The 70,867-nt window shown below is 45.5% G+C and overlaps 3 protein-coding genes and 3 pseudogenes across 3 annotated transcripts; 1 reads left to right on the forward strand and 5 right to left on the reverse strand.

The window, feature by feature from the left end:
* The first annotated feature begins 8,054 nt into the window (after positions 1 to 8,054).
* Positions 8,055 to 10,393, forward strand: Gle1l1 (GLE1 RNA export mediator like 1). Its single transcript, XM_039113033.1, has 2 exons — positions 8,055 to 8,074; positions 8,285 to 10,393. The coding sequence occupies exons 1-2, from the start codon at positions 8,055 to 8,057 to the stop codon at positions 10,383 to 10,385; spliced, it is 2,121 nt and encodes a 706-aa protein (XP_038968961.1). The 3' UTR covers positions 10,386 to 10,393.
* A 20,731-nt stretch (positions 10,394 to 31,124) lies between these two features.
* On the reverse strand, positions 31,125 to 34,068 carry Gle1-ps3 (GLE1 RNA export mediator, pseudogene 3; annotated as a pseudogene).
* Positions 34,069 to 34,128: 60 nt separating this feature from the next.
* Positions 34,129 to 35,620, reverse strand: Wbp11-ps3 (WW domain binding protein 11, pseudogene 3; annotated as a pseudogene).
* Positions 35,239 to 37,790, reverse strand: LOC100912568 (probable ATP-dependent RNA helicase DDX41-like). Its single transcript, XM_039113341.2, has one exon. The coding sequence runs from the start codon at positions 37,633 to 37,635 to the stop codon at positions 35,884 to 35,886; it is 1,752 nt and encodes a 583-aa protein (XP_038969269.2). The 5' UTR covers positions 37,636 to 37,790; the 3' UTR covers positions 35,239 to 35,883.
* A 4,305-nt stretch (positions 37,791 to 42,095) lies between these two features.
* Gle1-ps8 (GLE1 RNA export mediator, pseudogene 8) lies at positions 42,096 to 44,212 on the reverse strand (annotated as a pseudogene).
* Positions 44,213 to 44,293: 81 nt separating this feature from the next.
* On the reverse strand, positions 44,294 to 47,081 carry LOC120103588 (WW domain-binding protein 11-like). Its single transcript, XM_039113342.2, has one exon. It carries the CDS (start codon positions 46,667 to 46,669, stop codon positions 44,837 to 44,839), a length of 1,833 nt encoding a protein of 610 aa, XP_038969270.1. The 5' UTR covers positions 46,670 to 47,081; the 3' UTR covers positions 44,294 to 44,836.
* Between the last annotated feature and the right edge of the window lie 23,786 nt (positions 47,082 to 70,867).

The following is a 70,867-nucleotide window of genomic DNA, read 5'->3' on the forward strand; positions in this document are numbered from 1 at the left end:
CCCTCTATCACATGTAAGATTAGAAAGATATTTTCCCAATATATTGGTTGCTGTTTTGTCCTAATGACAGTGTCCTTGTCTTACAGAAGCTTTGCAGTTTTATGAGGTCCCATTTGTCAATTCTTGATCTTAGAGCATAAGCCATTGGTGTTTTGTTCAGGAAAATTTCCCAAATGTCCATGTGTTCGAGACTCTTCCCCACTTTTTCTTCTATTAGTTTGGATGTATCTGGTTTGATGTGGAGGTCCTTGTTCCACTTGGACTTAAGCTTTGTACAGGTTGATAAGCATGGGTCGATCTGCATTCTTCTACTTGCTGACCTCCAGTTGAACCAGCACCATTTGCTGAAAATGCTATGTTTTTTCCATTGGATGGTTTGGCTCCTTTGTCAAATATGAAGTGAGCATAGGTGTGTGGGTTCATTTCTGGGTCTTCAATTCTGTTCCACTGATCAACTCGCCTGTCTCTGTCCCAATATCATGCAGTTTTTATCACTATTGCTCTGCAGTACTGCTTGAGGTCAGGGATGGTGATTCCGCTAGAAGTCATTTATTCTTGAGGATAATTTTCACTACACTCTTTCTTTGTTATTCCACAAGAATTTGGAAATTGCTCTGTCTTACTCTACGAAGAAATGATATGGAATGTTGATGGGCATTGCATTGAATCTCTAGGTTGCTTTTGCCAAAATGGCCATTTTTACTGTATTAATCCTGCCAATCCATGAGCATGGGAGATCTTTTCATCTTCTGATGTCTTCTTCAATTTCTTTCTTCAGAGACTGGAGGTTCTTTTTTTTTTTTTTTTTTTTAAGATTTTATTCATTTATTATATATAAGTACATTGTAGCTGTCTTCAGATACACCAGAAGAGGGCATCGGATCTCTTTACAGATGGTTGTGAGCCACCATGTGGTTGCTGGGAATTGAACTCAGGACCTCTGGAAGAGTAGTCAGTGCTCTTAACCGCTGAGCCATTTCTCCAGCCTGAGACTGGAGGTTCTTATCATACAGATCTTTCACTTCCGTGGTTAAAGTCACAGCAAGGTATTTTATGTTATTTGGGACTATTGTGAAGGGTGTCATTTCCATAATCTCTTTCTTAGCTTGTTTAATCTTGAGTAGAGGAAGGCTACTGATTGGTTTGAGTTAAATTTATGCCCAGCCACTTTGCTGAAGTTGTTTATCAGGCTTAGTAGTTCTCTGGTGGAACTTTGTGGTCACTTAAGTATACTATCCTACCATCTGCAAATAGTGATATTTTGACTTCTTCCTTTCCAATTTGTATCCCTTTGACCTCCTTTTGTTGTCTGGTAGCTCTGGCTAGGACCTAGAGTGCTATATTGAATAAGTAGGGAGAGACTGGGCAGCCTTGCTCAGTCCCTGATTTTAGTGGGATTGCTTCAAGTTTCTCTCCCTTTAGTTAAATGTTAGCTACTGGTTTGCTGTGTATGGCTTTTACTATATTGAGGTATGGGCTTTGCATTCCTGATCTTTCTAGGACTTTTATCATGAAGGGGTATTGAATTTTGTCAAAAGCTTTTTCAGCATCTAATAAAATGATCATGTGGTTTTTTTTCTTTGACTTTGTTTACATATTGGGTTATGTTAATGCATTTCTGTATGTTGAACCATCCCTGCATCTCTGGGATGCAGCCTACTTGGTCACGTTGGATGATCGTTTGATGTGTTCTTGGATTTGGTTTACAAGAATTTTATTGAGTATTTTTACGTCCATATTCATAGGGGAAATTGGTCTGAAGTTCTCTTTCTTTGTTGGGTCTTTGTGTCTACTAGATATCTGGGCAGAAACACATCCCAACTCCATGGCGGCCCAGACTCCCTAGCCACAGCACACTCTCTTACACTTACATCGCTACATGAAAGAACACACAACAAAATACCCTTTGGTTCAGTGGATGAGATATAATTGCCCACCTAAACATACAAAGCCATATACACATCCATCCCTTAAGAACATTCATAACATCCTGTATAAACACAGAGTGGAATCTCAACGTCAGCTTCCATGCTTTCTCTGCTGCAGCTTCTCTAGGTCCCTCCTCTTGAAGAAATAAAGTTCCATAGTTGCTGTTGAAGTCACAAGAGACAACCTGATCCTCACTGTAGCCCAGGATGCTCTTTAGTGGGCCCTCGAATGCCTGCTTCACCACATTCTTGATTTCATCATACTTGGCAGGTTTCTCCATGCAGCATGTCAGATCCACAACAGATGCATTGGTGGTAGGAACACGGAAGGCCATGCCAGCCAGCCTCCCATTCAGCTCTGGGATGACCTTGCCCACAGCCTTGGCAGCACCAGTGGATGTAGGAATGGTGTTCTGGGCTGTCCCACGGACATCATGCCACAGCTTGCCAGAGGGGCCATCCACAGTCTTCTGAATTGCAGTGATGACCTGAGCTGTGGTCATGAGCCCTTCTGAGATGCCAAAGTTGTCATGGATATTCTTGGCCAGGAGGGCTAAGCACTTGCTGGTGCAGGATGCTTTGCTGACAATCTTGAGGGAGTGGTCCTATTTCCCGTGGTTCACTGTGTACAGGAAAAACACCTCAGTTACACAAACAGGCACTATCTCAAATTAAAAGACTGGGAAAAACTTACAGAAAATTTTCCCAAGAAACCCACTGAAGTAGTAATTCTAATATTCTAATATTCAATAAAATAGATGTTCAATCAAAAGTTATCGAACAGGTAGGAAAGGACACTACAAACTCATTAAAGAAGAAATCCAACAAGTTGATCTCTTAATTCTCAACATCTATGCCCCAAATGCAAGGGAAACCACATTTCTGAAAGAAATGGTCCTGAAGATCAAAACACACACTGAACTTCCCCAAATAATAGTGGGAGACTTCAACACCCCATCTCACTAATGGACCGATCATAGAAGCAGAAACTGAACAGAGACACACTGAATCTAATACAAGTTATGAACCACATGGATTTAACAGGTATCCAAAGAATGGTTCGTTAAACATATCATTTCTTTTCAGCACATCATTTTACCTTCTCCAAATTGACCATATCGTCAGACATGAAGGAAGCCTCAACCAACACAACAACATTGAATGAATCCCATGCTTTACATCTGACACCGTGGATGAAGACTGGTCTTCAATATCAACAAAACTAAGAGGCAGCCCACATACACATGGAAACTGAACAACGCTCTACTCGGTGATATCTTGGTCAAGGAAAAATAAAGAAATTAAAGCCCTTTAGGAATTTATGAAAACTGAAGAGACAACATATCCAAACTTATGGGACACAATGAAAGCAGTGCTTAAAAGGAAAATTCATAGCTCTGTGTGCCTCAATAAAAAAATTGGCGAGATCATACACTGGCAGCATTACAACACATCTGAAATCTTTACAACAAAAAGAAGGAAATACATCCAAGAGGAATAGACAGGAGGAAGAAATCAAACTCAGGGCTGAAATCAACCAAGCAGAAACAAAAAGAACTATAGAAAGCATCAACAAAACAAGGAGCTGGTTCTTTGAGAAAACTCAACAAGAGATAAATCCTTAGCCTAACTAAGTACAGGGAACACAGGCAGTATCTAAATTACAAAAATCAAAAGTGGAAAATCCCATTGAGGAGAGGGCTGGTCTCTTAGTGTAGCCCTGAGCTTTTCTTCAGGATCTTCTTAGTTCAAAACCACATCCTGGGTTGACACACTGTAGTGAGGAAAACAGTCAGCCAGAAGCCAAAGGACAGAAGCCCAAAAGCAAGGTGAGTACATTGAGAGACTTTCCCAGAACTGTGCACTGGGTGGATTAGTTCCATGTTTTCATTTAGGCAGGTGGTGCTGTCTCTGCACAGTAATGAGGCCTGCATGAGACTTCCACCATGAAGTCAGCTGTGCTAAGGTCTGGAGCCCGTTACAGTGGGAAGCAAATACTGGGTCCTCGGGAAGAGCAGCAAGCCATCTTTCCCACTGAGCCAAACTCTTCAGTCCCTCCAAACACAGCTAAAATGTTTGCTGCAATAGGCATGCTTGACAGTCTTCATTATAAGCACTGCTGAGAGGTTGTTTGTTTGTTTTTGTTTTTGTTTTAAGTTTAATTGAAGACTGGTGCCCACCTGTAGTCCCGGACTGTGGCAGCTCAGGAAGGACAATGTCTTGAGCTCAGGCATTCAGGCCCAGGCTTGCCAACGTAGCCAAGACCCCCTCTTAAAAAAAAAAGAGGCTATATCATCTAATTTCAACACTTAGGAAGTACAGGCCGGTGGATCTCTGAGTTGGAGGTCAGTGTGGTCGACAAAGTACATTACAGGACAGCCAGACCTACATAGGAAAATCCTGTCTGCAAACCCAGGGTAGAGGGAAATAAATATTTTCAAATACTTAATAAATACTGGCAAACTTCCTTCCAAAATAAAGGTTCTTTATATATACTTCCCTAATGGTAATGATATTAATGAGGAAATTACCTTTTTCACCAAAACAATTTCATGATGAGGGTTTTATTATCTGCCTCTTGAGTTCTGGGATTGGGGCAGCACATCCAGCAAGAAATTTGTAACTGGTTATAACCAGTTAGTTGCAGACACCTCTGTACTCAGACCAACCTTATCAACATTTTAATTTGCCAAATTTAATAAAAATGTCTTAAGTCTAAGAGCAAATGATAACTGTGTGGAATCAGACAAGCCTGCCTTTAGTATCTGTCAGCTCTGTGACACTCGGAGGGACTGAAATCTCTGTGACCCCATCTCCTCATCTCTTAAACTGAGGAAAGAAGAGTGTTTTTTGGCCATGTCACTCTGTAAGTCCAGCACTTGGGACTTTGGAATTTTGCCTCTAGTTTCAGGACAGTCTGGACTACACAGTTCATTTCACGGAAAAAAATTCAGAGTATAGAATGATACCCTGTTTCGAACCTCAAATGAACCAACAACTCTGACTGTTCTTGGAGGTCATGGCCACAGAGCGCAATGGTTGAGTTATAGTCTTTTATTTTCTGGTGATGGTCCCTAGCATGGTAAAGGATAGTTGTAACAGTCCCTGGTGTCTCTATTATAGCTTGGTAACTGTCATCACTGTCCCTAGAGTAGCTCGGCTCCTTGTAGAATAAAACTTGTAATCCTGTGATGGAGATTTTTCATTATTCCAGGCATTGTTTTTCACTGTATTTAAGATAACTCGAGGATACATCTGGAATCTTTGGGCAGCTGCAAGCAACAGACAGCATAGAGGAGGAAGTTGGAACCCTTGAAGAACTCAGATGGCCTGACCTTCAGCTTCTTGGACTCTGCCCTGAGTGTTGCATGAGCCTCATGCTAGTGTCCTATGTGGTACAGTGCACATGGTCAAATGGCTATGGCTGGGGAGGTCCCATGGCCTAGGGTGGAATCTGACCAATCCAGCTCCCTCAATCAACAGCTCGTTCAGGGAGGTAGTGAGGACTAAGAAGGAAAGGATATTAGACAACACTGTAAGATAACTGAGGCTGAAGCAGGTTTATTTTTACCCAGTCTGCTTTTATACCATTCTAGGTCCATACAAAGAAAAGACAAGTTCTTAGATCAAAGAGAGAGTAGTCTAAGAAGGAAAAAAATATTGTGATCAAACCAGGCAAAAAACAAAGTCCCCTGGTCACTGTATGTAGGGTCTTATCAGGATGCCCAAGATAAAAGGATTGCCACATATTTCTCTGTTTTGTTTACCTTGTACTTTGTGTAAGCCCAAATGTAAATATTCTTATGTGAGCCTACTTCCTTGTCCTAGCTCAATGACAAATGCTTGCCAAATTTCTAGAGCAGCACTAAGGGGTCTGCACAGGAACCCAGGTTTCCTTACAGATGTAATCAACCTGCCTTCTAATTACAGATGTTGGTGACCAGAGACAACAGCTGCTATCAACACTGTGTGAGAGAATTGATTCTTTTCTTTTTTGTTTTGTTTTCTTTTGTTTCGTTTTCATTTTGCAGTATATAATGGTTAATGAAGAGACACCTGGAACTTACTGTTTCTGCCTGGCCTTGAAATTGGGGACCTCCACGGCTCTATCTCCTGGGATTAAAGGTGTGCATCAACAAGCCTGGACCTGAATGTAGCTGGGTAGGATCCTGTAACAAGTTCACCACTCTCTTCATTTAATTTACTATCCTTAAACTCAATTTAAAATCAATTAATAAATACTTGAATTATATATATTATATTTCTCCTTTTACCTTTCTATGCATATTGCAAATGCTCTCCATGAGATATAGGCAGAGAACAAAGACTATGATGGGCAATTCTGAGACTTGCTTTGTCAAGGCAAACAGACTCTAAATATTACCCACATCCTCACTTTCCTGACAATGGCAAAAGGAGGCCATGTTATTCACCAAGATAGTCCAAAAGGCAGTCTCTATACCACAAACTGAAGTTCTTCCCCACTGAAACCTCTTGGATAGCTCTGCCTGATTCAAATCACTCTCAGGAACCAGGTCTTCATATTCCTACTGAGATAGTCCTCTAAGCCGAACTTAAAGCGTTCCACTGCTTTCCAAGTCCAAAGACCCTCAATCCACAGTCTCCACGGAACTATGATGGTGGGCTTTGATTATATGCCTTCCACCTTTCCTTTCTTTCTTTGTTTCTTTCCTTCTTCCTTCCTTTCTTTCTTTGATTGTTTTCATTTTTTAAATGAATTGCCTTGAACTCAAGTCTTCCCGCTTGAGTAGTGAGTACTTTAGAGAGTGAGTGACCTCCTCTTCAGCCTCTGTCAGCTCACTTCAACTTCTGAAAACCTTTCAGTATCCAGGGTTTAAAATCGAGATGGGGAGAAGTTAGGTCTTTTGAGTTTTTGTTTGTTTATGGGTCTGCTCTTTGTAAATTCCTGTGGTGGGTGGCTCAAAAAAGCTAGGTAACTGGTTAAATTCGACAGCTGGATGAGATAGGGAAACTCACGAAAATCCAGCAAAAGTGAAGCAAACCCACACCCCACATAACTAAAGGAAAGCGTTGCCCGTGGTAAGTGATTGAGAAGGGAATGTTATTGGGTCTGAGAGGACAGTCGAGTGCACTCATTCCCAACACTCACAAGGTGGCTCAGAAACATCTGCTCTTCTAGGACCCAGCGGGTCCAAAGCCCTCTTCTAGCCTCCTAGAGCAGCAGGTCTGCATATGGTTACAGAATACGTGGAGATAAAACACTGATAGAAACATACCTATATTATACATATACACACACACATATATATATTTGTACATCTCTATTACTTTTTGTTGCATGTAGCATAAGCTTGTGTCTGTTTCTGTTTACGCGTGTTTGTGTGTGTGTGTCTGTGTTTGTAAAGCTACCACACATGTGCATAAAGTCTGAGATTGTTTGTTGATTTTGGCTCTCTGTCTGACCCTGCTGTCCTCTGGTAGTCAAGTCTGGCAGCAAGAGACTTTACCCACTGTCACACCCATCAGTTTTACAGATCTACTTTTCTAACTGCGGCCTAGTAAAATTGTTGTTCTCTAGAGAACCACTGGACAGTGAGGGCTCATCGTGTTGCCCCCACCCCAAATGCTATGCCTCTGTGGAAAGGGAGAGTTGTGGGTCAGAACACAGATCCATTCCTTTTGTCCCATCCTCCAGCCCAGGTTTTGGTGTCAGCCTTTCTGTTTTTCCCAGGAGAATCATTTTAACCTTATCCTCAGTAGGCTCTTTTGTCTCTCATTAGCATAGCAAGCCAGTGGGCTGTAAGAATTGCCCTTTTGTTTCTTTCTTTGTTGTGCTGATTTGATTCTGCCTTGGGGCAGGGCTAGGTAGTCTCGCGAGGTGTGGCCTTGTTGGAGGAGGGGCGTCACTGTGGAGGCGGGTCTTTGGGGAAAGGTATATCTACCCAAGCTCTGTCCAGTCCCAGACACAGTACTCTCTCCTTCCTGCCTTGGAGTTCATTTGGAGGCAGAGGCGCGCGGGATAGCTGATCTAGGCCTACTGGGTCTCTACAAAGAGTCCCAGGGCAGCCGGGACAACCGAGAAAAACTCTTATCTCGTGAGAAAGGATCGTCCTTCTTACTTGTCTTGGACCTCCTTCAGAGGAGATGGTGCCGGTGCCCACCAGGTAGGTTGTTGTTTTTCTTTCTTCCTTCCTTTCTTTCTTTCCTTCTTTCTTTCTCTTTTTTAATATAAAACAACATTCCTCGGAATGATAGGATGAAATTTTCTTTAAGCTATACAGCCAAATTCGTGTGCAGAAATTTCGATCAAAATTTCTTTGTAAAATAAATAGGTTTAAAATGAAAAGAGTATTTAAAATTGCATTCGTTCCCAGGTCAAGGCCTTCGGGTGGTCGCTGCTGGAAAACGCTGAGGGCGCTCCGTGACTCCAGCAGAGGAAGCCTGCACCTACAGGCCAAGGGGCTGAGGAGCTCCCGAGAAGGAGGCAGGTCTCTTGCCAAACTTTCTTCTGACTTGGGCTGGGTGGTAGATGACATCCCACCGGACAGCTCAGGCCACTCTGCAGACGAGGCTCCTCCCTGGGATAATTCACCCTCCTCTGGATCTGCTTCAGGCCTGCAGGGACCCTCGCTCCTCGAGTCTCCCCGCACGAGTACCCCGCAAAGCCCCTCACCCTCAAGAGCAAGTGGAACCCAGAGCACGCGTGAGTCCCTGTTCACAGACCCTATGGCGCTTCAGTGCTCTCGGGCCATCGGAGTGGAGGCCTGCCTCCGAATGTACCAATTGGCCAGCAGAAGGAGAGCAGCAGAGGGCCTGAGGTGGTGGCAGGAGGAGCAAGAGAAGAAGGTGCGAGCCCTCTCAGAGATGGTATGCCAACAGCTGGAGAGGTTTGACCAGCTGAGGGAGCAGAAGCTGCAGAAGGACTTCCGGGACTTCCAGGACAGGATGGAGAAGGGTCGCAGAGAAGCCCTGGGCCGTCAGAGAAAGCTGAGAGCTGAGCAGGGCCTCAGAGCCAAGCTTCTCGCCCTAAAGCTTGGAGAGGTAGAGCAGCAGCAGCGCCAGAAGCAGGCAGAGCAGGAGCCGATAAGCCTGGAGGAAGGCCAGGTCCCTGTGCTTGGCCTGTGCACCCTGCAAGAGGAGGTCCTGCGGCTCAACCGGCAGCTGGAGGCCTCGGTTCAGCAGCACAGAGACCTCCTGAACGTGGACCTGTCTGCCTTCCAGAGCCGGGGCACGCAGCTGTGCGCCTTCATCTCCGGACTCCTTCCCACCACCTTGGACACTGGCTATCCCACAGCAGAGAACCAAGCTGAGGCTGAGGGAGCCCTGCAGGAAATGAGGGACCTCCTCTTCCATTTAGAGCAGGAGATCTCCAGAGCCACCGAAATGAAGGAGGAGGAGGAGGCCCGCATCAAGCAACAGGAGTCACAGGGCCCCAATCACCTGAGGGGTCCTGCCTGGACCTCTGCCCCCCAGCCCAAGCCCAGCAGGGACTCAGGCGAAAAAGACCCGCACCTGCAGGTCCAGGACAGGAAGACCACACAGTGGTACCAGCGACTTCAGGATGCTTCTGCCAAATGCGAGTTGGCCTTTGAGGACCTGAGCAGCAGCAAGGACAGTCAGGACAGAAGGATCAAGATGGACTTGCAGAAGGCAGCCACCATCCCAGTGAGTCAGATCTCCAGCAGCGCAGGTTCAAAGCTCAAGGAGGTCTTCGACAAACTCCACAGCCTGCTCTCTGGACAGCCTGTGCAATCTGGTGGGCGTCCCGTGTCTGTCAGTCTTCACCCTCAGGGGCTGGACTTTGTCCAGTACAAAGTGGCAGAGAAATTGGTCAAGCAAGGGGAGTCGGAAGTGGCCTCTCACCCCGAAGCGGCCTTCCCCATTGCGGCCGTGGCCTCTGGGATCTGGATGCTCCACCCCAGAGTGGGAGACCTCATCCTCGCTCAGCTCCACAGGCAGTGTCCCTACTCCGTTCCTTTCCACCCTGCTTTCAAGGAAGGGATGGCTTTGGAGGATTATGGACGGATGCTTGGCTACCCAGTGACACATTCCAAGGTGGAGGAACAAGACCACTTTCTGAAACGGATGTCCGGGATGATCCGTTTCTATGCCGCCATCATCCAGCTCCAGTGGCCATATGGAGACCGGCAGGAGGCTCACCCTCACGGCTTACAGCATGGCTGGCGCTGGTTGGCACAGGTCTTGAACCTGGAGCCTCTCCCGCATGTGACAGCCACTCTCCTCTTTGACTTCCTGGAGGTGTGTGGCAATGCCCTGGTGAAACAGTACCAGGTCCAGTTCTGGAAGCTGGTCCTTGTCATCAGAGAGGACTACCTGCCCAGAATTGAAGCCATCACCAGCTCAGGACAGATGGGCTCTCTAGTGCGTCTGCAGCAGTTCTTGGACAAATGTCTGCAGCGCAGGGAGATCCCTGTCCCCAGAGGTTTTCTGACAGCCTCCTTCTGGAACTCTTGATGTCCTTCTTCTCAACTCTGTTTCTGGGGTGGGTGTGGGGGATGTGAGGGAGGAGGGACGCAGAGGATGGGGGCCGTTTGTGGCGGGGGAAGGGAGGGGTGGTAGCTCCTTTAAGAATAAAGCAACGGATTTGGAAGAATCCTGTCATGTTGAGAAGCCTGTCTGTGTGTTTTTCTTTACCTGTACCGTGTGAATGAGGCTCTTGTGCTTGACAGCCGTTTGTCAGTCTCTTGGCAGGTTAGGTAGTTCTAGAGGTGTCACAGACACATACAGAACAGGCCTTTTCCGTTTTCACAAGTATAAGGAGGGGTGAGAAAGGGGCACTTGGCACTTAGCTGAACCTTTCCTCTCCAGTGTCGTTCAGGAGATGGCCAACCATTTGCTAGGCTCTCAGCTTGTAGAAAGCAAGGAACGTCTGTCTTCTGCAAGGCCTGTGCCACCTGGACACTGCTTTCTGGTACTTAGCCCCAGGCCCTGTAGGGGAACACCAGCTGATCCTCCCACCCACTTACATTTTCCTGCTTTCCCCCCCTGTAGATTGAAATTCCCTGAGGGCTTCCCCTCAGACCCCTTGGGGACGGCGCCCCATGCTTGGACTTTTGTGAGACCAGAGAGCGGGGTCACTTAGGTCCGGAAAGCTCCCAGAGAAAGGTTTTTAGCACCCTCCTTTCTCAAATCCAGTAAGTACCACCTGGGTGACTCTCACCCATTACATTACCAAGATCAGGTGCAACACAAGCTTGCCTCCAGGCACCACCCTGCCTATCTGGAGAACACAGCTCCTTTGTGTTCTCAGAAAACACTTCCAGGAAGGTTTCACTTCAGCCATGCTGCTCCCTTCATCATCGCCCCTCATCTCCTAACTCTGGATGACCGGCACCAACTTTCCCCACAGACCACTTCTCTTCTTGACTACAAAGCCAGAGCCACATGGCCAAAGCTCACAAGTTCTGCTGCTTACGGGAAGGGGCTGCAACATGGTCCCCTTGTTCTACCACAAGATCGCTGGCTTCCTCTTTCCAACTCCTTCGCTGCCTAAGCTTGACTGTCATGGATCTGGTGGCTCTGGGGCTTGACCTTGACCTCAGAGCTCCATATGCCTGTGTCCTGGCATGATAGCTGTGTACCACCCGGCCTGCATTTAAGTTTTTCTACAGCTCCAAATTGCTGCCTCTGGCTGACCCTGAACTCAGAGATGTGCTTGGCTTTCTCTCCTGGGATTGAAGGAATGGACTACCGTGCCTGGATCTAAAATCCCTTGCTGGGGAGGACCTTGCCAAAGTCTGACACTCTCTCAGTTCAGTTCCATAGGCTTGAACTCAGGATTCAGCTCCCTTTGACTTGCTGGTGCCCCTTTCCTGTTCAAATTCTACATTTCATATTTCCTCCTTTCTAAGCTTGCTATGCATATTCCAATCGGTCTTCATGAGAAGTAGGCAGAGAACCATGTCTCCGATGGGCATATCTGAGACCTCCTTTGTCAAGGCCATGAATCCCAGTGTCCAAACCTTAGCGTCGTCCTCACACTTCCAACTAGGGCAAAAAGCACCCATGTTCTACACCAAAATACTACAAAAAAACAGTCCTCAGGCCCCATACTGAAGTTCTTCCCCACTGAAACCTCTTGGATACCTCTGCCTGATTCAAATCCCTCTCAGGAACCAGGTCTTCCATTTTCCTACTGAGATAGCCCTCTGAGCCCAACTTAAAGTATCCACTGCTTTCCAAGTCCAAAGATCCTCAATCCACAGTCTCCACGGAACTATGCAGGTGGGCTTTGATTATATGCCTTCTACCTTTTCTCTCTTTCTTTCCTTCTTTCTTTCTTTGTCTCTTTCTTTCTTCCTTTCTTCCTTTCTTCCTTTGTTTCTTTCCTTCTTCCTTTCTTCCTTTGTTTGTTTTCATTTTTTAAATGAATTGCCTTGAACTCAAGTCTTCCCCCTTGAGTAGTGAGTACCATAGAGAGTGAGTGACCTCCTCTTCAGCCTTGGTCAGCTCACTCCAACTTCGGAAAACCTTTTAGTATCCAGGGTTTAAAACCGAGATGGAGAGAAGTTAGGTCTTTTGAGTTTTTGTTTGTTTATATGTTTGGTCTTTGTAAATTCCTGGGGTGGGTGGCTCAAACAAGCTAGGTAACTGGTTAAATTGGACAACCGGATGAGATAGGGAAACTCACAAAAATCCAGCAAAAGTGAAGCAAACCCACACCCCACATAACTAAAGGAAAGCGTTGCCCGTGGTAAGTGATTGAAAAGGGAATGTTATTGGGTCCGAGAGGACAGTCGAGTGCACTCATTCCCAACACTCACAAGGTGGCTCAGAAACATCTGCTCTTCTAGGACCCAGCGGGTCCAAAGCCCTCTTCTAGCCTCCTAGAGCAGCAGGTCTGCATGTGGTTACAGAATACGTGGAGATAAAACACTGATAGAAACATACATATATTATACATATACACACACATATATATATTTGTACATCTCTATTACTTTTTGTTGCATGTAGCATAAGCTTGTGTCTGTTTCAAGTCCAAAGATCCCCAATCCAGTCTTCCAAACAAAAGCTTCTTCAGGCCTATCACCGAGATACCCCAGTCCTGTGAAAACAACGTCTCTCTTAGGCAGGGTTTGACTGCTGTGAGCAGACACTGTCACAGTCAAAGCAGCTCTTGTGAGGACAACATTTAATTGGGACTGGCTTCTGTGTTCGGAGGGTCAGTCCATTATCATTAAGGCAGGAACATGGCAGCATCCAGGCAGCCAAGGTGCAGGACGAGGTGAGAGTTTTCCATGTCCACCTGAAGGCTGCTAGCAGATTACTGACTACCAGGCAGCTAGCCTGACACTCTTAAAGCCTCTCCCACCTTGACACGTCTACTCTGACGAGATCCCTGAGCCAAGCATATCTAAACCCTGACTGTTGCTCTCTCTTCTGCTTCTTGGCAGGCAGGGGATTCAGCCTGTGCCTTCCAGTGCATCTTTGAGGCCCCACCAGCCAAGACCTGCAAGCCCTACAGCGCAGACGCACTGCACATGTGGTGGTTGTTGTTCTGGGGGTCCTCTGTTGGGCAAGTTGGCTTGTTCCAAGAACCAATGCTAGTGAGCTGTTAAAAGCTCACCAGAGCTATGCTGGTAGGCTTTGTTCTTCTGACACCCACCTGTTCTCTACCTCCCTTCCTTCCCTCCTTCCTTCCTTCCTTCCTTCCTTTCTTCCTTTGTTTCTCTATTTCTTTCTTTTTTCTTTCTCTTCCTTCCTTCCTTTGTTTCTCTATTTCTTTCTTTTTTCTTTCTTTCTTTTTTCTCCCTACCTTCCTTCCTTTCTTTTATCTTTCTCTCTTTTTTTCTTTCCCTTCCTCCCTTCCTTCTTTCCATTCTTTCTTTTCTTTCTTTATTGAACTGCATTGAACTCAAGTCTTCCTGCTTGAGTAGGGAGGACTGTACAGAGTGAGTGAACTCCTCTTCAGCCTCGGTCAGCTCACTTCAACCTCTGAAAACCTTTCAGTATCCAGGGTTTAAAACTGAGATGGAGAGAAGTTATGTCTTTTGACTTTTTGTTTGTTTGTTTGTTTTTTTGTTTGCTCTTTGTAAATTTCTTGGGTTGGTGGCTTAAACACAGACAAGCTAGGTAACTGGTTAAATTCCATAACCGGATGATATAGGAATCTCATGAAAATCCCGCAAAAGTGAAGCAAACCCACACGCCACATAAGTAAAGGAAAGCGTTGCCGGTGGTAAGTCATTGAATGGGGAATGTTATTGGGTCCAAGAGAGCAGTCAAGTGCAGTCATTCCCAACACTCACAAGGTGGCTTAGACACATCTGCTACTCTAGGACCCAGCCGGTCCAATGCCCTCTTCTAGCATCCTTGGGCAGGAAGCCTGCATTTGGTTATATTTATATGTGTAGGCAAAGCACACACACACACACACACACACACACACACACACACACACACACACACACACACTCACACACCAAAATTTTTATACTTGTTTAAGTTTGTTTATTTGTGTCAAAGTGTGCGTGTATAGTAGACTTATGTAATGTCTGTGATGGACAGAGGAGCCCCTGACAGAGTCTGTTCTCTATGTCTTTCTCTCTGATGCTGTTCTCGCTACTCAAGCACTGTACCATGTGCCTTACACAGCCATCTGCCTAGAGTCTATGTGAAGGATGGAGCCTTAATTGAGACAATACTACCATTTCACCCTGTGAAAGCTCATGATTCATTCTTTTTCATGCATGATTGATATGGGAGAGCACAACTCCCTCTGGGTACTACCGCCTGGACTGGAAATCCTAGGTGTTACAATAAAGTAGACCAAGCAGGCCATGAGTAGGAAACCAGTAATGCTGTCCTCTGCATTGTCTCCTGCCTACAGATTTCTGCCTTGAGGTCCTGCCCAACTGAATGGATAATAAGCAGTTTCCTTCCCATCTTGTTTCTGGCTATGGTGTTTTATCCCAGCACTAAAAACCTAAGACCCTATCCCTGTATACAACTTGTCAGCGACCTTATCCTCTCTGAGACTGAATCTGTCCCCTCACAGCACTTTATTATAGGGACATTTGGTTTGTTATTTGAAATGCTATAATTCATTTCTTCCAGTGGTTTTGTCTTCTGTTAGAATATAAATTCTAGGACAGCAAGGCATTGGATCCATGTTGCCTTTTTACTTTGGTTTTTAATATTGTGAAGAGACATCATGACAAGACAACTCTTACAAAGGCAGTTACATGGTACTCACTTAGAGTCTCAGAGATTTAGTCCATTATCCTTATAGCAGGAATCATGGCTCTCTGCAGGCAGACTTGGTGCTGGAGAAGCAGCTGAGAGCTCTGTCTCTATCTTCATCTGGAGGCAGACAGGAACCATCTTCCATTTTGGTCAGAGCTTAATGAGTCTGTATAAGACATCGAAGGCCACTTCCAAGGTGATACATTTACTCCAACAAGGCCACACCTACACCAGTAAGGCTACACCTCCTAATGATGCTTTTCCCTATGGCCAAGGCATTCAAACACACAAACAAGTCTATGGGGGGTGGGGGGTGGTCAAACCTTTTCAAACCAACAGTGCCTGACATATAATCAGTAGTCTATGTCGAAAAGAGGATGTTAACAAGAATGTTCCTTCCCTGGTAGATGGAAAGTATAATTTGGCTCAGGTGGGGACATAGAGTGATAAATGAAATATCAGGATAGTTGTGTCCTGCAGTAAACCCTGGGAAGGTTAGAAGGTGTGACAAAGAGAAACTGAGCAGAAGCCACCGATCCGTTCTTAGGACAGCATTGTCAGATAAGAAGCCTGTGAAGAAATCCCATCCTGACAGGCAGGGAGGTCAGCCATGGTGGTAGAGATGGGGCTAAGGAAACTCCAAGGTACAGAAACAGCAACTGTAAAGATTCAAGGTTAAACTTTAAAGTGTTGAAGAAACAGAAAAGGACGTGAGGTGACTGAGGCAAAGACAGTTGTGCGCAAGAAGATGCAGGCAACAAAATGGGCTACACCACACGCAGGAGAAGGTTTAGAGATTTTTAACCTTTTTCTTAGGAATATTTTTATGCATTTATATTTCAAATGATACACCCCTTCCAGATCTCCCCTCCCAAAACCACCAATCCCACTCCTCCTCTCACCCCTCCCCTTTGCTTCTGTGAGAGTGCTACCCTCTTGCCCACTCCCGTCTCACCCCACTGTCTTACCCCTATGCTGGGACATCAACCCTCTACAGGCCCAAGGACCTCCCCTCTAACTGATGTCAGATAAGGCCATCCTGTGCTACATATGTATATGGAGCCAGGGATCCCTCCATGTATACTCTTGGGTTGTTGGTTTAGTCCCTGGGAGCCCTGAGTTGTCCGTTCAGTTGGTATTGTTCTTCCTTTAGGGTTGCAATCCTCTTCAGCTCCTTTACTTGTTCCGGCCACTCCTCAATTGTGGTCCCTGTCTCAGGCTGATGGTAGGATGTTAGTGTCCACATCTATACTGGTCAATTGCTGGTAGATCCTCTCAGGGAACAGCCATACCAGGATTATGTCATCAAGCACTTCTTGGCATCAGCAATTGTGTCTGGGTTTGGTGTCTGCAGTTGGGATGGATCCCTAAGCAGTGTGGTCTGTTTGTGGCCTTTGCTTCAGTCACTTCCATTAATTGTCCCTTTCTTTCCTTTGGACAGGAACAATATTGGGTAAAAAAGTTTCAGGTGGGTGGGTGGGCCCATCCTTCATCTGGGGGTCATGCCTGTCTACTGAAGCTGGTCTCTACAGGTTGTATCCCCCATTTGTTGCATGTTATGGCTAAAGTCATCCATCTGGGTACCAGAAGCCTCTTGCATCGCTGGCATCTTGGACATTCTAGTGGCTGTCCCCAGTTCCCCATCCCCTCTGTAACATGCTGTTTCCAGCTTCCAGCTATTTTAAATAAGGCTGTTATAACCATAGTGGAGCATGTATTTTTGCTATATGTAGGAGCATCGTTTGGGTATATTCCCAGCAGTGGCAAAGGTGAGTCTTCAGGTAGAACTGTTTCCAATTTTCTAAGGAACCACGAGATTGATTTTCATCGGGGATTTTACCAGTTTGCAGTCCGACCAGCAATGGAGGAGTGTTTCTTCCTCCACTTGCTCCACAGCATGTGCTGACACTGAGTTTTTGTTCATAGATGTACTGATTGGTGTGAGGTGGTACCTCAGGGTCCTTTTGATTTGCATTTCCCTGATGAGTAAGGTGTTTAACTGCTTCTCAGCAATTCCAGTTTATCCAGTTGAGAATTCTTTGTTTAGCTCTGTACCCCAATTTTGAACCGGCTTATTTGCTTCTGTGCTGTCTAACTTCTTTCCTTCTTTGGATATTTTGAACATTAGCCCTCTATTGGATGTAGGGTAGGTAAAGACCTTTTTCCATTCTGTGGGTTTCTCTTTTGTCATATTGACAATGTTCTTGGCCTTAAAGAAGCTTTTCAATTGAATGAGATCAATTGTTGATCTTAGAGCCTGAGCCATTGGTGTTCTGTTCAGCAAATTTTCCCCCCTGTTAATGTGTTCAAAGCTCTTACCCCGGTTTGATTTCTATTAGAATCAGCTTATCAGTCTATGTGGATGTCCTTGATTCTCTTGGACATGAGCTTTCTACAAGGCGAACTCTCCTACAAAGAGAACAGAATGGATTATTTGCATTCTTCTATATGCTGACCACCAGCTGAACCAGCTCCATTTGTTGAAAATGCTGCCTTTTTCCCCCAGTGGATCGTTTTGGCATCTTTGTCAAACATCAAATGACCATAGATGTGTGGTTCTTTCTGGGTTTTCAATTCTATTTCATTGATCTACCTGCCTTTCTGTGTACCAATGGTAGTTTTTGTCACTACTGCTCTTTAATAGAGTTTGAGGCCTGGAATGGTGATTCCCCAGAAGTTCTTTTATTGTTGAGAATTGTTTTTCCTATCCTAGGATGTTTGTTTTTCTAGATGAATTTCAGAATTGCTCTTTCTATCTCTGTGAAGATCTGAGTTGGAATTTTGATGGGGATTGCATTGAATCTGCAGATTGCTTCAGGTAAGACCACCATTTTAACTGTCAATCATGCTGATCCATGAACATGGGAGATCTTTCTATCTTCTAAGGTCTTCTTTAATTTCTTCCTCTGTAGACTTGAAGTTCTCGTCATACAAATCTTTCAATTCCTCAGTTACAGTCACACCAATATATTTTCTATTATTTGTGACTATTAGAAGACTGTCCTTCCCCTAACTTCTTTCTCAGCCCATTTGTTTTTTGAGTAGAAGAAGACAACTGACTTGTTTGAGTTAATTTCATATCCAACTACTCTGCTGAAGTTCTCTGGTAGAATTTCTGGAATCAATTATATGCACTATTATATTGTCTGCCAATATTGATATATTGACTCCCTCCTTTCCAATTTGCATCCCTTTTGTTGGGGTAGAAATCTCAGCTCGCTTCCTGGACAGAACACACCAAGCCAACATGGTTCCACATGGAGAGATTTAATGAGAGAAGAAGAGAAGAAGAGAGGAAAGGCTGGCCATGAGCACTGGAGGGAAAGGGGTAGAGGGAAGGGTAGAGAAAGGACAGGAACAAAGAGGGGAGGAAAACAGAGAAAAGTAAGGGCGAGAGTAAGAGAGAGAGAGAGAGAGAGAAAGAGAGAGAGAGAGAGAGAGAGAGAGAGAGAGAGAGAGAGGGAAAGGAGGAGGCAAGCAGCCCTCTTTATAGTCAGGCACAGGTGGCTTTTGCCAGGCAGCTGTGGGGCAGAGCATACCTGGCTGTTGACAGGTAGCTGTGGGGGTGGAGCTTAGACAGAAAATCAACTCATTTAACCTCTTTTTATTGTTTAAATGTTCAGGCTAGAACTTTGAGTATGATATCAAATAGATAGGGAGGGAGAGTGTGCGTCTTTGTCTCCTCCTTGATTTTAGTGGGATTGCTTCAAGAGTCTCTCCATTTAGTTTGACGTTGGCCATTGGTTTTCTGTATATCCCTTATATTACATTTAGTTATGTGCCTTGAATTTCTGATCTTTCCCACAGTTTTGAGATAAAGGGGTATTATATTTTGTCAAAAATTTTATCATCTAATGAGATTATCAGGAGGATATTTTCTTTGAGGTTATTGATATAGCAGATTACATTGGTGGATTTTTATATATCCAACCATCCCTGACTCTCCAAGATGAGGTCTACTTGATCATAGTGAATAAGTTTTAATTAAGATGATAGTTTTAATTTGTTAATGCCTTTGGATTATGAGAATATATTTGGTATTTTTGCATTGGTATTCATGAATGAAATAGGTCTGACGTCCTCTTACTTTTTGGGTCTTTGTGTGGTTTATGTATTAGTGTAATGGTGGCTTCATTGAAAGAATTGGGTAGTGTTCTTTCCATTCCTATTTTGTGGAGTAGTCTGAGAAGTATTGCTATTAGGTCTTCCTTTTACGTCTGAGACAATCCTGCAGTAAAACTATCTGGCCCTGGACTTTTTTTGGTTGGGAGCCTTCTAATGCCTGCTTCTATTTCCTAGGGGAATATGGGAATGTTTAGATGGTTTATGTGATCCTGATTTAACTTTGGTACCTGGCATCTGTCAAAAACATCATCTTATTTATCTAGATTTTCTAGTTTTGTTGTGTAGAGGCTTTTCAGGTAGAGTCTGGTGGTTTCTGTTGAATTTCTTCATTTTCTGTTGTTATGTATCCTTTTTCAGTTCTGATTTTGTTAATTTAGATACTGTCTGTGTTTCCTCTAGTTGGTTAGGCTAATGGTTTATGTCTCGTGTTGAGTTTTGTCAAAGAATCATCTCCTGGTTTTTTTGATTCTTTGTGTACTTCTCTTTGTTTCTACTTGGTTGATTTCAGCCCTGAGTTTGATATTTTTTCCTGCTGTGCCCTCCTCTGGGGTGCATTTGCTTCTCTTTGTTCTAGAGCTTTCAGGTGTTGTTAAGCTGCCAGGGTAGAATCTCACCAAATTCTTAATGGAGGCACTCAGAGCTGTGAGTTTTCCCAAGCTGAGTTTCCCACTATGATTGTGTGAGGTACAATGTGTGCTTTGAGCTTCAGGGAGTTCACCCAACTCCCTACAGTGGGTTGTGTGACATCCACTTGTCAGGAACAAAGGTGGGGCATAATTTGGCCCATATAAGTCTAGAATTGAGAGTTCATCTGGGTTATTTTTCCTTTAATGACTTTTGCTAACTTTTGGGTGAAAGTCTATTTTAATGGCTATTAGAATGGCTACCACAGCTTTTTTCTCGGGACCATTTGCTTTAAATTTTTCCTGCCTTTTAATTTGAGGTAGTGTCTATTTTTGTCACTGAGGTATGTTTGCTGTATGCAGCAAAATGATGGGTTCTACTTAAATATCTAGGCTACTAGCCCATGTCTTTGTGTTGGGGAACTGAGTCCATTGATGTTGAGAGATTCTAGGGACCAATGATTGTTGCTTTCTGTTACTTTTGTTGTTAGAAGTAGAATTGTGTTCATGTGTCTCTTCTTTTGGACTTCTGAGATGCTCTGCCCCCTGGCACAGGTACAAACTGGAAGGAGCTTGTGTCTCTGGTTAGGCAGTGGTTCCTATGTCCCCTCTGTCCTGGGGTGGTCTTATTAGACCAGGTATTGTAAGGAATGTTGGGGCCTCATCTGTGATTCTGGTTTGTCAGAAGTCCTGAGAGGTCAAGTTGTTTCTGGGTCAAAGGGTTTAGATTTTAGTCAAGGCATTATAGGAATGCATTAGAGTGTTCAAAACCAGGATGGGATCTCACCAGAGAAGCTCAATATAAAAAATGCAGCTGAGCCACCAAAGCCAGAAAGGGAACATTTCAGAATCTCCCCAAGGCAATCTGTGTTTCTGCAGCAGCAGGAGCTGTAGCTGGTGATTGGTTGTTTAGAATTTCATGCAAGATTTTGCACCTCTGTTCCAGAGAGGAGACATCTGCAAGAAGAATCAAAGCACAGGGCTTCTCTTTAAGGCTGTATACAAAATCACGGTACAGTAGGTGATGAGGAAACTGTCTGCTATGTTGTAGGGCAAAGGAAGGAAGAAGGAGTTTCTGGTAAAAGGAGGAAGCAAAAGCAGTGAGGTGTCCCCAAAGGTGAGCAGTGCCCTTCAGGAAGAAAAGCAGCAGCATGGACACCTACTGCAGCCAGCAGGCTTGTGTCAGTGCCTGCCCAGAACAGAAGGGCCCAACAGGAACTACCCAAAACTCAATCCCAAGTTGCTCACTACTGAGTTCCCTCAGAGATCACCCAGATTTTCCATGGGAAACTGAGGCCCATTGTCAGTTTAGTGTCCTCTCTGTCTGTAGTCAGCAGTGAACAAGTGTGCCCTAGGAAGTGGGCAGTCCTTAGTGTACAGGACTGTGAGGATTTCATTCTCTTTCTTCTTTTAAAGAAATCTGTATTTGGAGTCTTGCTCCAACTCTGAGGAAGAACTCTTCTCTCAGGCTGGGGTGAGGGCAAAGATATTCCAGAGCCCAGTTATTACTCACAGAGAGCTTTAGAGTGCCCCTTCCCTGGTAAGATCTTTCTCAGCTGTTTGCAAAACACCCAGGGAGGTGCTGCAGCCCTGAGCCAGGCAGCCTAGCTGTCTCTTTAAATGCCAGGGACTGTGAGGGAGAGGGAGGGGCCAACTCTGGAGAGCTTGAAATTCCTGGGCTCCTCTAGCAGTGTCAGGTTCAGGGCTCAGCCAACTGATCCCCTCTTGACTGCAAGTCACTGAGTAAGGGAGAGGTGATGTATCCTCCCCTCCTGTAGCCACCAGCAGCTCCAGACCCACAGGACCTGGTTAGCAACTCCAGCTTGCTCCCTTCTTCCCTGCCACTCCCTCCGAGAGAGAGAGAGAGAGAGAGAGAGAGAGAGAGAGAGAGAGAGAGAGAGAGAGAGAGAGAGAGAGAGAGAGAGAGAGAGAGAGAGAGGAAAGGGACTCAGAAAGATCCTGGGATTTGAATCTTTACAAGGAGGCAACATGCAGCAAAATCAGTTCATTAAATACCAAACTGACAGATTCCCACCTCTTCAGTTCAACCAAAAGGTAAGATTCTGGGGGAAAAGGCAGACAGGCAGGAGGCAAACCAACTACAGGTTTTGTCCATTCCAGGAAGAGGTTGCACCTGAGACAATAGAAGTTTTCTGTGGCGAAAACCAAACTAGATTTTCTTTTTTTTCTATATTTCTTTTAAAAACTGGATTTGAAGACCACAACTGGCCACAGAAATGGATTTGGAACTCCTCCTGTTTTACTGAGGTTTCTCCTGGAAGTTGCTTGAGGTGTTAGGAAAATCAGGAAATGTTTCTGATTCATTATATTCTTCCTCTTCTTTTCATTACTTATTTGTTTTTTTTTTTTAAGACTTTCTCCTATTTGATTGATTTATTAATTCAAAATGACATGTGTCTATCACTTAGTGTTGGGTTGCTCTTTTTTTTAAATGATTTTATTTATTTATTTTATGTATATGAGTACATGGTCTCTGTCTTTAAACACACCAGAAGAGGGCATCAAATCCCATTATAGATGGTTGTGAGCCACTTTGTGATTGCTGGGAATTGAACTCAGGACCTCCGGAAGAGCAGTCAGTGCTCTTAAGCACTGAGCCACCTCTCCAGCCTGGGTTGATCTTTTCTTTTTTTGTGACATTTTGAGGCTTTTGAGAATCCCAGAAGGGCAAAATAGGACGGAGACAAGGATTTCCTTTAGCTCTTAAGAAACTGAGGTGTGTGTGTGTGTGTGTGTGTGTGAGAGAGAGAGAGAGAGAGAGAGAGAGAGAGAGAGAGAGAAGAGGGAGAGAGAGAGAGAAGAGGGAGAGAGAGAGAGAAGAGGGAGAGGGAGTGAGTGAGAGGGAGAGGGAGTGAGTGAGAGAGAGGGAGTGAGTGAGAGAGAGAGGGAGTGGGTGAGAGAGAGAGGGAGTGGGTGAGTGAGTAAGAGAAGGGAGTGAGTGAGAGAGGGAGAGAGTTAGTGAGAGAGGGAGTGAGTGAGTGAGAGAGGGAACACCCCTGAATGAGAGCAAGCTAGTCAGAGTTGGGGGGAGGGGGGAGAAGGAGATGGAGAGAGGTGCCAGGGAGGGACAGGGAGGGAGAGAGAAGAAAGTGTTGAGGAGTCTTCTGAATGTGCTTGTCATCCTTCCCTAGAAGTTATAGGGGCTCCATGATGCAAGCAGCCCATGGCTGCATCCTGACAGCCTGTGTTTGAGGTACTAAGAGGCTTTCCCAGGCTGTTGGTTCTTGATTCTTGATGAGGGATGTATAGGCCCCGCACTGCATGTTTCAGTTTTGCTCTCAGGCTAGTTGGAGATACTAATGGTTTCAAATGTGTGGGAAAGTCTTTTACCAGCTTTCTCTGCTCGACACTAAGGTTGGACATGAACGATCCTAAGTGGGGGTTGGAGATGGTTGACCTTGACGGGTGTTAGACATGAATGACCCTAATAGGGGTTAGACATGAACGACCTGAATAGGAGTGAGAGATTCTAGCCAAAAGTATATCTGATTGTTAGGAGGTGGACTGGCTGGCTTTATGTGTCAACTTCACACAAGCTGGAGCCATCACAGAGAGAGGAGCCTCCAAGAGACCCAGCTGTAAAGGCATTTTCTCCGTTGGTGATCCAAGGTGGGAGGGCCCATTGTAGGTGGTGCCATCCCTGGGCTGGTGCTCTTAGGTTGTACTATAAAGCAAGCTGAGCAAGCCAGTAAGTCACATCCCTCCATGGTCTCTGTATCAGCTCCTGCTTCCTGACCTGCTTCAGTTCCAGTCCTGACTTCCTTTGGTGATGAACAGCAATGTGGAACTGTAAGCTGAATAAACCCCCTCCCCAACTTGCTTCTTGGTCATGATGTTTGTGCAGGACTAGAATCCCTGACTGACAAGTTGGTACCAGGTGTGGGGTATTCCTATGACAGTCTGACCATGTTTTGGGGAGGACTGTGGAAGAACTTTGGAACTTTGTGCTAAAAGAGCCATTAGGTATTGAGAGCTTCTGTAGGAGCTTAGAGGATAATGATGAGAACAGCACAAACAATGGAGGCCTGGCTTATGAAATCTCAGAGGGAAGATTAGAGACTTATCAGGGCCATTGCTGTTTTGATTGTAAAGATTCTGTGGTTTGGGTTAGTACCAAGATAACAGAACTACTAAAGCAAAACATTTGCATTCCTGGGACCATAAAGCTGGTCAGCTGGAGCTAAGAAACTAGTGGTGATTAAGAAGAGAACAGCATCACGGAGGTGAAACCTTCTGGGAAGTGTTTACCCAGAGCACAAAGAGGCTGAGGCTGTGTTCCAGAGACAGCCAAGGTTGGACCTTGTGCTGCAGCTGTACTTGGTAATGGATGGGAGGCGTCCATGTGATTCTGATTCTCAAGGCCTGAAAGGGGTCTGAGGCCATGGAAATCCACTGGTGAAGGTGCAGCGTGAGTTGCAATTGAGGGGCCAGGACCGAAGGGGTCATGCAAAGGTGTTGAGGCTTGGTACCCTGAAGAGAGGCTACTGCTAAAGCCTAGTTGCAACAGGAGAACCCAATCTGCATATGCAGCAAGTGTGCACTCATGGGAGGTCACCAAGGAAGTTCTCCAGGTTGACTTCAGGGCCAGCTGAGCCTAAGAGCCCTCTCCTCAGTACACACTTGAGGCACTTGGAGGAGGTGTAACTCAGTTTGGTTTTCCTACACTGCAGTGGTGTTATGGACAGTTAATGTGCTGGTGTGCCTCTGTGTTCTGCTAAGCATTTCCTAGTGTGTCCTTTTTCTCTGACCCCATTTTCCCTCTCTTTTCCTTTCCTTCTTCCTCTTTCCCTCTCCTCTTCTTCCCCCTTCCTCTCCCTTTCCTTTTCTCTTTCTCTTCTCTAGACAATCTAAACTGCTTCACTACTTTTCCAAAGCTGCTCGCCTTGCCAGCTGGAGATGACTGGGATATAGGAATCCTGGTCCCTCCAACCCCAAGAACACTCCTTGTGTGTGAGATCCTTCCCTTGCTTTGGTAGCAACAAAGGTTTACTCAAACCATAGGAGGGAGGAGCGTCAGGTAGTGTTCTGTTCCCTGCTTTGCAGGTGGGTAACTCAGTCTTGATGAGCCCTGAAGCAGGCTGTCCTATAAGACAGCTGTTGATGTGAGCAGCCCTCTTGCCCCCCCCCCTTTTTTTTTCTTAAAGATGGAAGGGATCCAAGCTCTGTGACCCAGGGATGAGCTTGACACATTATGCAGGAGTGACTTCTTCCCCTGGAATGAGTGCCATAGACTTTTTGTGCCAAATGAGTGCCAGCTGTTTTGAAACTAAAGCGCAGCCCTGGAAGGTACAGAAGGACAGAGAAGATGGAGGGCGTGTTTGTTCAAACCAGCTTGAGATGGCTCCTGGGCTTGACAGTCTCTACCAAAGCTAGGGTAGTGGGTGTATTTCTAGGGCAGTTGGCTGCCTGCTGGGAGTGTGCTGTTCCTTGGTGACTCACTGGCCTGGGGTAACCTCAAACAGCACAGTAGCAGGTGATCTTGGGAAGGGAGCAACTCTGACCTTGAACTACCTATAAATAGACATCCTAAATGAAATGTATCATGTTGTAGTATGAGTGGGTCCTCTTAATTTGATGGAACCATTAGATAAGTTTGTAACCATGGGAGGAGCTTGAGTGGCTGTACAGGGTTTGGGAATATCCACCTCAGGGTGGGGGTGGGGGAAGCCCATGGAACCAGCATTTCCTGTCTCAGGAATCCCATTGGCTTTCACAGCTGGGTCTCAGAGTCACCTGACAATGTGTCTGAGTCTTGTTTGAGGGGTCCTGAATATCACACTCTGGGCTTGGGTCCAGCAACCTGAGATGTAAAAGGCTTCCCTGTACCTGCAGGGGATTCTGGTCATTGGAACCATAGGCTTCTAAGATCATTTAGTGCCGAGGTTATAGGTGAGACACTATGCCTGCTAAGTTCAGAGTTTAATTTGCTCAGCAAAACTTAAAATACAAGAGCATTTTTGGTAATTATTAATTATTAATGCATAGATCAGCCCCCTTAAAAGTAGAGACTATAGTGATGTCTTAATTTTTGTGCCTCAGATGGAGTTATATGATTGGAAATAGGATCTGGGTCCCTTCTTGGTACATGCCAAAGCCACTGTAGTGTTTCCTCTTACATTCTGTTAAACGTAGTACAGAGCCTTAGGACTTCCACCACCATCTGGTAGATTCACGTTTCCATACCACAAGGGTTGATTTGAAACCTTGAAATCTCCTAACATTGCACCTTTGAAACAGGTTTTTTGTCCCAGTTCATCCTTTCATTTAGCAAATCCATGGTATCTGCGCATTGCTCTCAGTATCTACAGCACCCTGTCTGAAGTGATCAGGTAAGAAGCTTACTGTCTTAAGGTGGTTTCTTTAGTGTGCTGGCTTTCTGTTGCCCTGACAGAATACCTGACATAGACCGTTTAAAGGAAGAAATCATCCTTTCAGAAATCTGTCTTTCAGTCCAGTTTTACTCAGGCTTGTTGGGTTTGTCTTGGCCTAGTCCGTCATATTGGTGGCAGAAGGTGGAGGAAGGCTGTCTACTTCATGAGAGAATGAGTAAGAGTCAGAGGCCCAAGTGTTCTTTCAAGGACAGAACCTCCCATTGTTCTAACATCCTCCACTAACTAGGCTCTATATCCTAAAGGTTCCCACTTCAAATAGCACCATAGGCTGGAAACCAAGCCTTTAGCATAGGGGCCAATGAGGGATATGAAGAAGTGAAACCATGAGCTAGAGAGATGGCTGAGTGGTTAAGAGAGATGGCTGACTGGTTAAGAGCACTGATTGCTCTTTCAGAGGTCCTGAGTTCAAATAGATGGTGGCTCACAACCATCTATAATGATATTTGATGTTCTCTTCTGGTATGTTTGAAGACTGTGACAGTGTACAAATATCTATATATGTATATGTGTATATATATGTGTGTGTGTGTATAAAATGTACATGTATATATATATATATGTTATATAAATCTGTTTTAAAAACTATGAAACCCAAAGATGGGAAGTGTTTTGTAGAATGATTACTGTATTGTTTTAACATGAATTTTGGGGGCTATTTTGCCTACTCTCCAGTTGTTTTATGAGGCTCTGATATTACTAATCATGAGGGTCTTTCAGAAGTTTCCCTCTGGTTGTAGAAAGACTATTTGGTATTTATTTATCAGCCATAACTGAAAAGCTTACCTGAAGAACAACACAGTAGTAGCCTGGAACCCCATGATACTCTTGATTGGGAGAAACTGATTATAAATATTTCTATGCAGTGGTGGTGGAGACAGTGGCAGCAGAGGCAGAGCCAAACGCCTTTAATCCTACCACATAGGAGGCAGAGGCAGGAGGCAGGTAGACCTGAGTTTGAGGGCAACCTCCTACATTGTGAGTTTCATGGCAGCAAAGGCCACAGAGAAACCTTGTCCTGAAAAGAACAAGCAAACAAAAATTATTACGTCATTTCTTCCTTCCCTTCATCCTTCCAACCCGTCTCCGATTTCCCATCACTTTAATGATTTGGGTAGGTATTCTAGTTCAGAGGTCACAGCTAGTTTGATCCCAGAGCAGCCTGCATAGTCCCACTTGGCATCATGAAACCCAGCCAGGAAAAAGGAATCTTCTACACAGACAGGAGGTCATGTGGCCTGGACTGGCCTCCTCCTTGCTTAGCAGGGATGATCTTAAATCAGGGCATGTCTTGCCTGCTTCCCAAAGGCTAGAATGACAGATGTGTGACATTTTACCCAATTATTATCTCAGTTCTAACAGAAACTTGCAAAGCCTTGGCTCGTGAAAATGGTCCCAAATAAGCATCAGACAGATGGGACTGGATGCTTTTCTGCATAGGACCATCAGGCTTAACCAATATATTCCCTTCCCAGAAATTCCTCCCTGCAAAAGGTATTTAATCTCAGGCCCACCTCGAGAGGTGGGGAATGGATTATTGCATCGACATTCTGCCCTGACAACAAGTGTTTAGAACCATGCAATGTCTCTTTTCATCCAGGGTCTACCATGGAGAGATATGAAGAAGTCCTTCCCTTCCAACGCCACAGATGACAAAAGGATTTTCTGTGCTCCCTAAAACCTCTGCCAGCAACTCTGCATCCAACAAGTTAACGACAATCCTCTCTGCTAGCACAGGCCAGTGCCCTCCCTGTTCTGACCCTGCTCAGGCTAGAAGCTGTCCACAACCTGGAGGCCCCCTTCTCCAATCTCTGCACTTCAGGACTCAGAGAAGGGCATGGACTTGGCCTTCCTCCTCGAGAATCCGCTCCTGTTCTGCCTCTACAAGCTTTAGGGTGAGAAGCTTGGCTTTGCGTCCATGCTCAGCTTTCAGCTTCTCCTGATGGCCCAGGGCATCTCTGCTACTCTTCTCCATCACTTCCTGTAAGTACCGGAAGTCCTTCTGCAGCTTCTGCTCCTTCAGCTCGTCAAACCTCTTGAGCTCTTTGAATGCCATCTCTGAGAGGGCTCGTACCCCCCCTTTTTTAAAAAAATATATATTAGATATATGTCTTTACTTACATTTCATATGTTATCCCTTTCCCAGTTTCCTGTCCGCATAAGCCGGCATCCCCATACCTCCCCCATATGGGTGTTCCCCCCATCCACCTCCCTTACCACCCTACCGATATTCACCTGCAATGGGGGTTCAAGCTTGGCAGGACCAAGGTCTTCCCTTTCCACTGGTGCCCCAACAAGACTATTCTCTGCTCCATATGCAGTTGGAGCCCTGGCTCAGTCCCATGTATAGTCTTTCCATAGTGGTTTAGACCCTGGAGGATTTGGTTGGTTGGCATTGTTGTTCTTACAGGGTTACAAGGCCCTTCAGCTCTTTCAATCCTTCCTCTAATTCCCCTAAACAGGGTCCTCTTCTAAGTTCAGTGATTTGCTGCTTGCATTGACCTCTGTATTGGACATACTAAAACCATCCAATGGAAGAAAGATAGCATTATAACAAATGGAGCTGGTTCAAAGAAAGAACATTTTCAACAAAGGGTGCTGGTTCAAAGAAAGAGCATTTTCCACAAATGGTGCTGGTTTAACTGGAGGTGAGCATGTAGAAGAAGCAAATCGATTCAATCTTATCACCATGTACAAAGTTTCAGTCCAAGTGGATCAAGGACATCCACATCAAACCAGACACATTCAGACTAATAGAAGAAAGAATGGGGAAGAGTTTCAAACACATGGGCACTGGGGAAATTTTCCTGAAAACAACAATGGCTTCCGCTCTAAGATCAAGAGTCGACAAATGGAACCTCATAAAACTGCAAAGCTTCTGTAAGGTAAAAGATACTATCATTAGGACAAAATGGCAACCTACAGATTGGGAAAAGATCTTTACCAATCCTACAACTGATAGAGGGCTAATACCCAACATATACAAAGAACTCAAAAAGATAGACTCCAGAGAACCAAATAACCCCAAAAAATTGGGGTACAGAGCTAAACAAAGCATCCTCAGCTGAGAAATATCGAAAGCAGAAAAGCACCTAAAGAAATGTTCAACATCCTTAGTCATCAGGGAAATGCAAATCAAAAGAACCCTGAGATTCCACCTCACACCAGTCAGAATGGCTAAGATAAAAAACTCAGGTGACAGCAGATGCTGGCGAGGATGTGGAGAAAGAGGAACACTCCTCCATTGTTGGTGGGATTGCAGACTGGTACAACCATTCTGGAAATCAGTCTGGAGGTTCCTCAGAAAATTGGACATTCCACTACCTGAGGACCCAGCTATACGACTCCTGGGCATATACCCAAAATATGCTTCCACATACAACAAAGACACGTGCTCCATTATGTTCATAGCAACCTTATTTATAATAGCCAGAACCTGGAAAGCGCCCAAATGCCCTTCAACAGAGGAATGGATTAAAAAATGTGGTACATTTATACAATGGAATGTTACTCAGCTATCAAGAACAACGACTTCATGAAATTCATAGGCAAATGGAATGAACTAGAAAATGTCATCCTGAGTGAGGTTACCCAATCACAGAAAAAAACACTTGATATGCACTCATTGATAAGTGGATATTAGCCCAAAAGCTTGAACTGCCCAAGATGCAATCCATACATCACAGGAAGCTCAAGAAGAAGGATGACCAAAATGTGGATGCTCCCACTCCTTCTTGAAAGTGGAAAAAATGTCAATAGGAGGAGATGTGGAAGTAAAGTTTAGAGTAGCGACTTAAGGAACGGCCATTCAGAGCCTGCCCCACATGTGGCCCATAGGTATACAGCCACTGAAATTAGTTAAGATTGATGAAGGTAAAAAGTGCATGCTGAAAGGGGTTGGATATAGATCTCTCCTGAGAGACACATCCAGAGCATGCACCGTCCTCTCTTGCTCCTCCTGCAACCACCTCAGGCCCTCTGATGCTCTCCTTCTGCTGGCCAATTTGTACATTCAGAGGCATCCTTCCACTCTGAAGGCCTGAGAGCACTGAAGTGCCATAGGGTCTGTGATTGGGGACTCACATGTGCCCTGGGTTCCATTTGCTGTTGAGGGTGAGGGGATTGGCAGGGTACTTAAGCCAGGACACTTAAGGAGTGAGGATTAGTACCAGTCTGAAGCAGATCTAGAGGATCATGAATTATCCTCCAGGTAAGAGGGGCCTAAAAGAATTATCCTGTCGAGCTTGACTTAAGGGACTCCACTCAGTGGTCTCATAAAAGTTGAAGCATGGAGTGCCATCCCAAAGGGGTCCTAGAGGAAGCACTTACGAAATATCAATATATAGGCAAAAAAGGAGGAAAATGAAAGTGGGTGGGAAGATCAGCTGGTGTTTGGCTACAGGGACTGGGCCTAAGTACTGGAAACAGGGCCCAGTGGCAGGGGCCTTGGAGAAGACAGACACACCTTGGCTTTCTACAAGCTAAGAGCCGAGCAAATTGTCAGCCATCTCCTGAAGGACACTGGAGAGGAAGGGTTCAGCGAAGTGACAAGGGTCCCTTCTCTCCCCTCCTTATACCTGTGAAAATGGGAAAGGCCTGTTGTGGATGTGTCTGTGACTCCTCTAGAACTACCTATCCTGCCAAGAGAGTGACAAACGGCTGTCAAGCATAAGAGCCTCATTCACATGGTACAGGTAAATAAAAACACACAGACGAATTTCTCAACCTGACAGGATACTTCAAAACCAGTTGCTCTATGTTAACCCCCTAACCCCTGGCCTCAGACATAGTGTTCAGAAGGACATCAAGAACTCCAGAATGATGACTTCAGAAAACCTCTGGGGACAGGGACTCCCTGTGCTGCAGACATTTGTCCAAGAACTGCTGCAGACGCATCAGAGATCCCATCTATCCTGAGCTCATGATGGCTTTAACTCTGGGCAAGTAGTCCTCTCTAATGACAAGGACCATCTTCCATACTGGACCTGGTACTGCTTCATGAGGGCAGTCCCACACACCTCCAGGAAGTCAAACAGGAGAGTGGGTATCACATCCAGGAAAGGCTCCAAGTTTAAGGCCTATGCCAATGACCACCAGTCATAATGTAAGCCATGAGGGTGAGGCTCTGACCTGCTTTTGTCAGGCCGCTGGAACGGGATGATTGTGGCAGATAAATGAATCATCCCAGCCATCTGTTTTAGAATATTGTCATGTTGCTCAGCCTTGGAATATGTCAATTTGTAGGCAAGCTTCCATTAATAATCTTCAAACCCATCGCTTCCTTAAAGGCTGGGTACAAAGAAACGGAGTAGGGACGCTGCCTGTGGAGCTGAGCGAGGATGAGGTCTCCCACTCTGGGGTGGAGCATCCAGATCCCAGAGGCCACGGCCGCAATGGGGAAGGCCGCTTTGGGGTGAGAGGCCACTTCAACTCCCCTTGCTTGACGAACTTCTCTGCCACTTTGTACTGGACAAGGTCCAGCCCCTGAGGGTTAAGAGTGACAGACATGGGAGGCCCACCAGATTGCACAGGTTGTCCAGAGAGCAGGCTGTGGAGTTTGTCGAAGACCTCCTTGAGCTTTGAACCCGCGCTGCTGGAGATCTGGCTCACTGGGATGGTGGCTGCCTTCTGCAAGTCCATCTTGATCCTTCTGTCCTGACTGTCCTTGCTGCTGCTCAGGTTTTCAAAAGCCAACTCGCATTTGGCAGAAGCATCCTGAAGTTGCTGGTACCAGTGAGTGCATCGTCCCATCCTGGACCTGCACCTGCGTGTCTTTCTTCGCCTGAGTCCCTGCTGGGCTTGGGCTGGTGGCAGAGGTCTGGGCAGGAGCCCTCGGGCGCTGAGGGCCCTGTGGCTCCTGTCGCTTGATGCAGGCCTCCTCCTCCTCCTCCTTTACTTAGGTGGCTCTGGAGATCTCCTGCTCTAAATGGATGAGAAGGTCCCTCATTTCCTGCAGGGCTCCCTCAGCCTCAGCTTGGTTCTCTGCTGTGGGATAGCCAGTGTCCAAGGTGGTGGGAAGGAGTCCGGAGATGAAGCCGCACAGCTGCTTGCCCCGGCTCTGGAAGGCAGACAGGTCCACGTTCAGGAGGTCTCTGTGCTGCTGAAAGGAGGCCTCCAGCTGCTGGTTGAGACAGGACCTCCTCTTGCACGGTGTACAGGCTTCGTACACAGATCTGGCCTTCCTCCTCAGGAATCTGCTCCTACTCTGCCTGCTTCTTGTGCTGCTGCTGCTTAGCCTCTCCAAGCTTTAGGGCGAGAAGCTTGGCTCTGCCGCCATGCTTAGCTTTCAGCTTCTTCTGACAGCCCAGGGCTTCTCTGCGACCCTTCTCCATCCTGTCCTGGAAGTCCCGGAAGTCCTTCTGCAGCTTCTGCTCCCTCAGCTGGTCAAACCTCTCCAGCTGTTGGCATGCCATGTCTGAGAGGGCTCGAACCTTCCTCTCTTGCTCCTCCGGCTGCAGCCTCAGGCCCTCTGCTGCTCTCCTTCTGCTGGCCAATTTGTAGTTTCAGATGCAACCCTCCACTCTGATAGCCCGAGAGCACTGAAGCGCCATAGGGTCTGTGAACAGGGACTCATGAGTGCTCTGGGTTCCATTTGCTGTTGAGGGTGAGGGGATTGCAGGGTACTTGTGCCAGGAGACTTAAGGAGTGAGGATTGGTTTTGGCCTGCAGCAGATCTAGAGGACGGTGAATTATCCAAGCGGGTGCCATATCTGGCTTGTGGTGTGAGGTGGTGGGTGGGATGTGATCTACCACCCATCCGGAGTAACAGGACAGTGTGGGAAATGAGATGCATTATTCCAAATCATGCTAGAGTCTCATCAGTCCCTTGTGCTCACAGTGCAGGAGGCCTTTTGTGAGGGACACCCTCAGGGTTTCCCAGTAGGGATCATTGCACATCATTGACCTTTCAACTAATTATATTTGAAATAAGGTCTCATTTGAAATCTATTTTGGAAAGCATTTTTTATCTTGATGTGCAACATTTTATTTCTTTATAAAACACGCAAAGACTTTAGCTTTTGGAAAATTATGTTTAATCCCAGATTCGTATATTTCTTCCCAATACCAAACGTTGAATTAGTAAGGGATATTGCAATCCATTCAGTACAAGGAAAATATTACAAAATATTTACAGGAAAATTTTAAAAATAACTCAATCACAAAAGTCAAGTTGGAATAATCTTTTTTCCTCCAGAGATTTCTACTCTAGTACACACTGCACATGAGTGAAAACGAGTAACTAAGACCTTCCCTACAGAATTCCCAAAATAGAGAGGGGATGAGACGGAGGATGCGGTGATGTCAGAGGGAACAGGGGTGGGCAGCCTTCATTCCTTCACGTCCTGGTCGATTATAAAGAAACGCGTTGTGTGGGGGAATCCCAGCAGACAAACATTAGGAGGCTCCTGGAACGGGACTTGGACAACACCTGACAGTGGACATTGCTCTTCCCTCTAAGTTTATCAAGAGTCTGTTGTTCCACAATCCAGTCCTCTGGAGAGAAGCCTGTCCTGGCAGGAGACTCTGTCACAGCAGCCCTTCCATCTCTTTCATAAACGCTTCATAAGCATCGTCCTTAGTTTGGGCTGAAGCAGGAAATGAGGGACCCCATCTTGGGGCTGCTTTGGCAATGGGCACAGCAGCCTCATCCTCCAACCTTCTTTGGAAAACAATATCATCTTTATTCTCACGTCGCACTCTCAGTGCAGTGGGCACGAACCGTGTGATGTCTGCCTTGGGATTAGTGATCTGGGGCTTGGCACTGATGGTCACTGTGGCTTTCTTCTCCATGGTGACTACACTTGCACCTTCTGCCTTTGGTCCCTGAATGAGGCTGGGCAGGGCAATCACCACCCCTGGGTTGGGCAAGAGACCTGTCGTGTAAAGGGAAAGTGGAGCAGGTTCATGAGGAGGCACCAAGGATGGGCAAATCATCCCAGGATGAGGAGGGATCCCTGGAGGTGCAGGAGGAAGCCTTGGCAGGGACTAGAGTAGTAGCCTAGTGGGGACTAGAGTAGAAAATTCTGGAGGAAAAAAGATTATCCCTGGAAGTACAGGAGGAACCCTTGAGGGGCTGAGGGGGTAGACCTGGAGGAGGACCTGGGAGAGGGCCCTGAGGTCTACCAGGAGGAGGTCCTTGAATTCCTGGCATTCCAGGTGGTCTCAGGAATGCACTATCCCTTGGAGGTGGCCCAGGAGGAGGGCCTGTAGGTGGTCCAGGAGGTTGAAGAGGTGGTGGTCCTGGCATGGGAGGTGCTTGTGTCTGAGGAGGAATGGACTGTGGAGGAGCCTGGTGTTGTGAAGAGGCAGCAGTTGTGCCCTCAGAGTGGGAATCTTCTTTATCCTGCTTCTGTGATTGTTTCCCCACTTCAGAACCTTTAGAGTCTTTCTCATCCTGCTCCTCTGAAAATTGCTCTACTCCCAGTCCTTCCTCAGGGATTTCCTGACCTGCCATTCGCAGCATCATGGCTTGAAGAGGAGTCAGCTCCTTTATGCTGTTCTTCCTTGATTTCCCAGGCCTATCAGCACATCGCACCCTCAGACCTGACCCTTTCTCTTCAGTCTTGTTGCTCTCAGTACAACTGGGGTGACTCTCTGAGTCCAATCTGTCAGGGTCTCTGTCCCCAGTACTCTCATCATGTGTATCTTGCTCCATGTCCTCCGGATAGCCATCCTCCTCCCTCGTGCTGGACACGTCCTCATCATGACCACGCTGAGCAAGCTCTGGGCTGTACAGCATGTCTTCATCTTGTCTCTGAGGGGGAAGACCTAGAGCAAAGCCCTCTTTACAGCCATCCACCAGCAGAACTTGAGAAGGAGGAGGGCCAGGTGGAGGGCCGGGTGGTTTTCTGCCAGGGGGCAAACGTGGTACACCAGGGCCCTGGAGAGGCAGGACAGGAACTGCTGGGGTTGGAGGCCCGTATGCTGAGGCTTTCCTCAGGATGGAGGGCGGCTGGGCACCAGGAAGGGGAATGTCCTGGATGAAGACTTTGGAAGGAGCATGGGGCATGTCTGGCAAAGGGATGCTCTCTAAGTCCACATGCTGAGCGTTCTTGACCGCATCAAAATACTGGATCCGTTGATTTCTCTTTTGTTCATATGCTACCTGTAGCTGTCTCAATTCTTTGTACAAATCTGGATTTTCTTTTTGATAAAGGTGTAGAATTCTTTCAAACGTTTCCCGCAGCCTTTTCAGCTTGGCTTTCAGTACTTTCTCATTCAGCTGTTGCACTGGGTTAAACTCCATTGCATCCAGGGTCTCTATGTCCCAGATAATCTGTTTGGGATCTTTCATCTTCAAAGCCGCAGCTCGAACCATCATGCACTGTTTTTTGTTCTCTTTCTTTCTTTCTTTCTTTCTTTCTTTTTTTAAGGGATTGTGCTTTAATGGCAGCTGGGGAAGAGAACACTGGGGTGGCCCAGGCCAGCTGGGCCAAGGAGGCTGGCTTCTTGTCTTGAGGGCTGGTGTGCACATGGCTGATGTCCTGGGACTTGACTCTTGGGAAGGAGAGGGAAGCTCAGAAGTCCATGGAGCTGTGTGCCAGGTAGTCCTTGCGGCCAATGTTGCTGACCTGCTTAGTCTGCATAGCTTCGAGTTTGGGGAAGTCAGTGATGACCAAGGCCTCCACAGAAGGTGCAGCCCCGTTCTCCTCCGACGTCCAGCATGGACTCATCCCCACAGTGCAGCACTTGCAGAACAGGTGGTACCTTCTGCTTGGCCTCCAGCAACAAGGCTTTGAGGTCCATGAGCACTGACTCATCGCAGGCCTTGTTGATAAAGGTGGTGGCGATGCCCGTGTTTCCCGAACGCCCAGTTCGGCCAATTCGGTGCACATAGTTCTCGATTTCTTCAGGCATGTCATAGTTGATGACGTGCTGGATGGCAGGAAAGTCTAGGCCTTTAGAGGCCACATCCGTGGCCACTAAGACGTCCTTCTTGCCTTCCCGGAATGCCTCAATGGCCTTGGTCCGCTCTTCCTGGTCTTTGCCCCCATGAATGGCCACAGCCTCAACTCCTTTGAGCAGGAGGTATTCGTGAATGGCATCCACATCTGCTTTCTTCTTTGCAAAGATGAGTACAGGTGGGGGCGTCTTCTGCAAGCACTCAAGCAGGTACACCATCTTGGCGTCCTCCTTCACATATTCCACCTCCTGGATGACGTCAAGGCTGGCTGCTCCAGCACGACCAACACTGATGGTGACGGGCTTGACCAGAGCACTTTTGGCGAAGTTCTGAATCTTCTTCGGCATGGTGGCACTGAAGAGCAGAGTCTGCCGCTGGCCCTTGAAGTAGGAGAAGATGGTACGGATGTCACCCTCAAAGCCCATGTCGATCATGCGGTCAGCCTCATCCAGGGCCAGGTAGCGGCAGATGTCTAGGCTGACCATTTTCTTCTGCAGCAAATCCATGAGGCGGCCCGTTGTGGCTACCATGATGTGGACACCATGTCGCATGGTCTCCATCTGCTCCTTCACCGACACGCCCCCGATGCAGAGCGCGCAGTGCAGGAGAGGGGAGCTGTCTTCCTGCAGCAGACGGCAGTAATACTCCAGGATGCCATGGGTCTGCCGAGCCAGCTCTCGCGAGGGGCAGATGATGAGTCCATAAGGTCCTTCCCGCTTGGAGAAAGGCAGCCGCTTCTCTTGTTCCAGGCAGAACATGATGACGGGCAGTGTGAATACCAGTGTCTTGCCTGACCCCGTGAAGGCGATGCCAATCATGTCCCGACCAGACAGAATGGGTGTTGGGTGGAGGATGCCCTTTTTCTTCAGGCCTCGAAGGATAGCTGCAGGGAGCTTCATTTCCTTGAAGCTCTTGATGGGTGGCGGGATACCGTCTCCTTCCACCAGGATGTGGTACTTCTTCCGAACACGCTCATGCTGCTCTTCTGACATGCTCAGGATATAGCGCGGGGGTGTCCAACTAGTTTTGATCGGATCGTTGTAGGTAATGCCTTTGCCCATTTCCTTCACTGACATCAAGGCTCGGCCTTCAGCCACACCCTCCAGAATCTTTTCTTCTTCCTTCAGTTGCTTTTCCTTGGCGGACTCCTTGCGTGCTTCAGCCTTCTCTTTGAGGTGCTGGTGCTGATCCAGGAGGCTGACATTGGACTGAGGACCCAGCGTGATATTGTCCTCGTCTCCTCGGGGCTCACTGCCACTGCCACTGTCCTGTTGCTCTTCCTCTGCAGCTCCCTTGCGTCTTTGCTGCAGCAGCTTCTGGAGCAGAAGCTGCCTGCGCTGCCGCAAGGGCACGTAGGGCACGTAGTCCTCATCTTCGTCCTTGGAGCGGCTCCCACCCGCAGTGGCTTGGTTCAGGCGAACTTGCTTCCGCTCAGGTTCCAAATCCTCCATCATAGGCCACACATGCGCAGTGTCAGGGCTGAAAAAACCACTTTTAATTCTTTTTCAATTCTCTCTGCCTGGCTTCCTTTCTGGCTTGGCCTGTGTTGACAATATATTTGATTTTCCTCTTCAGTAAATAAAAAACAGAAGGACCACTGAGTCCTTTCTGAGAAGGTGCCTTCTCTCCCTCTGTGTCCACCACCCAGGCAAGGCGATCTAGAAACCTCGAACCCTGGAAAGAATTCTTTTTATCAAATTTATGCACACAGCATCAAATCGTATAGCTTGATAAAAATTTAATCTCATCATTACGAGGTACATATACAAAAAGAGCAGTCTAAGGTTTCATAAAACAAACTCAGATACCATTTTAAGAGATTTTTAAGAAATTTAGAGTAATCAAGACTATAAGGCCATTTGTGTTTATCAGGCCCTTAGTACAGCACTAGAACTCTCCCAAATATGCACCACCACACTTTGAATGGACATGCTCAAAACAATAAAGAAAAAGAAACAAAAAATTGTTTTCAGAGCTGGAGATATTGCTCCCTAGTTGAAAGCACTGACTTTTCCTGCAAATGTCCTGAGTTCAATGTGTGTTGGCTACCTACATCTGGTGTGGGGCCTTCCCTTAAGAGTGGTTTTGTAAACAGTGAGACTCCATTGGAGAAAATTAACTTTTCCTCTGTGAGCAGATACTGGCTATAGTGCCTGGAACCAAACTACACAAGAACAGCCCATGCCCTGAACAACTGACCTGCTTCTCCAGCCGGTTTTGCTCGTTTTCATAAAGGACATCTAAAAACACTAGTGAGAGCCACCGGAACCTTTGTGATTGCCAAGCCTGGCCATTGTGAGATTTGTCTTTTCACCACTGCTGAGGTAAGCACACAATACACACTGTACCCCTGGAGTTTTTCTTGTGGGCAAGCATTTCTAGTTCTACCTTCCTTTCCCCTCAGTCCTACTAATCTATATCATAGTGCCTGAAGAAGACTCGAATATTTGGTACCTCTAACCCTTAGCACAACTCACTTATTTTTCTGTACCAAGACTAGTCCCACACTACTAAACATTATCTCTTGGTTCTAGTTTCATTTCGGTGGCTGTGGTTAAACTATTCCAGCAATACACAATTTACAAGGGAGGCTGGGGGGGGGGGTGGTGGTAATCTGGCTTACAATTCCAGGATGCAGCACACCAAGAGATGTCAAGCCCACTAGCAAAATCCCACACACAAAAGCAAGAGTGACTTGCTTTCTTGCAGAGAAGGAAGGAGGGAGGAAAGCAGGCAGGCAAGGCAACTAATGAAAGATGCCAGGTTTGAGCAGCCCAGTCCTCAAGGAAGTCCTTAAGAATTTTTATCCATGGTTGTCACCCGGTGACCTCTGCTCCCCATCCTGGACACTCTGGGAAGAAAAATATGAAATACAACACAGAAAGAAACAAAAGGGCAATCCTTACAGCCCACTGGCTTGCTATGCTAATGAGAGACAAAAGAGCCTACTGAGGACAAGGTTAAAATGATTATGGTGGGAAAAACAGAAAGGCAGAGACCAAAACCTGGGCTGGAGGATGGGACAAAAGGAATGGATCTGTGTTCTGACCCACAACTCTCCTTTTCCACAGAGGAAAGCATAGTATTTGGGGTGGGGACAACACGATGAGCCCTCGCTGTCCAGTGGTTCTCTAGAGAACAGCAATTTTATTAGGCCGCAATTAGAAAAGTAGATCTGTAAAACTGATGGGTGTGACAGTGGGTAAAGGCTCTTGCTGCCAGACTTGACTACCAGAGGACAGCAGGGTCAGACAGAGCCAAAGACAACAGACAATCTCAGACTTTATGCACATGTCGTGGTAGCTTCACAAACACAGACACACACACAAACACATGTAAACAGAAACAGACACAAGCTTATGCTACATGCAACAAAAAGTAATAGAGATGTACAAATATATATATATATGTGTGTGTGTGTGTGTGTGTGTGTGTGTATGTATAATATATATATGTTTCTTTTCTTTTCTTTTTTTTTTTTTTTCGGAGCTGGGGACCGAACCCAGGGCCTTGCACTTGCTAGGCAAGCGCTCTACCACTGAGCTAAATCCCCAACCCCTTATATGTATGTTTCTACCAGTGTTTTATCTCCATGTATTCTGTAACCACATGCAGACCTGCTGCTCTAGGAGGCTAGAAGAGGGCTTTGGACCCGCTGGGTCCTAGAAGAGCAGATGTTTCTGAGCCACCTTGTGACTGTTGGGAATGAGTGCACTCGACTGTCCTCTCAGACCCAATAACATTCCCTTCTCAATCACTTACCACGGGCAACGCTTTCCTTTAGTTATGTGGGGTGTGGGTTTGCTTCACTTTTGCTGGATGTTCATGAGTTTGCCTATCTCATCCGGTTGTCCAATTTAACCAGTTACCTAGCTTGTTTGAGCCACCCACCCCAGGAATTTACAAAGACCAAACACATAAACAAACAAAAACTCAAAAGACCTAACTTCTCTCCATCTCGGTTGTAAACCCTGGATACTGAAAGGTTTTCAGAAGTTGAAGTGAGCTGACCGAGGCTGAAGAGGAGGTCACTCACTCTCTACAGTACTCACTACTGAATCGGGAAGACTTGAGTTCAAGGCAATTCATTTAAAAAATGAAAACAAAGAAAGGAAGGAAGGAAGGAAGAAGGAAAGAAACAAAGAAAGAAAGAAAAGGTGGAAGCCATATAATCAAAGCCCACCAGCATAGTTCCATGGAGACTGTGGATTGAGGATCTTTGGACTTGGAAAGCAGTGGATGCTTTAAGTTCGGCTCAGAGGGCTATCTCTTTAGGAATATGGAAGAACTGGTTCCTAACAGTGATTTGAATAAGGCAGAGCTATCCAAGAGGTTTCAGTGGGGAAGAACTTCAGTATGGGGCCTTAGGACTGATTTTTTGTAGTATTTTGGTGGAGAACATGGCTGCTTTTTGCCCTAGTTGGAAGAATGTGGACGAGGCTAAGGTTTGGACAGAGATACATGGCGTTGAGGAAGGAGATCTCAGAAATGCCCATCAGAGACGTGGTTCTCTGCCTACATCTAAGGAAGACCATTTGAAATATGCATAGCAAGCTTACAAAGGAGAGAAGTTAAAATATTGTGTTTGAATATGAAAGGGGCACCAGCACATTAAACACACGTGAATCCTGAGTTAACCCTATGGAACTGAACTGAGAGAGTGTCAGGGTTTGGCAAGGGACTACTAACCGAGGAGTTTTAGTTCCAGGCACCGTGGTACATTACTTCAATCCCAGGAGATACAGCCAAGCACATCTCTGAGTTCAAGGTCAGTCAGAGAGAGCAATTTGGAGTTGTAGAAAAACTTAAATGCAGGCCGGTTGGCACACCCCTTTCAGGATAGGAGATAGAAATATGGATGTTTGAGGTAAAGATCAATGCCCAGAGCCAGATCCATGACAGTCAAGCTTAGGCAGCAAAGGAGTTGGGAAAGAGGATGCCAGAGATCTTGTGGTAGAACAAGGGGACCATGTTGCAGACCCTTCCTGTAAGCAGCAGAACTTGTGAGCTTTGGCCATGTGACTCTGGCTTTGTAGTCAAGAAGAGAAGTGGTCTGTGGGGAAAGTTGATGCCGGTCATCTGGAGTTAGGAGATGAGGGGCGATGATGAAGGGAGCAGCATGGCTGAGGTGAAACCTTCCTGGAAGTGTTTTCTGAGAACACAAAGGAGCTGTGTTCTCCAGATAGGCAGGGTGGTGCCTGGAGGCAAGCTTGTGTTGCACCTGATTTTGGGAATGTAATGGGTGAGAGTCACCCAGGTGGTACTTACTGGATTTGAGAAAGGAGGGTGCTGAAAACCGTTCTCTGGGAGCTTTCCTGACCTCAGTGACCCCACTCTCTGGTCTCACAAAAGTCCAAGCATGGGGCACCTTCCCCAAGGGGTCTGAGAGGAATCCCTCAGGGAATTTCAATCTATAGGGTGGAAAAGCAGGGTGGGTGGGAGGATCAGCTGGTGTTCCCCTACAGGGCCTGGGGCTAAGTACCAGAAAGCAGTGTCCAGGTGGCACAGGCCTTGCAGAAGACAGACGCACCTTGGCTTTCTACAAGCTAAGAGCCGAGAAAATGGTCAGCCATCTCCTGAAGGACACTAGAGAGGAAAGGTTCAGCTGAGTGCCAAGTGCCCCTTTCTCACCCCTCCTTATACTTGTGAAAACGGAAAAGGCCTGTTCTGTATGTGTTTGTGACACCTCTAGAACTACCTAACCTGCCAAGAGACTGACAAACGGCTGTCAAGCACAAGAGCCTCATTCACATGGTACAGGTAAAGAAAAACACACAGACAGGCTTCTCAACCTGACAGGATTCTTCCAAATCCGTTGCTTTATTCTTAAAGGAGCTACCACCCCTCCCTTCCCCCGACACAAACAGCCCCCACCCTCTGCGTCCCTCCTCTCCCAGATCCCCCACACCCACCCCAGAAACAGAGTTGAGAAGAAGGACATCAAGAGTTCCAGAAGGAGGGTGTCAGAATACCTCTGGGGACAGGGATCTCCCTGCGCTGCAGACATTTGTCCAAGAACTGCTGCAGTCGCACTACAGAGCCCATCTGTCCTGAGCTGGTGATGGCTTCAATTCTGGGCAGGTAGTCCTCTCTGATGACAAGGACCAGCTTCCAGAACTGAACATGGTACTGTTTCACAGGGCATTGCCACACACCTCCAGGAAGTCAAAGAGGAGAGTGGCTGTCACATGCGGGAGAGGCTCCAGGTTTAAGACCTGTGCCAACCAGCCCTAGCCATGCTGTAAGCCGTGAAGGTGAGGCTCCTGCTGGTCTCCATATGGCCACTGGAGCTGGATGATGGCGGCATAGAAACGGATCATCCCGGATATCCGTTTCAGAAAGTGGTCCTGTTCCTCCACCTTGGAATGTGTCACTGGGTAGCCAAGCATCCGTCCATAATCCTCCAAAGCCATCCCTTCCTTGAAAGCAGGGTGGAAAGGAACGGAGTAGGGACACTGCCTGTGGAGCTGAGCGAGGATGAGGTCTCCCACTCTGGGGTGGAGCATCCACATCCCAGAGGCCACAGCCGCAATGCCGACGGCCGCTTCGGGGTGAGAGGCCACTTCTGACTCCCCTTGCTTGATGAATTTCTCTGCCACTTTGTACTGGACAAAGTCCAGCCCCTGAGGGTGAAGACTGACAGACACGGGACGCCCACCAGATTGCACAGGCTGTCCAGAGAGCAGGCTGTGGAGTCTGTCGAAAACCTCCTTGAGCTTTGAACCCGCGCTGCTGGAGATCTGGCTCACTGGGATGGTGGCTGCTTTCTGCAAGTCCGTCTTGATCCTTCTGTCCTGACTGTCCTTGCTGCTGCTCAGGTCCTCAAAGGCCAACTCGCTTTGGCAGAAGCATCCTGAAGTCGCTGATACCACTGCGTCGTCCCATCCTGGACCTGTGCCTGCAGGTCTTCCTTCGCCTGAGTCCCTGCTGGGCTTGGGCTGGGGGCAGAGGTCCGGACAGGAGCCCTCGGGCGCTGGGGGCCCTGTGACTCCTGTCGCTTGATGCGGGCCTCCTCCTCCTCCTTCACTTCGGTGCCTCTGGAGATCTCCTGCTCTAAATAGAAGAGGAGGTCCCTCATTTCCTGCAGGGCTCCCTCACCCTCAGCTTGGTTCTCTGCTGTGGGATAGTCAGTGTCCAAGGTGGTGGAAAGGAGTCCGGAGATGAAGTCGCACAGCTGCTTGCCCCGGCTCTGGAAGGCTGACAGGTCCACCTTCAGGAGGTCTCAGCTGAATGTGCAGCTCTGTCCAGCTGCTGGTGGAGCTGCACGACCTCCGCTTGAGTGTGCACCTGCTATGCACACGGATCTGGCCTTCCTCCTCTGGAAGCCGCTCCTACTCTGCCTGCTTCTTTTGCTGCTGTTGCTTAGCCTCTCCAACCTGCAGGGAGAGAAGCTTGGCTCTGCCGCCATGCTCAGCTCTCAGCTTCTTCTGATGGTCCAGGGCTTGTCTGGTACTCTATTACATCATTTCCTGTAAGTCCCAGAAGTCTTTCTGCAGCTTCTGCTCCCTCAGCTCGTCAAACCTCCCCAGCTGTTGGCATGCCATCTCTGAGAGGGCTTGAAACTTCCTCTCTTGCTCCTCCTGCTGCCGCCTCAGGCCCTCTGCTGCTCTCCTTCTGCTGCCCAATTTGTAGTTTCAGATGCAACCCTCCACTCCTATGACACGAGAGGACTGAAGTGCTATAGGTTCTGCCAACCGGCATTCACGTTGGTTCTGCTTTTACTTGCTGTTGAGGGTGAAGGGCTTTGCGGGGTACTTGTGCCAGGAGACTTAAGGAGTGGGGATTGGTTGTGGCCTGAAGCAGATCTAGAGGTTGGTGAATTATCCAAGGGGGTGCCATATCTGACTTGTGGTGTGAGTTGGTGGGTGGGATGTGATCTACCACCCATCCGGAGTAACAGGACAGTATGGGAAATGAAATGCATTATTCTAAATCATGCTAGAGTCTCATCAGTCCCTTGTGCTCACGGTACAGGAGGCCTTTGTTTCGGGACACCCTCAGGGTTTCCCAGCAGTCACCATTCCACATCATTTACCTTTAAACTATTTATATTTGAAGTAAGGTCTCATTTGAAATCTATTTGGGAAAGCATTTTTTATCTTGATATGCAACATTTTATTTCTATATAAAACACGCAAAGACTTTAGCTTTTGGAAAATTATCTTTAATCCCAGATTTGTATATTTCTTCCCATGTACCAAGCGTTGAATTAGTAGGGATATTGCAATCCATTCAGTACAAGGAAAATATTACAAAATATTTACAGGAAAATATTAAATATAACTCAATCACAAAAGTCAAGTTGGAATAATCTTTTTTCCTCCAGAATTTTCTACTCTAGTCCCCACTGCACATGAGTGAAAACGAGTAGCTAAGACCTCCCTTACAGAATTCCGAAAATAGAGAGGGGATGAGACGGAGGATGTGGTGGTTTCATAGGAAACGGGTTGGCAGCGTTCATTCCTTCACGTCCTGGTCGATTATAAAGAAACGCGTTGTGTGGGGGATCCCAGCAGGCAAACATTAGGAGGCTCCTGGAACGGGACTTGGACAACACCTGACAGTGGACATTGCTCTTCCCTCTAAGTTTAGCAAGAGTCTGTTGTTCCACAATCCAGTCCTCTGGAGAGAAGCCTGTCCTGGCAGGAGACTCTGTCACAGCAGCCCTTCCATCTCTTTCATAAACGCTTCATAAGCATCGTCCTTAGTTTGGGCTGAAGCAGGAAATGAGGGACCCCATCTTGGGGCTGCTTTAGCAATGGGCACAGCAGCCTCATCCTCCAACCTTCTTTGGAAAACAACATCATCTTTATTCTCACGTCGCACTCTCAGTGCAGTGGGCACGAACCGTGTGATGTCTGCCTTGGGATTAGTGATCTGGGGCTTGGCACTGATGGTCACTGTGGCTTTCTTCTCCATGGTGACTACACTTGCACCTTCTGCCTTTGGTCCCTGAATGAGGCTGGGCAGGGCAGTCACCACCCCTGGGTTGGGCAAGAGACCAGTTGTGTAAAGGGAAGGTGTAGCAGGTTTAAGAGGAGGCACCAAGGATGGGCAAATCATCCCAGGATGAGGAGGGATCCGTGGAAGTGCATGAGGAAGCCTTGGCAGAGGTCCTTGCTGGGGCTGAGGGGGTAGACCTGGAGGAGGACCTGGGGAAGGGCCAGGAGGTCTACCAGGAGGAGGTCCTTGAATTCCTGGCATTCCAGGTGGTCTCAGGAATGCAGTAGCCTTTGGAGGTGGCCCAGGAGGAGGGCCTGTAGGTGGTCCAGGAGGTAGAAGAGGTGGTCCTGGCATGGGAGGTGCTTGTGTCTGAGGAGGAATGGACTGTGGAGGAGCCTGGTGTTGTGAAGAGGCAGCAGTTGTGCCCTCAGAGTGGGAATCTTCTTTATCCTGCTTCTGCGATTGTTTCCACACTTCAGAACCTTTAGAGTCTTGCTCATCCTGCTCCTCTGAAAATTGCTCTACTCCCCGTCCTTCCTCAGGGATTTCCTGACCTGCCATTCGCAGCATCATGGCTTGAAGAGGAGTCAGCTCCTTTATGCTGTTCTTCCTTGATTTCCCAGGCTTATCAGCACATCGCACCCTCAGACCTGACCTTTTCTCTTCAGTCTTGTTGCTCTCAGTACCACTGGGGTGACTCTCTGAGTCCAATCTGTCAGGGTCTCTGTCCCCAGTACTCTCATGATGTGTATCTTGCTCCATGTCCTCCGGATAGCCATCCTCCTCCCTGGTGCTGGACATGTCCTCATCATGACCACGCTGAGCAAGCTCTGGGCTGTACAGCATGACTTCATCTTGTCTCTGAGGGGGAAGACCTAGAGCAAAGCCCTCTTTACAGCCATCCACCAGCAGAACTTGAGAAGGAGGAGGGCCAGGTGGAGGGCCGGGTGGTTTTCTGCCAGGGGGCAAATGTGGAACACCAGGACCCTGGAGAGGCAGGACAGGAACTGCTGGGGTTGGAGGCCCGTATGCTGAGGCTTTCCTCAGGATGGAGGGCGGCTGGGCACCAGGAAGGGGAATGTCCTGGATGAAGACTTTGGAAGGAGCATGGGGCATGTCTGGCAAAGGGATGCTCTCTAAGTCCACATGCTGAGCGTTCTTGACCGCATCAAAATACTGGATCCGTTGATTTCTCTTTTGTTCATACGCTACCTGTAGCTGTCTCAATTCTTTGTACAAATCTGGGTTTTCTTTTTGATAAAGGTGTAGAATTCTTTCAAACATTTCCCGCAGCCTTTTCAGCTTAGCTTTCAGTACTTTCTCATGCAGCTGTGGCTGTTGCACTGGGTTAAACGCCATTGCATCCAGGGTCTCCATGTCCCGGATAATCTGTTTGGGATCTTTCATCTTCAAAGCTGCAGCTCGGACCATCATGCGCTGTTTTTTGTTCTTTTTCAATTCTCTCTGCCTGGCTTCCTTTCTGGCTTGGTCTGTGGGGTTAATAAACTTCCCACTCTTGGTGGAGGATGTGGATCTTCGTCCCATGTTGACAATATATTTGATATATATTTCCTCTTCAGTAAATAAAAAACAGAAGGACCGCCGAGTCCTTTCTGAGAAGGGGCCTTCTCTCCCTCTGTGTCCACCACCCAGGCAAGGCGATCTAGAAACCTCGAACCCTGGAAAGAATTCTTTTTATCAAATTTATGCTCACAGCATCAAATTGTATAGCTTAATAAAAATTTCATCTCATCATTACGGTTAGAAAGATATACAAAAAGAGCAGTCTAGGGCTTCATAAAACAATAAACTCAGATACCATTTTAAGAGATTTTTAAGAAATTTAGAGTGATCAAGACTATAAGGTCATTTGTGTTTATCAGGGCCTTAGTACAGCACTAGACCCCTCACAAATATGCACCACCACACTTTGAATGGACATGCTCAAAACAATAAAGAAAAAGTAACAAAAACTTGTGTTCAGAGCTCCAGATATTGCTCCCTGGTTGAAAGCACTGACTTTTCCTGCAAATGTCCTGAGTTCAATGTCTGGCAACTGCATGGTGGCTCCCAACCTAATGTGTTCAGGATGCCCTCTTCTGGTGTGTCTGAAGACAGCTACATTATGCTGATATAAATAACTCTTAAACTTTTGTTCAGTTCATGAAATGAATGAAAAAGGGAAGAAGCCACACGTTTTGTTATTAAGTTCTACTAGGAGACACAAAATAACACATATGCAATTAACATTGACAAGACAGTTACATGGAGTCCTGGGCCATCCAGAGAAAACAAAGAGCAAACAGAAAGTTCAACTTCATCTCTTTAGATGTGAGAAAGACCTAGTGACAAACCAACTGACCAGAATAGGACAAAACTAATAAAAAGAAAACCTGGAAAAACATTCCTCAGTTCATTTTGTGTTGGCTACCTACATCTGGTGTGGGTCCTTCCCTTAAGAGTGGTTTTGTAAACAGTGAGACTCCATTGGAGAAAATTAACTTTTCCTCTGTGAGCAGTTACTGGGGATAGTGTCTGGAACCAAACTACACAAGAACAGCCCATGCCCTGAACGACTGACCTGCTTCTCCAGACCGTTTTGCTCATTTTCATAAAGGACATCTAAAAACACTAGTGAGAGCCACCTGAACCTTTGTGATTGCCAACTTGGCCATTGTGAGATTTGTCTTTTCACCACTGCTGAGGTAAGCACACAATACACACTGTACCCCTGGAATTTTTCTTGTGGGCAAGCATTTCTAGTTCTACCTTCCTTTCCCCTCATAGTCCTACTAATCTACATCATAGTGCCTGAAGAAGACTCCGATATTTGGCACCTCTAACACTTAGCACAACTCACTTATTTTCCTGTACCAAGACTAGTCCCACACTACTAAACATTATCTCTTGGTTCTAGTTTCATTTCGGTGGCTGTGGTTAAACTATTCCAGCAATACATAATTTACAAGGGAGGCGGGGGGGGGGGGGTAATCTGGCTTACAATTCCAGGATGCAGCACACCAAGAGATGTCAAGCCCGCTAGCAAAATCCCACACATAAAAGCAAGAGTGACTTGCTTTCTTGCAGAGAAGGAAGGAGGGAGGAAAGCAGGCAGGCAAGGCAACTAATGAAAGATGCCAGGTTTGAGCAGGCCAGTCGTCAAGGAACTCCTTAAGAATTTTTATCCATGGGGTTGCGGATTTGGCTCAGTGGTAGAGCGCTTGCCCAGGAAGGGCAAAGTCCTGGGTTCGATCCCCAGCCCCGGAAAGAAAAAAAAAAAAAGAATTTTTATCCATGGTTGACACCCGGTGACCTCTGCTCCACATCCTGGACACTCTGGGAAGAAAAATATGAAATACATGTACTCACGGATGCTTCTGTATTCAGGACCCAAATCAACATACCTGGTGAACTTCAGCTTCTCAGAAGAAGGAAGATCCTTTCTTCCCTTACTCTTTTTCGGTTGTCCTGACTGCCCTGGAACTCTTTGTATAGACCGCGTGGGCCTAGATCACCTATCCCGCGAGCCTCTACCTCCAAATAAACTCCAAGGTAGGAAGGAGAGAGTACTGTGTCTGGGCCTGGACAGAGCTTGGGTAGATATACCTTTCCCCAAAGCCCCGCCTCCACAGCGACGCCCCTCCTCCAACAAGGCCACACCTCGCGAGACTACCACATCCTGCTCCAAACAGAATCGAATCAGCACAACAAGGAAAGAAACAAAAGGGCAATTCTTACAACCCACAGGCTTGCTATGCTAATGAGAGACAGAAGAGTCTACATATGACAATGTTAAAATGATTAATGTGGGAAAACAGAAAGTCAGAGACCAAAACCTGGACTGGAGGATAGGAGACAAGGGATGGATCTGTGTTCTTGAGGTCAACTCTCCTTTTCCACAGAGGCATAGCATTTGGGGTGCTTGCACCATGATGAGCCCTCACTGTCCAGTGGAAATCTAGAGGAGAGCAATATTACAGTCACACAATTAACCCTAGCTGAAACCGAAGTTGGTACCAGGAACTTGGGAATTGCTATGAGAGGCACGACCATGCTTTTGTTGGAAGACTCTATTTGGGCACTTTGGTTTTGAAAGGCAGTGGAATGCTTTAAATGGGGCTCAATGGGCTATCTTAGTTGTAATATTGCAGGCCTTGTTATTCAGAGTGATCTGAATTGTACAGATGTGGACCAAGAGTTTTTAGCGGACAGGTTCTTCAGTAGGTGGAGAAAAGTCTATTTTTGTAGTATTTTGATGAACAACATGACTGCTGTCTGCCCCTCTCTGAACAGTCACCTTGAGGCTAAGAGACCCAGATTATTGCAATGACAAAGGAAGTCTCAGAAATTCCCATCATAGACCTTTTTCTCTGCCTATATCTCATGAAGGGCATTTGGAATATGTATAGCAAGATAAGAAAAAATATAGAGAGTTCTAGTATTAAAGAAATGGATTTGGATTCTGAGTTCAAGGATATTAAACTGAACTGGAGAGTGTGGAACTTGTAGCAAGATCCAGGCTCGGTGGTACACACCTTTAATCCCAGGAGATAAAGCCAATCAGTTCTCTGACTTCAAGGCCAGCCTGAGGCAGCAAGTTCTAGGTATCTCTTCATTAACCATTACCTGCTTCAAAACCAAAACAAACAAACAAGACCCGGAAAGGTATCTATTCTCACACAGATCGTGTTGATGACAGCTGTAGTCTGTGAGTCCCAACACACATAATTAGAAGGCAGTTTGATTCCTGTGCAGACCCCTTGGTGCTGCTCTAGAAATTTGGCAAGCATTTGACATTGAGCTAGGACAAGGAAGTAGGCTCACATAAGAATATTTACATTCGGGCTTATACAAAGATCAAGGTAAACAGTATGGAAGAATATGTAGGGAATCCTTTTATCTTGGTCATCCTGATAAGATCCTCCGTACAGTGACCAGGGACTTTGTTTGTTGCCTGGTTTGATCACATTATTTTTTGCCTTCCTTGACTTCTCTGTCCTTGATCTAAGAACTGACCCTATTCTTTACATGTACGTAGAATGGTATGAAAGCAGAGTGGAAAAAAATAAACCTGCTGCAGCCTCACAGTGTTCTCTGTTTGTCTTTTTATTTCCTTACCACCTCCCTGGAGTCCCTGGTTGACTGACTGAGCTGGCTTGGTCAGATTCCCCACCAGGGCCTGTGACCTCCCCAGCCATAGTCTTTTGACCATGTGCACTGTACCACATGGGACACTAGCATGGGGCTCGTGCAATACTCAGGGTAGAGTCCAGAGAATTTTAAGGTTAGCCAGGTAAAGTGCTCCAGGTACATTCGATTGCCTTGGGGTTTCTGTTGCTTGCAGCTGCTCAAAGATCCTACATTGATCTATGAGCATTTATCATAAGTGCTAGGTGGAAAAACAATGCCTTGGTGAAACAAAAAAAAAAATCACCATCAGAAAACCACAAATTTTACTCTGCAAGGAGCCATTCTACTCTAGAGACAGTAATGACAGTTAACAAGCTATAAAAGAGACACCACCACTGACAATTGCAGCTACCTTTTACCAAGGTAAGGACTATCTACAGAAAAGAATAGACTGTAGTTGAATCATCTCACTCTGTGGCCATGACCTCCAGAACAGTTAGTGTTGTTTGTTTATTTGTGGTTTGTGACAGGGTCTCATACTGGACTCCGGATTTTTTTCCTAGAACTCAGTATGTAGTCCACACTGGCCTGAAACTAGAGGCAAACCTCCAAATTCAGGCAAATTTAGTCCAAGTGCTGGATGCACAGGTGACCCACCCAAGAAATGCTCTTCTTTCTTTGGTGTTAGGGATGAGGAGACAGTGCCAGGGAGATTTCATCAACATCCCAGTGTCATGGAGCTGACGGATGTTAAAGACAGGCTGTCTGGCTGCCACACAATTATTAGAAGGTCTCTTAACTTAGTCTGTTCATTAAATTTGGCAAATTAAACATGTTCAGAAGATTGGCTGAGTGCAGTGGTGTCTGGAATTAACTGGTTATAACCAGTTAGAAGTTTCTTGCTGCTTGTGGCTGCACACCTTTAATCCCAGCACTCAAGAGGAGATAATATGACCCTCAAAATGAAATTGTTTTAGGGAAAAAAGAAATTTCCTCATCACTCTCATCACTATTAGAGAAGTATATGTGTGAAACCTTTGATTTGGAACGTGGTTTGATAATATTTATTAATTATGTAAATATTTATAACCCCGTCTTCATTCATGAGACCCAGTTTCCTGTATCTCCCAAGTGTTGAAATTAAAAATCTTTATTGCATCTTTGTTTATTTACATTTCAAATTTTATTCCCTTTCCCAGTTTCCCAGACATAAGCCCCAATCCCCTCCACTTCCCCTCCTTCTATAAAGCTGTTCCGCTCCCTTCCACCCCCCCCTCCGTCTTTCCCTCCCCTACACATTCCCCCACACTGGGCGTCCAACAGAAGCTGGACCGAGGGCTTCTCCTTCCATTGGAGCCCCAACAAGGACAACTACATATGCAGCTGGAGCCATGGGGCTGTCCATGTGTCCTCTTGGGTAGTGGGTTAGTCCCTGTGAGCTCTGGTTGATTGACATTGTTCTTTTAGCGTTGCAAGCCCCTTCAGCTCTTTCAATCCTTTCTCTAATTCCCCCAATCCCTGCCATTCTCAGTTTAGTGGTTTGCTGCTAACATTCGCCTCTGTATTTGACATACTTTGGCTGTGTCTCTCAGGAGACATCTATATCTGCTTACTGTCAGCTTGAACTTCTTAGTTTAATTGATCTAATCAGTCTTGGTGGCTGCATATATATATATGGTGTACAGGTGGGGCAGGCTCTGAATGACAATTACTTCAGTCTCTTTTCCAAACTTTGCCTCCATATATCCTCCTATGAATACTTTTGTTTCCCCATTTTAAGAAGTAGCGAAGCATCTGCCTTTGGTCATCCTTTTTCATGAACATCATATGCTTTGTGGATCGTATATTGAGTAGTTCAAGTTTTGGGCTAATATCTACTTATCAATGAGTGCATACCACGTGTGTTTTTCTGTGATTGAGTTACCTCACTCAGGATGATATTTTCTAGTTCCATCCATTTGCCTCCAAGTTTCTGAAGTAACTGTTTTTGATAGCTGAGTAGTAGTCCATTGTGTAGATGTACCACATTTTCTGTATCTATTCCTCTGTTGAAGGGCATTGGGTTTTTTTTTTTTTTTCCAGATTTTGCCGATTTTAAATAAGGCTGCTATGAACATAGTGGAGCATGTGTCTTTGTTGTATTTTGGAGCATCTTTTGGGTATATGCCCCGGAGGGTATAGCTGGGTCCTCAGGTAGTGGAATGTTGAATTTTCTGAGGAACCTCCAGACTGATTTCCAGAATGGTTTTACCAGTTTGCAATCCCACCAACAATGGAGGAGTGTTCCTCTTTCTCCACATCCTGGCCAGCATCTGCTGTCACCTGAGTTTTTTTTATATTAGCCATTCTGGCTGGTGTGAGGTGGGATCTCAGGTTTGTTTGATTTGCATTTCCCTGATGACTAAGGATGTTGAGCATTTCTTTGGTACTACTCAGCCGTTTGATATTCCTCAGCTGAGAATTCTTTGTTTTACTCTGTACCCCACTTTTAAAGGGGTTGTTTGGCTCTCTGGAATCTATCTTTTTGAGTTCTTTGAATATTTTGGATATTAGCCCTGTATCAGATGTAAGATTAGTAAAGATATTTTCCCAATATATTCGTTGCTGTTTTGTCCTAATGACAGTGTCCTTTGTCTTACAGAAGCTTTGCAGTTTTATGAGGTCCCATTTGTCAATTCTTGATGTTGGAGCATAAGCCATTGGTGTTTTGTTCAGGAAATTTTCCCAAATGTCCATGTGTTCAGGACTTTTCCCCACTTTTTCTTCTATTACTTTGGATGTATCTGGTTTGATGTGGAGGTCCTTGTTCCACTTGGACTTAAGCTTTGTACAGGGTGATAAGCATGGGTCGATCTGCATTCTTCTACTTGCTGACCTCCAGTTGAACCAGCACCATTTGCTGAAAATGCTATCTTTTTTCTATTGGATGGTTTGGCTCCTTTGTCAAATATGAAGTGAGCATAGGTGTGTGGGTTCATTTCTGGGTCTTCAATTCTGTTCCCTGATCGACCCCCCTGTCTCTGTACCATTACCATGCAGTTTTTATCACTATTGCTCTGCAGTACTGCTTGAGGTCAGGGATGGTGATTCCCCTGAAGTCCTTTATTGTTGAGGATAATTTTCACTACACTCTTTTCTTTGTTATTCCAGAAGAATTTGGAAAGTGCTCTTTCATACTCTGCCAAGAAATGATTTGGGATTTTGATGGGCATTGCATTTAATCTGTAGATTGCTTTTGCCAAAATGGCCATTTTTACTGTATTAATCTTGCCAACCCATGAGCCTGGGTGATCTTTCCATCTTCTGATGTCTTCTTCAATTTCTTTCTTCAGAGACTGGAGGTTCTTATCATCCAGATCTTTCACGTCCTTGGTTAGAGTCACAGCAAGGTATTTTATGTTATTTGGGACTATTGTGAAGGGTGTCATTTCCCTAATCTCTTTCTTTGCTTGTTTATCCTTGAGTAGAGGAAGGCTACTGATTAGTCTGAGTTAATTTTATACCCAGCCACTTTGCTGAAGTTGTTTATCAGGCTTAGTAGTTCTCTGGTGGAACTTTGTTGTCACTTAAGTACACTATCCTATCATCTGCAAATAGTGATATTTTGACTTCTTCCTTTCCAATTTGTATCCCTTTGACCTCCTTATGTTGTCTGGTAGCTCTGGCTAGGACCTAGAGTGCTATATTGAATAAGTAGGGAGAGACTGGGCAGCCTTGCTTAGTCCCTGATTTTAGTGGGATTGCTTCAAGTTTCTCTCCCTTTAGTTAAATGTTAGCTACTGGATTGCTGTGTATGGCTTTTAGTATGTCGAGGTATGGGCCTTGCATTCCTGATCTTTCTAGGACTTTTATCATGAAGGGGTATTGAATTTTGTCAAAAGCTTTTTCAGCATCTAATAAAATGATCATGTGGATTTTTTTCTTTGACTTTGTTTACATATTGGGTTATGTTAATGCATTTCTGTATGTTGAACCATCCCTGCATCTCTGGGATGCAGCCTACTTGGTCACGTTGGATGATCGTTTGATGTGTTCTTGGATTCGGTTTGCAAGAATTTTATTGAGTATTTTTACGTCCATATTCAGAGGGGAAATTGGTCTGAAGTTCTCTTTCTTTGTTGGGTCTTTGTGACTGCTAGATATCTTGGCAGAAACACATCCCAACTCAATGGGGGCCCAGACTCCCTAGCCATAGCATACTCCCTTATACTTAAATCCCTACATGAGAGAGCACAGAACACAATACCCTTTGATTCAGTGGATGAGATATAATTGCCCACCTAAACATACAAAGCCATATACACATTCATCCCTTAAGAACATTCATAACATCCTGTATAAACACAGAGTGGAATCTTTTTTTTTTTTCGATATTGCCCATTCTTTTTTCTTTTTTTCCATCTTTATTAAATTGGGTATTTCTTATTTACATTTCAAGTGTTATTCCCTTTCCCGGTTTCCATGCCAACATCCCCCTAACCCCTCCCCTTCCCATTCTATATGGGTGTTCCCCTCCCAATCCTCCCCCCATTACCATCCTCCCCACAATAATCCCGTTCACTGGGGGTCCAGTCTTGGCAGGACCAAGGGCTTCCCCTTCCACTGGTGCCCTCACTAGGCTATTTATTGCTAACTATGCAGTTGGAGCCCAGGGTTTTTCCATCTATTATCCTTTATAAGGCTGGATTCATAGAAAGATATTGTGTAAATTTGGTTTGTCATGGAATATTTGGTTTCTCCATCTATGTTAATTGAGAGTTTTGCTGGATATATAGCCTGGGCTGGCATTTGTGTTCTCTTAAGGTCTGTATGATATCTGCCAAGTATCTTCTGACTTTCATAGTCTCTGGTGAGAAGTCTGGTGTAATTATTATAGGTCTGTTTTTATATGTTACTTGACCTTTTTTTCCTTACTGCTTTTAATATTCTTTCTTTGTTTTGTGCATTTGGTGTTTTGACTATTATGTGACAGGAGGAATTCCTTTCCTGGTCCAATCTATTTGGAATTCTGTATGTTTATGGGCATCTCTTTAGGTTAGGGAAGTTTTCTTGTATAATTTTGTTTAAGATATTTCCTGGCCCTTTAAGTTGGGAGTCTTCACTCTCTTCTACACCTATTATCCTTAGGTTTGATCTTCTCACTGAGTCCTGGATTTCCCAGATGTTTTGGGCTAAAACCTTTTTGCGTTTTACATGATCTTTGATGGTTCTTTCAATGTTTTCTATGGCTTCTTCTGCCTCTGAGATTCTCTCTTCTTTTGTATTCTGTTGTTGATGCTTGCATCTATGACTCCTGATCTCTTCCCTAGGTTTTCTATCTCCAGGGTTGTGTCCCTTTGTGTTTTCTTCATTGTTTCTATTTCCATTTTTAAATCCTGGACAGTTTTGTTCAATTCCTTCACCTGCTTGCTTGTGTTTTCCTGTAATTCTTTAAGGGATTTCTGTGCTTCCTCTTTAAAGGCTTCTACTTGTTTACTTGTGTTGTCCTATATTTCTTTAAGGGAGTTATTTATGTCCTTCTTAAAGTCTCCATCATCACCATCATCATCATCATCATCACCACCACCACCATCATCACCATCATCATCATAAAATGTGATTTTATATCTAGATCTTGCTTTTCTGGTGTGTTTCAATATCCAGTATTTGCTTTGGTGGGAGAGTTGGGCTATGATGATGGCAATTAGTCTTGGTTTCTGTTGCTTAAGTTCCTGCACTTGCCTCTCACCATCAGGTTGTCTCTGGCATTAACTTGTCTTTCTGTCTCTGACAGTGGCTTGACTCTCCTGTAGGCCTGTGTGTCAGCACTCCTGTAGACCTGTTTTCTTTCAGGCAGATCTGGGAGCAGAGAGCTCTGTTCTCAGGTGTGTAGGCACTCCTGGTGCCTGGCTTTCAGCTGTTGGCACAGGCAGAAACCCAAATGGTCCTTCCCCTGACTGTTCCTAGGTCCCTGGGCCCAGGGGACACATATGGTACTACGTGATTTCCTTTTGGATTGATTATGTGGGCAGAGACTAGTGTTCTCTGATTTCTCAGGAGTGTTCATATGTCTGAGGTTCCAGCTCTTTTCCCCCCTGAGATTTGGGTACAGTGACCTGTGTGACTGGCTTAGTTCAGTTTTGGGTGAAGGCTGGACCCAGCAGGTTCCTGTGGCTGACTGCTCCTATATTCCTGCATCCAGAAGCACTATGCAGTTTCCTCTTGGGCTAAGGATGTGGGGGAGGTGGGAAGAAGTGGTGGACTGTCCTGGGGTCTCAAGATTGTTCAGACTTCTGGGTGTTCAGCTCTCTCCCCCATGGGATTTGAGTGCAGGGAGCTGTTGGATCAGTTCATTTCAGTTCAGGGCATAGCCAGAAACCAGAAGTGCCCTGTCCCAGAGGACTTCTGCCTTTGTGTGTTCTGAGTCCACCTGGCAGGTCACTTGGAGCAGAAAAATTGGTTTTACCTCTGCTCTCAGGTGCTCCTGGCAACTGGCTTTAGACTCTAAGCCCAGGTAGAAATCCTAGGGGGCACAGATGTCCCTAGACACTTTCCTCTTGGGTTGGGAATGTGGGTAGAGAGTAGCATTTTCTGAGTTCTCAGGAGTATCTGCACTTCTGTACAGGGAGCTGTGTGATTGGGCTTGTGGGTTTTAACAATTAACCCTGCCACCTTCGGTACCCACCCACTTTAATAAAGAAACCAGAATTGTTCTGGAACTCCCAGAAACACAAACTTGACAGGATCCTTTCCTCAAAATTAAATGTTATAGTCTCTTGTTTTTTTCAGAGGGCATCTTGAGTATGTTGCCAAGGGTGGCCTTAGTGCCTGGACTCAAGGAGTTCTCCTGCCAGTGTTTCCACACCGCTGGGATTACAGGTGTGTGTCATACTTGAATACAACTTAAAAAAAAAAAAAAACAAACCAACCCTTGGCAGTGCTTTGAGTGAAGACTGTCAAGCATGCCTATTGCAGCAAACATTTTAGTAGCAAAAACGGAGGAATGAGAGTCTGGAGAGTTTGGCTCAGTGACTAAGATGGCTTGCTGCTCTTCCTGAAGACCAGATATTTGCTTCCCACTGTAACGGCCTCCAGACCTTAGCACAGCTGACTTCATGGTGGAAGTCTCATGCAGGCCTCTTCACTGCACAGAGACAGCACCACCTGCCTAAATGAAAACAGGGAGCTGGGGTTGGGGATTTAGCTCAGTGGTAGAGCGCTTGCCTAGCAAGCACAAGGCCCTGGGTTCGGTCCCCAGCTCCAAAAAAAAAAAAAAACCAAAAAAACAGGGAGCTAATCCACCCAGTGCACAGTTCTGGGAAAGTCTCTCAATGTACTCACCTTGCTTTTTGGCTTCTATCCTTTGGCTTCTGGCTGACTGTTTTCCTCACTAATGTGTGTCAACCCAGGATGTGGTTTTGTGCTAAAAATCTCCTGAGGAAAAGCTCAGGGCTACACCAAGATCCTCAACACCAGCCGGCTATTAAAGACTTTCTAGGGCTGGAGAGGTGGCTCAGTATTAAGAGCACTGACTGTTCTTCCAGAGGACCTGAGTTCAATTCCCAGCAACCACATGGTAGCTCACAACCATCTGTAATGAAATCTGATACCCTCTTCTTTGATGGCATCATATGTAATTATATATAATAAGTATATTAATCTTAAAAAAACAGACTTTCTATTGACTTAAATTCATCTTTATATAGATAATCCACCACATCAGCACATCATGTGACTCACAACCAATGGAGCACTCTACGCCCCAATATAGTGTATACTCACGCAGACATATAAATGAAAAATAAAGTGAAGATTGATTTCATCAGTTTTGGGAGTTAAACATACATTATGAATAGTATTTTGGGACATTTAGTGAAAAGAAAAGCAAATCTTACTAGAATAAATCAGATTACAAAATAATATTCCCAGCAGGATGTATGCAGTAGATATTATCTTGAAGGTTAGAAGGAAATATTATAAAATGATAACGATGAGTATCTTGGATGAGTAGGGTTATGACTCTCCTAAAATATAAATATCTTTAAATGTACTTTATGAAATTGAGAGGTTATGTTTTTGTTTTGTTTTGTTTGTTTGTTTGTTTGAGTCGGGGTTTTGCTGTATAGCCCTGGCTATTCTGGAACTTTATTTGTACACCAGCTGGCCTTCAACTCAGAAGTCTGCCTCCCACGTGATGGAATTAATGGGGTGCACAACCTTCACTGGGAAATTAAAAGTTTTTAACATGAACCTGTAGAATATTTCATATATAAAAACGTCAAACATACTTGAACCTTTGAACATGGTTAGACTAGAGTGTATCACCAATTATAATAAAATTAAATATTTATTTTCATGGAAATGGTTGTTTTGCTGCATGTATGCCTATGTGCTATGTGTGGACCCAGTGCAGGAGGAGATCATAAGAAAGCTTCAGATCCTCTAGTCCTGTGGTGGCAGATGATTGTGAGCTGCCATTTGGGTGCTGGGAGTAGAACCTCAGTCCCTGTTGGAGGAATTACTAGTCTAACTGCTAAGATGTCTTTCCAACACAGCCCACCTTTGTTTTTATTTACTATTTTATCAAAGAAGCTGAATCATTTGACCTATAGAGTTCCCCACAACCTTGAGTTAGAAGCGCTGTTAATGCTTTCTTTCTTTCTTTCTTTCTTTCATTCATTCATTCATTTATTTATTTATTTATTTATTTATTTATTTATTTAGTGTGTGTATGTGTGTGTGTGTATTCACAGATGAACATGCCCTATGTGGAAGCCAGAGGAATTCCTTCTATCCTTCTACCACATGGACCTCCAGCATCCACTTCCAGGTCTCAGGCTTGGCCATAAGTGGCTTTATCCTCTGAACCATTTTGCTGGCCACTAATGAAACATATTAATGTTACTCAACCCTTCATACAGAATGTTGTTTGTTTCACATAGATGCTTCTTAAGATACATTTACCTGGTAGCATTCACCGATTTGCTTCGTTTTTTCACAGAGGTAGGACAAGGCAAAAAAGTGTGGAGGTTTTCTTATCTATAGCAAAGATCAAATGTCTTACTAGCCTTCCTTAGTGTTGGATATTACAGCTGTCAATCATTAAGGATTGCAAGGTGATGGTGGTTTCATTCTTTCCTTCCTTCCTCTCTCTTTCTCTCTCTCTCTCTCTCTCTCTCTCTCTCTCTCTATCTCTATCTCTCTTTCAGTTGGAGTACTTCTTTAAAGGGAACATTTCAGCAAGGTACAGTGGCACATTTGTAAAGTTCCAGCACTAATAAGAGGCAGAAGGAGACCAGGAATTTAAGTGTAACCTTGGTTACGGTACAGCTTGTGGAGGTTTGAATATTCTTGGCCTAGGTAGTGGCACTAGGTAGAACCACAGTCAGCACTTTTATGTATAAAATATATGATCTATAGAATAGACACTCCACCTTGTTGGAGAAAGTGTGTCACTGTGGGGGTGGGCTTGGAAACCTTCCTCCTGACCACCAAAAATCAGTCTTCTCCTAGCAGCCTTTACCTCAAGATGTAGAACTCTCAGCTCCTTTCTTGCCATGCCTGCCTGGATGCTGCCTTGTTCCCATCTTGGTGATAATGAACTGAACCTCTGCACCTGTAAGCCAGACCCAATTAAATGTTGTTCTTATAAGAGTTACCTTGGTCATGGTGTCTCCTCACAGCAGTAAAACTAAAGACACACCCTGTCTCAAAAAAAGCAAACAACAGCCAACAAGGACCAGTCAACCAATCAACCAATCTGCATAGTTCCTTTCACCAACTATTTTATTGCCTCTCAATAGAGAGCACAAAGGGGAAGTGGAAACTTCTAGATCTTTGGGAAATTAGTTATGTCGAACGATATTTTGCTGGGGAACACAGGTGAAAGTATGTCTTGCTAAAGCAAACACGAGAAAGAATGTTCTCCTGAAGCAGACACAGGTGAAAGGGTGTTTTGGTATAGCAAACATCAGGAAGGGTCTGTGAGGAAGGAGTATCAATATGACCCCACAGAAAATGGGAGAGTAGCCCTGGGCCTCAGTTTGGAATGTTCCACTTCTCTGTTCTTCACTAAGACATGTACATATTGATTCGCCTCACATAGCATTGTTGAACTCAACCTGGGATGGTGTTGCCACTGAAAGAAACTGACCAAAGAACTGCCCATGATGTCCCTGTGGCCCGTGTCAGGCCTGTTGGGCAGCCTTGCAGTTTCCTCAGGATTGAATGACAGGTGCCAGTTTGTGTCTGGAGTCTACCTGCCAAAAGGACTGGACTGTAGTTCCTGATTTGTGCCTGGTGTCTGCCTGCCTAGAGGTCTGCAGCTTTTGAGGTGTATTTGGTGTTTGCTATGTGAATGAACTCCTGCTGAGAAGATCAATCTCCCCCTCACCCCCACCCCCCACCCCCTCAAAGACGTATGGCTGAACAGATCCACTTACCCCATGTCCTAACAAATTTTCTCTTCCACTACCTATCTGCTGGGTGGTGTAGTAGAGGAGAGAGAGGTTGAACCCTTATTAAATGTAGGTTGCAAAAAATTTTATTTGGTTCTACTTAATAACCACAGTCAGCATTTATATGTGTGAAATATATGATCTATAAAATATATACATAGGTATTTTTGTGTTAGAGGGACTGGCGATTGCACTCAGGGCCTCATTCATGATAGACACATGCTCTATGGATTGGCATCTCCAAACTGCCTGCCCTCTGCTGTAGTGATGAGTATCAAACGCAACCCTTTTCGTGTTAAGTCTTTGCCAAGATGGAAGCTAAGCTTCTATCTCTGTGATCAAGCACCACACAACTTAAAGGAGGAAAGAGTTAATTTCCACTTGGTTCGGTTCATGGCCCCCTGATTCCATTGCTTCAGGTCCATGCATGGTGAGGTAGAACAGTGTGGCAAAGAGCATGTGGTAGGGGAAAGTTTGCCTATCAGTGGACAGGAGGCAGAGAGCCACAGACAGGGCCAGGGCAAACATATTTTATGCAAATGCACACTTTCAATGCACAGAGATCCCCCTGCCTCTACCTCAGGAGCGCTTGGATTAAAGGTGAACACCTTCGCTCCTGGGAAAGCCTGGATACCGATGATTCTCCTAACCCTCCTCCATTTCTTCCCTCTCACTCCTCTCTCTTTTCTGATTTGTTTTACTGTCCTACCAGAGATGCACTGTTCTTATGGTATCTTAGGAACATGGTGTGAACAGAGGAACATGGTGTGGCATTTTTAGAGAAGCCACTTTACCTCCTGTAGTAGTTTTCTGTTACTGTGATGGTTATGTTTGATTTCCTTCTTTTTTTTTTTTTTTTTTTCTTTTTCTTTTTCTTTTCGGAGCTGGGGACTGAACCCAGGGCCTTGTGCTTGCTAGGTAAGTGCTCTACCACTGAGCTAAATCCCCAGCCCCTTGATTTCCTTCTTGATGGAGTTTGGTATCAGCATGGAAACAAATCTCTAGGCATGTCTGTGGGAGTTTGTAGATTAGGTCAGTTGAGGTGGGAGACCTAAGAAAGACCTACTCGAATGTGGGCGGTACCTTTCAACAGGCTAAACACCAGTGGAAGACAGAAGATGGTTGATTTACTCTACATCCTGCCCTCTGAGGTGGCCATCTTCCTCTGTCACATGCTCCTGTTACCATGATGCTCTTCCCATAGGCCCATTCCACTGGGGAGCTGGCTGTCTATGGACGTAAGTCACCAAAAGCATGACCCAAAACGTACCTTTCCCCTTTTAAGTATTTGGACAAAGCTGCTGAGCTCTGGGCATGTAACCTGTAGAGAGGCCATACTCCCAGAGCACAGTGAAGAGAAGCATGGAGAAAGCCTTTGGGATAAACACAGAGATAATTCAGTTTGGGGTAAATTCAGATCAGGGGCTTACTCAGCACTGTTCTCCGTAGTAGTTGGTATTGCATTTTCAGTGTGTGGACATCTATAGGAGATCAAATCTGGATATACAATTGAGGAATTTTGGACCATGATGCTTGGAAGATCCTTTAGAAGCTGAAGGGGTTTGCAACCGGATAGGGAGGCCAACAATATCAACCAACCAGACACCCCAGAGCTCCCAGGGACTAAACAACCAACCAAAGAGTACACATGGAGGAACCCATGGCCCCAGCCACATATGTAGCAGAGGATGCTATTGTCTGGATCAAGAGAAGAAGAAGCCCTTGGTCCTGTGAAGGCTCATTTTCCCAGTGTAGGGGAATGCCGGGGCTTTGAGATGGGAGTAGGTAGGTGAGAATGGATACATTTTCACAGAAGCAGGGGGAGGGTGGTAGGGGGCATGGGGAAGGTGGGAAGGGAGATAACATTTGAAATATAAATACATAAAATATCCAATAAAAATATTAAAAAAAAATCCCTTAGAGTTCCACCCATGAAATTCTTTTGCTTTACATGAGAAGACCCAAGACCCAGTAGTTTGGGGAAGGGTGGAATTCAATTTTAAAATCTCAACTTGTCCATTAGTTTGGGAGATGTGGTCAGTGACTAGTTAGTTATGAAGAAGTACTATTCATCATTTGTGCAAATCTTTTTTTTTCTTAATTTACTCATTTAATGTTTTTGAGTACACTGTGGCTGTCTTAGACACACCAGAAGGGGGCATCAGATCCCATTACACATGGCTGTGAGCCACCGTGTGGTTGCTGGAAGTTGAACTCAGGACCTCTGGAAGAGCAGTCAGTGCTCTTAACTGCTGAGTCATCTCTCCAGCCAATTTGCTCAATTTTTATTCACAGATTTTTTTCAAATTATTTTCTTCCTGAATCCATCACTGATTCAAGTGGACCTCCCAATGCCAAAAGGCAGCCTTGGAATCAGCCTCATGGGGCTTTGGCTCAACTCTGTGATTATGGGAGTGATTCTCAATCTGTGTTTTATGACCCCAACAGAGGTCACATATCAGATAATCTGCATATGAGATATTTATGTTATGATTCAAAATATTATCAAAATTACAGTTATGAAGTAGCAACAAAATAATTTTATTGTTGATAGGCTTGATGGCTGTGTATGCTTGGCCCAGGGAGTGGCATTATTTGAAGCTGTGTCCCTGTTGGAATAGTTTTGTCTCTGTGGTTGTGGGCTTTTTTTTTTTTTTTTTTTTGGTTCTTTTTTCCGGAGCTGGGGACTGAACCCAGGGCCTTGCGCTTCCTAGGTAAGCGCTCTACCACTGAGCTAAATCCCCAGCCCCTGGGTGTGGGCTTTAAAACCCTCATCCTAGCTGCCTGAAAGTCAGTGTTCTCCTAGCAGCCTTCAGATGAAGATGTAGAACTCTTAGATCCTTCTGAACTATGCCTACCTATATGTTGCATGTTCTTGCCTTGATGATAATGGAATGAACCTCTAAACCTGGAAGCTAGCCCCTATTAAATGTTGTCCTTATAAGAGTTGCTTTGGTCATGGTGTTTGCTCACAGCAGTAAACCCTAGTAAGACAGAAGTTGGTACCACAAATTAAGGTACTGCTGTGATGGGCCTGACCATGCTTTTGTTTGGAAGACTGTGGCTTTGGAGACTTTGGATTTGAATAGGAGTGAAATGCTTTAAATGGGACTTAATGGGCTATCTTAGTAGGAATATGAAAGACTTTGTTACTGAGAGTGATCTGAATTGTACAGACCTGGCCAAGAGGTTTCAGTGGAGAATTTTAATATGTGGCCTAGAGACTGCTTTTGTGGTATTTTGGTGAAGAATGTGGCTAATTTTTCCTCTTCTGCCCGAGGCTAAGGTTTAGAGACTCAGAGTAATTGCATTGACAAAGGAAGTCTCAGAGATGCCCATCATATGCTTTGTTCTTTTGTAAAGTCACATGAAAAGCATTTTAAACAAGTATAGCCAACTGAGAAAGGAAAACTATAAAATATATGGTTCAAGTGTTAAAGGGGTACCAGGAAGTGAAATGGAATTGAATCTTACATTTGAGGAGATAACAAATTAAGGGAGTGGCATTTTCGGGCAAGATCCTACCTGGCTAAATTTAGATCCAGGCATGGTGGTGTCCATCTTTAATCCCAGGAGATAAAGCCTAGTAGATCACTGAGTTTGCGGTCAGCCTGGAACAGAGCAAGTTCTAGGTGAAGAAAGTCTAAAATCCAGGCATGGTAGTATACACCTTTTATCCCAGAAGACAGGCATGCAAATTGGAAAAGAGGAAGCCAGTGATATTGTAATAGAATCAGGGGGCATGTTCCAGTTCATGCAAATAGCAGAACTGGGCAGCCCAATCTAGGCATGCAGCTTATAAATATTATAACTGAGTTGTGTGTTTTTTGCATGGGTTTACTGAGGTTAGTTTTCTACAACAAATAGGCATCCATCATTTGATTAGAACCCAACTAACTAACCTGAGATAACAGTCCACTGCCCCTTCTCCCCCACCACCCCCGAATAACCTGCTGGGACAGTGATTTAAGGCTGCAGCAATGTGTGGGGTGAAAGGTGATTGTGTCTGAGGGGCCTACAGAGAGCTGCAGAGAGGCTTCCTCCCCAAGCTCCAGGTAGACAGACAGCTACAGCCAGGGACGGCACCCCAGCCCTGAGCTGGACTTGGGCAGAGCCAATGTAGGATTCCCAGGGATGGACCTGGGACTCTGGAGCACAAATGCCTGGGAGTTAGTTTTCTGGCAGACACAGTGAGTTGACTGGGGCATCAATACCAGAGGGAGTCTTTCCATGCATATTTCCCTACTCCTGACAGCCAGACTCACTCTCCCTGACTGTTTGCACTGCAGGCTACCTGTGAGCAGAATGCACACTTCCAGGAGCAACCCAAACAAAAGACAGAGAGCCTGCTCAGAAGCACAGAAGCCTCAGGTCTTTCTAAAGTCAGCCCCTCCCTGGGAATAAAAGAATCTGAGAGGACTGCAATGTCCTGAATCGAACAGCAGAGGGAGACAAAGGTACAAAAGGCTCCAGATCAGGTAATATAAAATTATAAGTTGTTAATAAACATATGCATTCATACATACATACATACATACATACATACATACATACATACATACACTTAAAGATGAGAAACAATAAATAACATTTGAGAGTTATGGGATGATATTTTTGAACAGTTCAATAGGGATGGATTTAAAGGAAATAGACATCTTGGAATTCACGGTTACTGCAATATTGATTCTCTTGATTTACTATGTCTTCTCAAAAGACAGGGCCCTAGATAAAAAATTATGTGCCGTAGAAAAGGGATTAGAGAAAACACTAGACAAGTTCATAGATGAGATTGAGCAACAGAGAGATACAATTAAGACTTGGCAGCATGGCCTAGAGGAAACACTAGAACTGAAGGCACGGGAAATTATAGATCATAATAAGTGACAGAAAGAGGAGAACAAAGGTGGGAGACAGGAGCTGGAAGAGATGCTGGAAAAGAGGATTCAGCAATTCACAGACCAGACTGAACAGCAGGAGACAGAGATACAATCTGGAAGCAGACGGGAGAATAATTTACTAAAGGTAGTAAATAAGGCGGATGCCACAATATCAGAATCACGACATGAATGAAGTGTTAAATGTGGAGGCAGAACCTCGAACAGAGAGTACAGGAACTCAAGGAACAGGAGGAGCAGCAGGAGGGGAGATATGAGCATGGGCACAGACCTGAAGGGAGGAACTTAAAACTTCAGTTGACAAAATACTCAGGTAGAGACACAAGGTACAGTTAGAGAAAGCCAACCAGTGGTTATTAGAGACAAAGTTTAGTTTATCTGCTTAGTGTATAACAGAGACCTCCAGACGATGACCTTACACAGGGTCATGGGGATGCATTCGCCATTTACAAAACAAATCCTGACTTCTTGGGCTATTAAAATCCGAACAAACCCCAGGACTGGAAGGATATGGCAAAAGCAATATTAGAACCTGTGCCTCTCTTGCAATGGCTCTCACGGTGGAGAGAAGAGTGAAGGGGACAGCACAACACAGTAGAGCCAGTCGGTAGGTGCAGCCGATATTAAGCCCCACAGAAGGTGAGGTTAGGGGCATTGAATGAAAAAATGCTTTAGGGAAGAGTTTAAAATGTCTTGCCAGGACAATTTCTCGGGATCTTTAAATATGGTCTACTTATGGGGTTTCTTTGCCTGGTATAGAGCCTGAAAGAGGCTTATACAGTAAGTAGACAGAAATATGAAATAATAATTTAGGCCTTGTTATCATGAAGGTCAGGGCACGAGACAGCGGAAATACTGTCTCGTCCGTTAATGTTTGTTCGGATTTCTTTATCTGCTTTGATTTTTTTTAATTATCAAAATGTTCCCACCTTGATTAGAATGGACTGAATCTCTGAACCTATACGCTAGCCCTAATTAAATGTTGTCCTTAGAAGAGACTCATTGGATGGTGTCCATTCATAGTAGTAAAAACCATAACTAAGACAGGAGGGTATTCACGACATGAGGAATTGTATTAAATGGTAGCAACTTTAGGAAGGCTGAGAACCAGTCGTCTATGAGGTAGTCTTAGACAATTACATCTCTGGACCACAGTTTCCTCAACTCTAAAATGGGGTATAATAATGATAGGGACAGAATATAATATGAAGACTAAATGCAAAAATACACTTAAAGCATCCAGATTAGCATCTTACATACATAGATGTATCCCACTCCAAGAAACTTTTTTAGGATTCTGATTCACACGGGATGCTGGAGAGACAGCTCATTTGAGTAAAGTGCTTCTCTTGCAAATATGGGTACCTCAGTTTGATCCCCAAAACTACTCCCAGAAAAACAAACATCGCTGGGCAGTATATTTTTGTAATCCCAACACTATGGTGGCACCCATAGAGGGATCCCAGAACTTGGCTAGCCTACTTGTGAAATTGCAGTACAATGGGATCTTGTCTTTAAAAAAATGTGGTGGCATCTAAGGAAAGACATTGAGATTGTTCTTGGGTGCCACCGGGACACATACCCAGTGTACAACTCTAACATGTGCACCTGCACACACATGCACACACATGCACACACAGATACACATCACATGTGTGTACATGCAGCACATGCACAGAAGAATTCATAAGGCTTTTGCTGTAACTGAGGGATGTGAACTGTTTCCATAACAGAGTTTTCTTCTGGAGACAGATGAGGACAGTGAGGTCTCCAGGTGCTATAATTTTTTGTGGGGGTCTCTCAGCTTGAGTATTATGCTACTCCAACACCTCAGGTCAGAAATTCTAGACTGCTCACATGGATTTGCTTCCTTTCAGACATCCATACACATTCCTTTAGCCCTCTGTCAGGTCCAGAAGAGCTTGACCACACTGTGGGGGAGGCAACACCCTTGACATCACTAGGTCCCTGTAGGTGTCCTGATCCAAGAGGTCTCACCCTCCCTCTGCGGGCCCTGCTTCTGCTCTTCCCAGCCCTACCATACCTGTAAAACAAGGGTAGAGACTGGCAAGTGGATGTCACACCACACTCTGAGGGCGCTGGGCGGTGACCAGCTTGGGTCTTAGCTTTGGGTAGTTCCTGTTGGGATCTTTCCGTTCTGAGCAGGCACTGACACCAAACTCCTGGCTGCAGTTGGTGTTCCGTGCTGCTGCTGTTCTCCCTGAAGGGCACTGCTCACCTTTGGGTGCTGTTGGCCACCACACTGGTTTTGCTTCTTCCTTTACCCTCCTTCCTTCCTTTGCCCCAGAATATGGCAGACAGTTTCCTCATCACCTCCTCTACCTTGATTTTGTTTACAGCCTTAAAGAGGAACCATGTGCTTTGATTCTTCTTGCAGATGTCTCCTTTCTGGAACAGATTTGCAAAACCTTGCTGGAAATTCTAAATACCCAATCGCCAGCTGCAGGTCCTGCTACTGCACAATCACAGCTGGGCCTTGGGGAGATTCTGAGATGTTCCCTTTCTGGCTTTGGTTGCTTAGCTGCATTTTCTATTGATCTTCTCTGGTCAGACCATCTCCTGGTTTATAACTCTCTAATGGGTTTCTATCATGGGGTTGACTAAAATCTAAACCCTTCTCGCTGTATGTGGTGTAGCCCATTTTGTCACCTGCATCTTCTTGTGCACAACTGTCTTTGCCTCAGTCACCTCACGTCCCTTTCTGTCTCTTCAACACATTAAAGTTTAACCTTGAATCTTTACAGTTGCAGTTTCTGCACCCTGGAGCTTTCCTAGCCCCATCTCTACCACAATGACTGAGCTCCTCACCTGTTGGGATGGGATTTCTTCACAGGGATCTTGCCTGACAATGCTGTCCAAAGAAGGGATCAGTGGCTTCTGCTCAGTTTTTCTTTGTCACACTCCTGCTTCTATCTTTCTGAGGATTTACTACAGGACACAACTATCCTGATATTTCTTGTTTATCACTTTCTTTTCTTCCCTACCTTAGCCAAGTGATACTCCCCATCTACAAGGGCAGGGACTTTGCCTCTTGTTAACTCCTGCCTCCAGCCTGGAATACTGATTATATGTCAGGCATTGAGTTGGTTTGAATAGGTTTGGCCCCCCATAGACTCATGTGTTTGAATGCTTGACCCATAGGGAGAAGCATTATTAGGAGGCATAGCCTCATTGGTGTAGGTGTGGCCTTGTTGGAGGAAATGTACCACCATGGAAGTGGGTTTTGAAGTCTTATATATACATGCTAAAGTTCTGCCTGACGTGGAAGACAGTCTCCTGTCTGCTTTCAGATCTAGGTGTAGAGCTCTCAGCTGCTTCTCCAGCACCAAGTCTGCCTGCATGATGCCACAATTCCTGCTATAAGGATAATGGACTAAATGTCTGAGACTCTAAGTGAGTCCCATTTACCTGCTTGCCTTTACAAGAGTTGTCTTGTCATGCTGTCTCTTCACAACAATAAAGCCCTAACTAAAAAGGCAACATGGATCCAATCCATTTCTGTCCTAGAATTTATATTCTAGCAGCAGACAGACAAACTATTTGATAAAATGAATTCTATCATTGCAAGTAAAAACAAAAAACCCAACTGTTCCTATAATGAAGTGCTATAAGGGGACAGATTAAGTCTCAGACAGTGTAAAGGTAGCTGGGTAGTTGTATGCAGGAATAGTGTCTTTGTTAGGTTTCTTTTTTTTTTTTTTTTAAATTAACTTGAGTATTTCTTATATACATTTCGAGTGTTATTCCCTTTCCCGGTATCCGGGCAAACATCCCCCTCCCCCCTCCCCTTCCTTGTGGGTGTTCCCCTCCCAACCCTCCCCCCATTGCCGCCCTCCCCCCATAGTCTAGTTCACTGGGGGTTCAGTCTTAGCAGGACCCAGGGCTTCCCCTTCCACTGGTGCTCTTACTAGGATATTCATTGCTACCTATGGGGTCAGAGTCCAGGGTCAGTCCATGTATAGTCTTTAGTTAGTGGCTTAGTCCCTGGAAGCTCTGGTTGCTTGGCATTGTTGTACATATGGGGTCTCGAGCCCCTTCAAGCTCTTCCAGTTCTTTCTCTGATTCCTTCAACGGGGGACCTATTCTCAGTTCAGTGGTTTGCTGCTGGTATTCGCCTCTGTATTTGCTGTATTCTGGCTGTGTCTCTCAGGAGCGATCTACATCCGGCTCCTGTCGGTCTGCACTTCTTTGCTTCATCCATCTTGTCTAATTGGGTGGCTGTATATGTATGGGCCACATGTGGGGCAGGCTCTGAATGGGTGTTCCTTCAGTCTCTGTTTTAATCTTTGCCTCTCTCTTCCCAGCCAAGGGTATTCTTGTTCCCCTTTTAAAGAAGGAGTGAAGCATTCACATTTTGATCATCCGTCTTGAGTTTCATTTGCTCTAGGCATCTAGGGTAATTCAAGCATTTGGGCTAATAGCCACTTATCAATGAGTGCATACCATGTATGTCTTTCTGTGCTTGGGTTAGCTCACTCAGGATGATGTTTTCCAGTTCCAACCATTTGCCTACGAATTTCATAAAGTCGTTGTTTTTGATAGCTGAGTAATATTCCATTGTGTAGATGTACCACATTTTCTGTATCCATTCCTCTGTTGAAGGGCATCTGGGTTCTTTCCAGCTTCTGGCTATTATAAATAAGGCTGCAATGAACATAGTAGAGCACGTGTCTTTTTTATATGTTGGGGCATCTTTTGGGTATATGCCCAAGAGAGGTATAGCTGGATCCTCAGGCAGTTCAATATCCAATTTTCTGAGGATCCTCCAGACTGATTTCCAGAATGGTTGTACCAGTTTGCAACCCCACCAACAATGGAGGAGTGTTCCTCTTTCTCCGAATCCTCGCCAGCATCTGCTGTCCCCTGAGTTTTTGATCTTAGCCATTCTCACTGGTGTGAGGTGAAATCTCAGGGTTGTTTTGATTTGCATTTCCCTTATGACTAAAGATGTTGAACATTTCTTTAGGTGTTTCTCAGCCATTCGGCATTCCTCAGCTGTGAATTCTTTGTTTAGCTCTGAACCCCATTTTTTAATAGGGTTATTTGTTTCCCTGCGGTCTAACTTCTTGAGTTCTTTGTATATTTTGGATATAAGGCCTCTATATGTTGTAGGATTGGTAAAGATCTTTTCCCAATCTGTTGGTTGCCGTTTTGTCCTAACCACAGTGTCCTTTGCCTTACAGAAGCTTTGCAGTTTTATGAGATCCCATTTGTCGATTCTTGATCTTAGAGCGTAAGCCATTGGTGTTTTGTTCAAGAAA

This window comes from Rattus norvegicus, chromosome 6 (genome assembly GCF_036323735.1).
Source record: "Rattus norvegicus strain BN/NHsdMcwi chromosome 6, GRCr8, whole genome shotgun sequence".
In the NCBI taxonomy this organism is placed as follows: domain Eukaryota; kingdom Metazoa; phylum Chordata; class Mammalia; order Rodentia; family Muridae; genus Rattus; species Rattus norvegicus.

Bases quoted from the DNA above. Each gene is read 5' to 3' on its own strand.
- Gle1l1 (XM_039113033.1), top strand. From the start codon at position 8,055: ATGGTGCCGGTGCCCACCAG. The intron at 8,075-8,284 runs GTAGGTTGTTGT...ATTCGTTCCCAG, and splicing joins ATGGTGCCGGTGCCCACCAG to GTCAAGGCCTTCGGGTGGTC.
- LOC100912568 (XM_039113341.2), bottom strand. From the start codon at position 37,635: ATGATGGAGGATTTGGAACCTGAGCGGAAGCAAGTTCGCCTGAACCAA.
- LOC120103588 (XM_039113342.2), bottom strand. From the start codon at position 46,669: ATGGGACGAAGATCCACATCCTCCACCAAGAGTGGGAAGTTTATTAAC.